Raw genomic sequence first — 68456 nt, forward strand, 5'->3', positions numbered from 1 at the left:
AGCCAGCAACACAGCTATGAAAGGGCTCCCCTAGTAATGGATTGAAACGTTTATGAGCTTGGGAAGGAGTCCTGTACACTTTGTACTTCAGTTTCCCTAGAACTGTGAATGTATCTGCTTTGAGTCTCATAAGTCTCCTCCTACTTCACAAAGAAAGATTTACTGTGGAAGAGATGCTGCTCCACAAACAGGGATGGGCCTGCTTCCTTGGCTTCCTCTGCTTCTCTTGGTTGCTTTTCCTTTACATCACCAATGTGCATGTTGGATTGAATCACACATTACTATCAAGGTGTCGCACAGCTTACAATGACCATAGCAATCCAACAGGAAGAGCAATGTTTCTAAAGCCCTCTAATTCTCCCATAGTCCCCGGTAAATTAATCTCATTCCTACAACAATCAGGAACACAGGCCCACCCATTTATTTTTTTTTAATTTATTTATTTATTAAAGATTTCTGTCTCTTCCCAGCCACCACCTCCCATTTCCCTCCCCCTCCCCTAATTAAGTCCCCCCCCTCAGCCCGAAAAGCAATCAGGGTTCCCTGTCCTGTGGGAAGTCCAAGGAACCCCCCACCTCCATCCAGGTCTAGTAAGTTGAGCGTCCAAACTGCCTAGGCTCCCACAAAGCCAGTACGTGCAGTAGGATCAGAAACCCAGTGCCATTGTTCTTGAGTTCTCAGTAGTCCTCATTGTCCGTTATGTTCAGAGAGTCCGGTTTTATCCCAGGCTTTTCCAGACCCAGGCCAGCTGGTCTTGGTGAGTTCCCAGTAGAACATCCCCATTGTCTCAGTGTGTGGGTGCACCCCTCATGGTCCTGAGTTCCTTGCTCGTGCTCTCTCTCCTTCTGCTCCTGATTTGGACCTTGAGAATTCAGTCCTGTGCTCCAATGTGGGTCTCTGTCTCATTTCATCGCTTGCTGAAGGTTAATATTCAGGAGGATGCCTATATGTTTTTCTTTGGGTTCTCCTTATTTAGCTTCTCTAGGATCACTAATTATAGGCTCAATGTCCTTGGTTTATGGCTAGAAACCAAATATGAGTGAGTACATCCCATGTTCCTCTTTTTGTGTCTGGCTTACCTCACTCAGGATAGTGTTTTCTATTTCCATCCATTTGTATGCAAAATTCAAGAAGTCCTTGTTTCTTACTGCTGAATAATACTCTAATATGTATATATTCCATACTTTCTTCATCCATTCTTCCATTGAAGGGCATCTAGGTTGTTTCCAGGTTCTGGCTATGACAAACAATGCTGCTATGAACATAGTAGAGCATATACTTTTGTTGTATGATAAGGCCTCTCTTGGGTATATTCCCAAGAGTGGTATTGCGGGGTCCAGGGGTAAGTTGATCCCAAATTTCCTGAGAAACCGCCACACTGCTTTCCAAAGTGGTTGCACAAGTTTGCATTCCCACCAGCAATGGATGAGTGTACCCCTTTCTCCACAACCTCTCCAACAAAGGCTATCATTGGTGTTTTTGATTTTCGCCATTCTGACAGGTGTAAGATGGTATCTTAAAGTTGTCTTGATTTGCATTTCCCTGATCGCTAAGGAAGTTGAGCATGACCTTAAGTGTCTTTTGGTCATTTGAAGTTCTTCTGTTGAGAATTCTCTGTTCAGCTCAATGCCCCATTTTATAATTGGGTTGGTTAGCCTTTTACAGTCTAGTTTCTTGAGTTCTTTATATATTTTGGAGATCAGACCTTTGTCAGTTGCGGGGTTGGTGAAGATCTTCTCCCAGTTAGTGGGTTGCCTTTGTGTCTTAGCGACAGTGTCCTTTGCTTTACAGAAGCTTCTCAGTCTCAGGAGGTCCCATTTATTCAATGAGGTCCTTAATGTCTGTGCTGCTGGGGTTGTATGTAAGAAGTGGTCTCCTGTGCCCATGTGTTGTAGAGTACTTCCCACTTTCTCTTCTATCAGGTTTAGTGTGTTCAGACTGATATTGAGGTCTTTAATCCATTTGGACTTGAGTTTAGTGCATGGTGATAGATATGGATCTATTTTCATTCTTCTACAGGTTGACATCCAGTTTTGCCAGCACAATTTGTTGAAGATGCTCTCTTTTTTCCATTGTATACTTTTAGCTCCTTTATCAAAAATCAGGTGTTCATAGTTTTGTGGGTTAATGTCAGGGTCTTCTATTCGATTCCATCGGTCGACTTCTCTGTTTTTATGCCAATACCAAGCTGTTTTCAATACTGTAGCTCTGTAGTAGAGTTTGAAGTCAGGGATGGTAATGCCTCCAGACGCTCCTTTGTTGTATAAGATTGTTTTGGCTATCCTGGGTTTTTTGTTTTTCCATATAAAGTTGATTATTGTCTTCTCCAGATCTGTGAAGAATTTTGATGGGATCTTGATGGGGATTGCATTGAATCTATAAATTGCTTTTGGTAGAATTGCCATTTTTACTATGTTGATCCTCCCAATCCAGGTGCAAGGAAGATCTTTCCATTTTCTGGTGTCCTCTTCAATTTTTCTTCAAAGACTTAAAGTTCTTGTCAAATAGATCTTTCACGTCCTTGGTCAGAGTTACCCCAAGATATTTTATGCTATTTGTGGCTATCGTGAAAGGTGATGCTTCTCTAATTTCCCTCTCTGTTTCCTTATCCTTAGTGTATAGGAAGGCCACTGATTTTTTGGAGTTGATCTTGTATCCTGCCACATTACTAAAGGTGTTTATCAGCTGTAGGAGTTCTTTGGTAGAGTTTTTGGGGTCGCTTATGTATACTATCATATCATCTGCAAATAACGAGAGCTTAACTTCTTCTTTTCCGATACGAATCCCCTTGATCCCTTTATGTTGTCTTATTGCTATTGCTAGAACTTCAAGCACTATATTGAAGAGGTATGGAGAGAGTGGACATCCTTGTCGTGTTCCTGATTTTAGTGGGATGGCTTTGAGTTTTTCTCCATTTAATTTAATGTTAGCTGACGGCTTGCTGTAAATAGCTTTTATTATATTTAGGTATGACCCTTGTATCCCTAATCTCTCCAAGACTTTTATCATAAAGGGGTGTTGAATTTTGTCAAATGCTTTTTCAGCATCTAATGAAATGATCATATGGTTTTTTTCTTTCAGTTGATTTATATGCTGGATTACATTGATAGATTTGCGTATGTTGAACCAGCCCTGCATCTCTGGGATGAAGCCTACTTGATCATAATGGATAATTTTTCTAATGTGTTCTTGGATTCGGTTTGCCAGTATTTTATTGAGAATTTTTGCGTCGATATTCATGAGTGAGATAGGCCTGTAATTTTCTTTCTTGGTTGGGTCTTTGTGTGGTTTTGGTATCAGGGTAACTGTAGCTTCATAAAAGGAATTTGGCAATGACTCTTCTGTTTCTATATTGTGAAATACATTAAGGAGTATAGGTATTAGCTCTTCTTGGAAGTTCTGGTAGAATTCTGCATTGAAACCATCTGGTCCTGGGCTTTTTTTGGAAGGTAGATTTTTGATAACGGTTTCTAGTTCTTCGCGACTAACAGGTCTATTTAGATCGTTCACCTGGTTTTGGTTTAGCTTTGGTATGTGGCACTTATCTAAAAACATGTCCATTTCTTTTGCATTTTCTAGTTTTGTGGCATACAGGCTTTTGTAGTAAGATCTAATGAGTCTCTGAATTTCCTCTGTGTCTGTGGTTATGTCCCCCTTTTCATTTCTGATCTTATTTATTTGCGTGTTCTCTCTCTGTCGTTTAATTAGTTTGGATAGGGGTTTGTCGATCTTGTTGATTTTCTCCAAGAACCAACTTTTTGTTTCATTGATTCTTTGGACTGTTTTCTGCGTTTCTATTTTGTTGATTTCCACCCTCAGTTTGATTATTTCCAGTCTTCTGCTCCTCCTGGGCGTGTCTGCTTCTTTTTTTTTCTAAAGCTTTCAGGTGTGCTGTTAAGTCTCCGATGTATGCTTTCTCTGTTTTCTTTAAGTGGGCACTTAGTGCTATGAACTTTCCTCTTAGCACTGCTTTCATAGTGTCCCATAGGTTTGAGTATGTTGTTTCTCTATTTTCATTGAATTCCAGGAAGACTTTAATTTCCTTCTTGATTTCTTCCTTAACCCAGGTGTGGTTCAGTAGTTGACTGTTCAGTTTCCATGAGTTTGTCGGCTTTCTGGAGGTAGGATTGTTGTTGAATTCTAACTTTAATCCGTGGTGATCTGATAAGACACAGGTGGACACTGATATTTTTTTGTATCTGTGGAGGTTTCCTTTGTTTCCGAGTATGTGGTCAATTTTCGAGAAGGATCCATGGGCTGCAGAGAAGAAGGTATATTCTTTCCTATTTGGGTGGAATGTTCTATAGATGTCTGTTAAGTCCATTTGCTTCATTACCTCCAGTAGTTCTCTTACTTCTCTATTAGGTTTCTGTCTGATTGACCTGTCCATTGCTGAGAGAGGTGTATTGAAGTCTCCTACTACTAGTGTGTGTGGTTTAATATCTGCCTTGAGTTTTAGTAATATTTCTTTTACATACATGGGTGCTTTTATATTAGGGGCATAAATATTCAGGATTGAGACATCATCCTGACAAATTGTTCCTGTTATGAGTATAAAGTGTCCATCTCGATCTCTACTGATTGATTTTAGTTTGAAGTCAGTTTTGTTAGAAATTAATATGGCCACACCTGCTTTTTTCTTAGGACCATTTGCTTGAAAGAACTTTTCCCAACCCTTTACTCTGAGTAGATGCCTGTCTTTGTGGTTGAGATGTGTTTCTTGCAAACAGCAGAATGTTGGATCCTGTTTTCATATCCAATCTCTTAGCCTGTGCCTTTTTATAGGTGAGTTGAGACCATTAATATTAAGTGATATTAATGACCAGTGGTTGTTCATGCCGGATATTCTTGTTGTTTTTGGAAGTAGAATTTGTGTGTCTCCCTTCTTTGAGTTGTGCTAGTGAAGGGTCGCTAGATGCCTGAGTTATTGTAGGCAGTGTTGGCAATGTTGGATTCCTTGGGTTGCGGTTTTCCTTCTATTACTTTCTGTAGGGCTGGATTCGTGGCTACGTATTGCTTAAATTTGTTCTTATCCTGGAATGTCTTGGTTTCTCCATTTATAGTGAACGAAAGCTTGGCTGGGTATAGTAGTCTGGGCTTGCATCCATGGTCTCTTAGCTTCTGCAGTACTTCTATCCAGGACCTTCTGGCTTTCATTGTTTCCATAGAGAAATCAGGTGTAAGTCTGATTGGTTTACCTTTATAAGTTACTTGAAGGCCTGTCCTTTAGACTGGCCTCTCTAGAGCTGTGGAGTGTCAAGCTGTCCAGCATGGGCAGGCTGGTAGGACCGCTATAGGCACCCACAGGGATGATACCAGGTCAAGGGTTATTGTATAGTTGAGGACATGAGCACAATAGTAGTGAGATGCGTTCCTGGGGACTCTTTAAGACTGGGTTCAGGCTGAGCCCCCAGTAGTGCAAGGGAGAGAACATGCAGGAAACTGGGGTCACGCTCTGAAGATAAGAACAGGGACCCCTGCCCTGAAATGCTGTCAGTCAGCCCTGGAGGGACAAGTTGGAGGGATTGACGACATGGAGTAAATGGGCTCAGTCTAGGTGGGCTGAGCGCTTGGACCTCTGGGTTGTAATACAGACACAGGTACTCGGACATACCACATAGGCTTTTATATTAAAGAGTAATATATAATTATTTATCATGCACCCTCCACCTGCAGCCTTCAAGAGGAGGCAGAGCAAGCATTCTGACCAGGAACTTGCACATTAAGGAGCTGAGGTTCCATGAAGTGACTTGACAGAGATCATGTAACAAATGAGGTTTCTGGGTCTCTTTGTTCCTCAGCAGACTGGCCCCTTTGATCAGCTGCATCAATTACTCTCCATTTGCATTTCCCTAGGACCCTGGTAGTGTACACCCGGCTCTACACTTTGTCTCCAGACAACTATCTATGACCTTGGTGTTCTGGAGTGCATCTAACAGGATGCTCAGATTCTGTAATGAAATCAAGGTGTTTGGCTGTTGTTTCCATCAGCTATGACAAGTGGATGACAATCCTACAACTTAAGCTTGGGAACAGGCTTCAATATCCGTAATTTTCTCTTTCGAGAGTCTGACTTTTTGAGACAGGGATGACTGGAGATGGCTTGAGAAGCAGGCGAGAGGCTGCATCCCCACTATAGCTGCTGTCCTGAGAGTCCCTGTTCACTGGTCATAAGGCCAATCAGTACCCAGGATAAGAAGGGAGAAATCCAGATCTCCTATATGTAAGAATCAAATCTACACAGTGGTTTCCCTGAACTCCTTAAAGTGAATATGTATGGCAAAAGCCTAAAGTTCCTCCCTCCAACCATCACTGCCTCCCCTGGAGGAGAGTAACTCCATGCCCAAGAGAACCCAGGTCACCTCCTCTCACTTTCTGAGCATTCACGCTTCAAGTGCCCTTTAATCCACCCTGGAAGCAAGCCCTTGGACCACATATTTGACAGGTTCAGGCTGGAGAGTGGCCAAAAGTTCCCCATGCTATGTATCTTTCTGCCGTTATTCCCCCTGGTCCCAAGAATGAAAGACTGTAAACGCGGCTTTGACAAAATCCTCTAATGACTTTGTCTCTTTGTAGGACACATGATCAAACTGTACCTCAACCTCAAAAGGTCAGAAATGGTTTGGGAGACTCAGGATCCAGCTATAAAGGCCACTAAACACTGTTCTAGCTGTAATTTCTAAATGAAGAAATATCTGTCTGTCTCTTTGATTCTATGAAGCAGAAGCTAGCAGACACTAGTACTTTCATAAGAAAGGAGACAGGTCTCTGTAAGCTATAGCCCGCTGTGATTGGTCCATTTCCTGCTCTGACCTCACAAACTGCCACTGTGATGGGAGAAAGCATGTCCTGTATATAAGGCTGTAGGGCGGACTGCATTTCTGTCTCTAGAGACCGGAGAGGTGATCTCAATGCCTATGGGGCTCCTTACGAGCTACCTACTCAAATAGCTGTTGGTTTGAGGCTTCCCCACAGCCTATGTACAGAAAAGCACAGTGTCCACATAGCCTTATGTCCCGCCTCCCCCAAAAGAGGAACCTTAGGAGTCAATAAAAGATTTTTTTAGCATTTTAAAGTCTAGTTTCTTGAGTTCTCTATATATTTTGGAGATCAGACCTTTGTCTGTTGCGGGGTTGGTGAAGATCTTCTCCCAGTCAGTAGGTTGCCTTTGTGTCTTAGTGACAGTGTCCTTTGCTTTACAGAAGCTTCTCAGTTTAAGTAGGTCCCATTTATTCAATGTTGCCCTTAATGTCTGTGCTTCTGGGGTTATACATAGGAAGCGATCTCCTGTGCCCATCTGTTGTAGGGTATTTCCCACTTTCTCTTCTATCAGGTTCAGTGTGTTCGGACTGATATTGAGGTCTTTAATCCATTTGGACTTGAGTTTTGTGCACGGTGAGAGATATGGGTCTATTTTCATTCTTCTACAGGTTGACATCCAGTTGTGCCAGCACCATTTGTTGAAGATGCTTTCTTTCTTCCATTGCATACTTTTAGCTCCTTTATCGAAAATGAGGTGTTCATAGGTTTGTGGGATAAAATCCGGGTCTTCTATACGATTCCATTGGTCGACTTCTCTGTTTTTATGCCAGTACCACACTGTTTTCATTACTGTAGCTCTGTAATAGAGTTTGAAGTCAGGGATGGTAATGCCTCCAGAAGATCCTTTATTGTATAGGATTGTTTTGGCTATCCTGGGTTTTTTGTTTTTCCATATAAATTTGATTATTGTCTTCTCCAGATCTGTGAAGAATTTTGATGGGATCTTGATGGGGATTGCATTGAATCTATAAATTGCCTTTGGTAGAATTGCCATTTTTACTATGTTGATCCTCCCAATCCAAGAGCAAGGGAGGTCCATCCATTTTTTGGTATCCTCTTCAATTTCTTTCTTCAATGCCTTAAAGTTCTTGTCAAATAGATCTTTCACTTCCTTGGTTAGATTTACCCCCAGATATTTTATGCTGTTTGTGGCTATCGTGAATGGTGAAGCTTCTCTGATTTCCCTCTCTGCTTCCCTATCCTTTGTGTATAAGAGGGCAACTGATTTTTTGGAGTTGATCTTGTATCCTGCCACATTACTAAAGCTGTTTATCAGCTGTATAAGTTCTTTGGTGGAGTTTTGGGGGTCGCTTATGTACACTATCATATCATCTGCAAATAACGAAAGTTTAACTTCTTCCTTTCCAATTCGAATCCCCTTGATCCCATTATGTTGTCTTTATCTCTCCTGGGAAACGGGAGAATTGGGATAAAGGAAAGGTGGATAGGGGAGCACAGAACCACAATTCTTAGTTAAGGGAGCCACTTTAGGGTGGGCAAGCGACTTGACCCTAGAGGGGCTCCCTAGTGCCCAAGATGAGTTTCCCAGTTAGTTCCTTGGGCAGCTGAGGATTGGGAACCTGAAATGACCCTATCCTAGAGCAATACTGACGAATATCTTGCATATCATCATAGAATCTTCATCTGGTGATGGATAGAGATCAAGACAGTGACCCACACAGGAGCACTGGACTGAGCTCCCAAGGTCCCAAGGAGGAGCAGAAGGAGGGAGAACATGAGCAAAGAATTCGGGACCACGAGGCGTGCATCCACCCACTGAGACAGAGGAGCTGATCTACGGGGAGCTCACCAAGGCCAGCTGGACTGTGACCGAAAAAGCATGGGATAAAACTGGACTCTCTGAACATGGCGAACAATGAGGGCTGATGAGACACCAAGGACAATGGCAGGGGGTTTTGATCCTACTTAATGTGCTGGCTTTGTGGGAGCCTAGCCAGTTTGGATGTTCACCTTCCTAGATATGGACGGAGAGGACCTAAAACTTAACACAGGGCAGGGAACCCGGACTGCTCTGTGGACTGGAGAGGGAGGGGGAGAGGAGTGGGGGGGAGGGGGAGAAGGGTGGGAGGAGGGGGAGAAGGGTGGGAGGAGGGGGAGAAGGGTGGGAGGAGGGGAAGGGAAATGGGAGGCTGGGAGGAGGTGGAAACTTGTTTTTTGTTTATGTTTTTTTTTTCTTTTCGCAATAAAAAAAAATAAGTAACAAAAAAAAAGTAACCTTCAATACATGGGCACAGGAGATCACTTCCTAAATTTAACATCAGTAGCACAGACACTGAGAACAACAATAATTTAAATTAGACCCCCTTAAATTGAGAAGCTTCTATAAGACAAAGGACACAGTCAATAAGACAAAAAGACAGCCTACTGAATGGGAAAAGATCTTCACCAACCCCACATCAGACAGAGGACTGATCTCCAAAATATATAAGAAATTCAAGAAAATAGACATCAAAATATCAAATAATCCAAATAAAAAATGGGGTACAGATCTAAACATAGAATTCTCAACAGAATTTCAAGTGGCTGAAAGACACTTAAAGGAATGTTCAACATCCTTAGCCATCAGGAGAACACAAATCAAAATGACTCTGAGATACCATCTTACACCCGTCAGAATAGCTAAAATCAAAAACACCAATAATAGCTTATGCTGGAAAGGATGTGGAGTAAGGGGAACACTCCTCCACTGCTGGTGGGAATGCAAATTTGTACAACCACTGTGGAAATCAGTATGGCAGTTTTTCAGAAAATTGGGAATCAACTTACCGCAAGGCCCAACAATACCACCCAAAGGATGCTAAACCATATTGAAAGACATTTGTTCAACTATGTTTATAGCAACATTATTTGTAACAGTCAGAACCTGGAAACAAATGTAGATGCCCCTCACTTAAAGAATGGAACAAGAAAATGGGGGTACATTTGCACAATGGAATACTACTCAGTGATTAAAAAAAGTGATACCTTAAAGTTTGCATGCAAATGGATGGAACTAGAAGAAACCATCCTGAGTGAGGTAGCCAGACCCAGAAAGATGAGCATGGTAAGAACCCACTCATAGGTGAATACTAGCTCTAAAGCAAATAATAAGGAGCCTATAATCAATGACCCCAGAGAAGTTAAGTAACAAGAAGAACCCTATGAAAAACATGCATAGATCCCTTGGAAGGGGAAATAGATAAGATCTCCTGAGAAAATTGGAAGCATGGGGGTGATAGAAAAGGGAAAGTAGAAGGGGAGGAGGGGAGAATTGGAGGGAGAGGAGAACTTAGAGGGAATAGAAAGCTGAGATGTGGGGAGGACAGAGATGAGAGCAAGGGATGAGATATCTTGATTGAGGGAGCCATTATGGGGTTAGCAAGAAGCCTAGCACTAGAGAAATTCCCAGGAATCCACAAGGATGACCCCAGCTAAAACCCTAAGCAATAGAGGAGAGTGTGCCTAAACTGGCCTTGCCCTGTAGTCAGATTGATTACTATTTTAAATGCCATCATAGAACCTACATCCAGCAACTGATGGAAGCAGATGTAAATAACCACAGTGGAGCATTGGTCTGAGCTCCCAATGTCCAGTCAAAGAGAGGGAGGAGTGAGAATATGAGCAAAGAGGCTAAGACCATGATGGGGATACCAACTAAAATAGCTTACCTGAGCTAATGGAGCCTTCCAACTCTGGCCTGACAGCAAGGGAACCAGCTGAATGTGGGTGACAGTTATATGGCTGAGATGACTGTAGGGCTACTGGCAGTAAAACCAGGATTTATCCCTACTGCTTGTTCTGGCTTTTAGAAATTCATTCTCTCAGAAGGGATACCTTGTTCAACCTAGATACCCTGAGGGCCTCAAAGCAATGTGCTAGACTTTGTTGACTCCCCATTGGAAGATATACCCTCTCTGAGGAGTGGATAGGGGTGTGATGGTGTGTGGGAGCAGGAAAGGTGGAGGGAGCAGGAGGAGGAAAAGGAGAGGAAAATGGATTTGGCATGTATAATTAGAAAAAATACTTTTTTAAAAAAATTAAAAATAATAATAAAAACCTGGAGTCAGATATAAGGATTAATACAAAAAAATCAGGGAAGCAGAACAGTCAAACACTGGAGAGTTCTTATCTCTTTCAATGCTCAGACCAAAGGCATGATCCTGTCTATTCAAATCCTCAGACTGCTGCTGTCTCTATGAAACCTCAGACTACATTTGGCTCAGTGAATCCTCAGACTACATCTGAGTTCCTATCTCCTTCACCTTATATTCAGTCCTCTATTTGCCCATCCATATCTCTGTCTCCACCTTCCTAGTGCAGGGATTAAAGGCATGTGATCCCAAGTGTTGAATTCAATCTCATGTAGCCCAGCGTGTTGAACTCACAGAGATTCAGCTGCCTATGTCTTCTGACTGCTGGAATTAAAAGGTGTGTACACCAAAGCCTGGTTACTATAGATAACTACTGGCTTAACTCTGCACTCTGATCTTCAGACAAGCTTTATTTGTTAGATTACAAACAAAATATCACTACAAAAAAGTCCTTGGAGCGTGGCTAGAAGAGACCTTACAATCATCATGGCAACACCCACAGTGTGAATCCACGGGCTGATTTGGAGGTCTACCACACTCCAGAGAGAGTCAACATTGGACTTTGGGGAGCCATTGCATGCCTACAGGACCCTCTAAAACTGAGAATGCAGAAAGTCACTGATGCAGCTAAGTGATGGACTTGTCCCTGTGCTTCCTTAGTACAAACCTGCTGGGGTTTCCAGTCAGGCCATCAAGGGGGACAACAACCACCACCTACCCTTGTTCTCACATGGAAGATCATAAACACTGACTCAGAAAAGATCCTGGGCCATACTTCCCAAGAAGCCTCTTTAGGGACTGACTCTCCTGATTTGTACTTTATCTTGGGGATGCTTTATGGTTGGACTAAGATATCTGATGCTAAGTTATAAGAAGTCACCCATTTTTATGTTTGCCCTGGACATGATAGAGATAGGCCCAGATAGGGAATAGTGGGGGGTCAGCAACTATTTCTGTGCTTCATGGAGCTGTCTCCATGGGTCACACATGGTGGAAGGCCCCCAAGAGATAGAGACTTTATCAAACTAAAAAAGGTGAATGAAACAATGTGGGAGCTTGATGGTCTTAATTTTCTGGAGAAGGGGCATGCAAATCTAATTCAATTCACTGATGCTGGTAAGAAGACATATGGTTGGAGTCAGGAAAACCTGGGGCCTTAGGTTATATCACCAAATGAAAGGATCAATAGGGAAAGACCTAGAGGCATTATTCACCCTGTAATTAGAATTTTGGCCCCTACAGCCATGAAAACCCTTGAGCCACAATAAGGTAATGGTTACCCAAAAGCCTAGAAAATTAGGTCTAAGAAAGCTAAAACAGTGTCTTTGACAAGGACTGACCTCACAAGCCTGCCCTTCAAACCAGGTCACTTTAACCTATTGAGACACTATGGGAGCTCCTTCTGCTCCTTCAGGTAATAGCTTTAAGATACCAGTCCACTTAGGCATGGTCTCTTATACTATAAATGCAGCTGTAAATCATGCGCTCACTTTCTTGCTTCCAGCTCTCACTTCCAGCTGCTAGACTCTGTTCCTGTTCCCCATTTGTGAAGAAAATTGTGATTTAGGAGAATGATCTATAAGTATTCCCTAAATAAATAACCCTTTATCATACATAATTCTGAACTAGTGTGGGATTATTTTGTATCTTCCTCCATCATCTGGCTCCCAAATCTGGGGACCAGTCCACACTTTTTGGGATCAGTCCACCAACCATGTGGTGCATTACAGACTGACTCTCCTGTCCACGGCTTTAGCCAGCCCTCAGACTCAGCAGGCTGCAGCTCGAGGATCCCAGTTCATGACCCACACACCAGCCCACACACTGCTGCCTGCGATCCTTGAAGTGTACACAGCCCACAACTTGCACTAACGGAAAACTTTGAGTCATCTCTTTATCCTGGGCCCCAACTCTCAGAATCATTTGATTGCATTAATAACTGTTCTTAATTTGTTAAACAAAGCATATTTTCCATACCTAAGTAAGCAACACATGCTGTTCACTGCTGCTAATGTCTCTCGGTCACATGGCTGCGAGTGCGACACCTGCTGGCCGCTAACGATTATTACACCTGCTCCAATTCATTAGAATTACTTTACGACAGGTAAGATCTGAAAAACTACAAAAAATGACTGATAACATCTAGGATTTCAATAATTATTTTGCTTATATTATGGAAGATATTGTACAAGACTTAGGCTATTTTCCTTCCTATTTTTTGATTCTAGGGATTTGCTTTGTTTTCAATATTATCTCATTAAAAATGGTTCAATACTATGGAGAGGGATAATATCAGATTGGCAAAATTTTCTGAAAAAATTTGTGGTGTTGAATCTGTCAGAATCTGTTGAAAAGTTATATGTCCAAGGATGAGACATTATCTTTACTGGACAAGTCGGAATCCTCATTAGAACAGACCACTGGACAGGAGATTCAGACTTTTAAAAAGGCAGTAGTAAAAGATTTGAAAAGATTGAAGAATTTATTGAAATTGATGAGCAGGGACAGAAGGTACAAGGACAGGATTTAGCCTCATCAGTACATGCCAAACCCCTGGATGAGTTATACAGAGTTTCAAGAGCATGTCGAGTAATTTCCTCAGAGAAACCATCTAGTACAAAGAATGCTAAGGTAGTCAAAGAATATGCATGGGAACCAATACATATGAGTGAACTAAAAGAAGTAAAATAAGCACTAGTTTCTTATGGGCTACATTCACCATTTGTCAGGGAAGTGGTGAAAATGTGGTCTTTAAGCACTAAAGCAACCCCACAAGACTGGCTTCAATTAATCTCAGCAGTCCTAGAAAATGGACCTTAGCTGCTTTGGAACTGTTATTGGAGAGAAGAGGCAAAAAAATTTAGAACAACAGGGGAAAGTAAAAGGATTGAGACTTCCCAAGATAAAATTCTTGGCAAGGGTCATTACTCTGATCCTCAGGAACAAGCTCGCTATGATGAACACACCTTGTCCCTATATAGTACAACAGCTTTAAACACATGAGATGGGATTCAGGAACCAGAAAAGAGGACTGAGTCATATATTAGGGTTAAACAGGGCCAGAGAGAATTCTTTACTGACTTCCTGCAAAGATTAACTAAGGCTGTGACAGACCCTGAAGCTAGACATGTAGTAATTGAATTCGTGGCTTTTGAAAATGCCAGCATAGAATGTAAGATTATCCTTGGACCTTTAAAGGTTAGATCAGCACCCTTAGATAAATGGATCTTGCATAAAATTAATGTTTAAACATTTGATTGTAGTACTGAAGCTTGGGTAGGAGAAGTGATTTCCAATGGTATGAGAAGACAGCAAAATGCCAAATGTTTTAATTGTGGAAGAATGGGACATCTAAGAAGGGACTGTAGATAAGAAATTCCTAGGAATAATGTCTCCTCTAGGAATGGCAAAAATAGGAGGATTCACCCTTTTGGTATATGTAGGTGTGGCAAAGACCAACTGAAGCTTGGGTAGGAGAAGTGATTTCCAATGGTATGAGAAGACAGCAAAATGCCAAATGTTTTAATTGTGGAAGAATGGGACATCTAAGAAGGGACTGTAGATAAGAAATTCCTAGGAATAATGTCTCCTCTAGGAATGGCAAAAATAGGAGGATTCACCCTTCTGGTATATGTAGGTGTGGCAAAGACCAACATTGGACTAATGAATGTCAGTCAGCAAGAGACAGACAAGGCAAACTGATACCACTGGGAACTCCTTGGGGCACCTCTCACAGGCCACTATGTCAAAAAGGCCCAGCCATTCCCATGAACTGTGGAGAACATGTCTCACCAGAAATATTAAACAATCCAGTGAATACTGTAAAAAAAAAAACATACCATAGTTCTGGACGATGGAATAGACCTGGAGGACTAGTCAAAAATTCCAGTGGGAAATAGGAAACGTATATTTTGGCAGACTTTTATAAATGATCAGAGACCAAAGGTAAGAGTGCATATAAATGACATTGTAATTGAGGAATTACTAGACACAGGTGCAGATGTGACTATCATTACTCCAGAATCTTGGCATCCAAATTGGCCTATTCAAGAGGCAGATATTCAATTCCAAAGAATTTGAACCCTATCTCAAGTAAAACAAAGCATGAGGTGGGTTGAATGCATAGGGCCAGAAGGACAGAAAGGAAGGCTAAGGCCATATGTAGCTAATATTGCAGTTAATTTATGAGGCTGAGACCATTTGCAGCAATGGAATACACAGGTTGACAATGCTGCAGTCCCAAAAACTCATGTTTCTGGGAAGGATATAAGATATTATAAAGGAAGGTCACCAGCCATTCAGGCTGGACAAGAACACAAAGTAACTATCAAACCTTCAGAGGTACTAACAGCCTTGTACTGAGAAACCCATATAGGTTAAAAAGTAGCATTTAATAGAAGACAAACTGCAGGCTTTAGAAAAGCTGGTACAGGAGCAATTAGATGTTCACCATATTGAAGAATCAAGCAGCCCTTGGAATTCTCCTGTATTTGTTGTTAAAAATATGGAAAATGGAGAATGGTGACAGATCTAAGAGCTCTCAACAAGGTTACCCAACCTATGGGCCCTCTACAATCTGGATTAAAAATTGCTCCTGAAAAAATATAAACAGGAGATTCTGTCAATTACCTAGGTTATAAAATAGGTTTATAGAAAATTAGAACACAAAAGAAACAGATTAGGAGAGAATGGTTGTGGACTCATAATGACTTTTAAAATTTTTTAGATGATATTTCCAGTCTATGGCTGGCTGTTGGGATAATACCTGACTTAATAGTTAATTGAAACAAAACCTTAAATGGTGACAAAGACTTAAGTAGTCCCAGAGAATTAACAGCTTACGCTGAAAAAGAATTGATAGTCATTGAAGAAAAATTACAGGAGGCACATGAAGATAAGAGTAAATCCAAAATCTTAATTTTATTCTAGTCATATTGCCTTCCAGAACATCCCATACAAGAATCTTAATGCAGAGGGAAGATATCTTATAATAGATAATTTTACCACATAAGCCAAGTAAAAAAAATTAAAAACTTATGTGGAAAAAGTATCTGAGTTCATTATAAAAGGTAAATTGCAACTTCATCAATTAGCAGGCATAAACCCAGCAGAGAGTATAGTTCCTTTTACTACTGATGAAATAAAAAAAAATGGGAAGACAAAGAACCTTGGCAAAGAGCTTGTGCTAAATTTTGGGGAGAAATTAATAGCAATTATCCCAAAAGCAATAGACTTAACCTTATAAAGAGAACTACTTAGATTCTTCTCTGAATTGTACATGACGCACCAATAACTAGGGCCTGTACATTTTATACAGATGCAAATAAACCAGGAAAGGCAGGTTACAAATCAGAAGATTAAGGTGGAACAAAGCCCTTATACTTCTGTCCTAAAGGCCGAATTATATGCTATTCTCATGGTACTAAGGGATTTTAAAGAACCTCTCATAGAGTTACTGATCGCAATATTCAGAAAGAGTTGTCTTGCATATTGAAACCACTGAATTTATACCAGATGATGCAGAATTGAGTTTATTATTCATATAGGTTCAAGATATAATCAGGAATAGGCTTTGTTCTATATACATAACCAACATCCGATTCCATACAGGTCTGCCAGGTCCTCTAGCACAAGGTGATGCAGAAATTGATCAATTATTGATTGGAAGTGTATTTCAGGCCTCTGAATTTCATTTTAAAAACATCATGTCAATAGCCAAGGCTTAAGAAAGTTTTCTATTACATGGCAACAAGCTAAGGAGATTATAAAGAGATGTGCTACTTGCTCTTTCTATAGTCAAACACCATTGCTTGCAGGGAATAACCCAAAGGGTACTCAGAGGAATGAGATACGGCAGATAGATTTGTTCCACTCTATGAAATTTGGTAAATTAAAATATGTACACCACACCACAGACACGTACGTATTCAGGTTTTCAATGGGCAACTGCCTTGAACTCAGAAGTTTCCAGGAAGAAGATGGGGCCTGACAGCAAGACCTCTGCCTGACTGAGATGATAGCATGATGCTGATAGCGCTCTATAAGACTGGTATTTATGGGTACCAGCTTCTGAAATGGTGCGCCTTCTCATGATGTTCTGGCCAGAACTCCAAATAAGATCTTCAGGAAAATAAAAAAACAACCCTATCAACTGCTCAGAAATCATTTGCATCTATACATCTAGTTAACCATCACTTTACTTTTGCAGGATCCCATTAGGATAACATTGCCCCCATGATAGTGGAAAGCAATCCTAGGAGACAACTCCCCCATACCCCCCTAAAAAAAGTTTGTCCTTAGGGTTGGGAACACTGTTTAGGGGTTGTTGATTATTACTTGTACTAGATAGAGGGTTGGGGTGAAAACTGTGTTTGTAGAAAATAAAGGGATAATAATAGTTGATAATAGAGTGAATAATTGTGAGCTATTATTTATGGATAATTTACATTGGTATGGTTTTGTATATTGATACAAGTTCAAATTATATTTATTATTTTTGTTTACATTATTTGTATACCTATGCAAAGTTATTCTGTCAGATTGTATATATGCATGTTTCTACCTCTTTTAGAACATTTTGTATATTGATACAACTTTTAGAATATTTTCTCATATTGCATTTAGCATGTGTTCCTTGCTTAATATTGTTTATGCTGGTTGTAATTCTAATTATACTTGATATCTGTTCCTAGTGTATATAGTTTTGTATTGGGTTTGGAACTCTCTTATTAAAACAAAAGGGGAAGGTACTGTGCAAGCACATTCCACTTCTTCAGCCAATAGCCTTTAAGATACCAGCCCAATTGGGTATGGTCTCTGATACTCTAAAAGCAGTTGTAAAGCATGTGCCTGGTCTCTTGCTTATGGCTCCCACTTCTGGCTGCTAGACTCTGTTCCTGTTCACACAGAGGACTGTTATCTAGGACAGTGATCTGTAAGTTTTCTTCTTAAATAAATAACCCTTTGATTATTCATAATTCTGAACTGGTATGGGATTATTTTTGTGACTTCCATCATCAGCTAACCTCACAATGGAAACCAGGATGGCATAGGTGGGTCTTCTATCTATCTGTTGTTTCATTGGTTAATTAATAAAGAAAACTGCTTGGTCTGATAGGTCAGAACATAGGTGGGTGGAGTAGACAGAACAGAATGCTGGGAAGAAGGGAAGAAAGTCAGACGCCATATCTCTCCTCTCCGAGATGGATGCAGGTTAGAATCCTCCCAGTAAGCCACCACCTCGTGGTGCTACATACCTTAATAGAAATGGGTTAATCAAGATGTGAGAGTTAGCCAGTAAGAGGTTAGAGTTAATGGGCCAGGCAGTATTCAAATGAATACAATTTGTGTGTTATTATTTCGAGTGTAAAGCTAACCATGCGGGAGCCGGGCGGGACAAAAAGCAAGCCTGCTCACCTCATCACTTCACCAGGAGATGTGCTACATTGGGGAAGGGGTTTTGAACTTGTTTCCACAGGGGAAAAAGCTATGGATACCATCAAAATTGATAAAGATTCAGTTTGAAAAGGAGAAACCTCTTGAGAAATAGAAATGATGGTTCATACACAAAGATGACAATTATGCAGGTGGTAAGAAAACCTCATAAGGATTGGGGCAGGGTTCTGTTCTTGTCCTTGCAGGAAAATATTCATCTTCAAAGAGTAGAGAGACCTTGAACATCTAGATGCCTAAAGATAAAAAGATAGCTATCCATAAAGAATCAACAAGCAAAAAGAAATCTGCTTTATGATGCTGTATTATCAGCATTGTAAATTTTGATTATTTAGACACATATACATCTCTACTTAAAAATAAGAGCTGGCTTTGGAGCTGGACAATGGCTATCCTTCTCTAAATCCAAGCAAGGAGTTAAAAGAAAAGTTCAGAATTTCTGTCTCATGTCAAGAACCATCTGGTATGGTACAGAAAGAAGATATATTTAAAGGAAATATTTTACTTTCTCCGTGACCATTTTATTTATATCATATCTTTCATTGAACATATGTCTATATGAATAATGCTTTAGTTTTCCCACAATGAACAGTAGATTTTCCTGCCATAACATTTGAAGCTTCCAGGAAGAAGATGGTGCCCCACAACAATGACTCCACCTGATTGATATGACGTCATGATGCTGGTAACGCTATTATGAGACTAGTTTTTGGGTACCACCAGCAGAAATGGTGCACCTTCTTACAACATTCTGGCCAGAACTCCAAATAAGAACTTCAAAACAAACAAACAAAAAGACCCTATGGACTACTCAGAGACCATTTGCACAAAACAGTAATCTTGAAACTTAACCATCATTTTATTTTTTACAAGATCCCATTGCCCCATGACAGCAGGAAGCAATTCCACAAAGCACAAAGTTTGTTCCCTCTCCCCACAAAGTTTGTCCTCACGGTTAGAGACACGATTTAGGGTTTGATTATTACTCACATAGGATTGAGGGTTGGGGTAGAAATTATGTAGGCCTAGAGATAAAAAAAGGAAGATTGAATAGGATAATAGGTAATTTAGTGTGAACTTATTCATACTGATAATAGTAATAATAGTGAGTAATAGAGTGAATACTTGTGAGCTATTATTTATGGAAAATTTACACTGGTATAGTTTCTTTTTTTATTTATTTATTATTTATTTATTATCTTTACAGTGTTCTGCCTGCATGTATCCCTGCAGGCCAGAAGAGGGCACCAGATCTCATTACTGATGGTTGTAAGCCACTACGTGGTTGCTGGGAATTGAACTCAGGACCGCAGGTAGAGCAGCCAGTGCTCTTAACCTCTGAGCCATCTCTCCAGCATGGTATAGTTTCTTGTATATTGATACAAGATCAAATTATATTTGTTATTCCACTTTACAACATCTGTACACCTACGTGAAGTTATTTTGTCATATTGTATGCATTCATGCATGTCTCTACCTCTGTTTAAGACATTTTGTATATTGATACAATTTTAGGATGTATTTATCATATTGCATTATATATTTCTACCTCTGATTAAGATATTTATACATTGTAACTCTAACCAAACAAGTGGAAAACTTCTATGACAAGAACTTTAAATCTTTAAAGAAAGAAATTGAAGAAGACACCAGAAAGTGGAAAGATATCCCATGCTCTTGGGTAGACAGAATTAACATGGTAAAAAATGGCAATCTTACCAAAAACAATCTACAGATTCCATGCAATGCCCATCAAAATCCCAGCAAAATTCTTCACAGACCTTGAAAGAACGGTATTCAATTTCATATGGAAAAGCAAAATAACCAGAATAGCCAAAACAATCCTATGTAATAAAAGAACATCTGGAAGCATTACAATCCCTGACTTGAAACACTACTACAGAGCTACAGTACTGAAAACAGCCTGGTATTGACATAAGAAAAGACAAGAGGACCAATGGAAACAAGTAGAAGACCCAGATATCAATCCACACATCTTCAAACACCTGATCTTTGAAAAAGAAGCAAAAAATATCAAACAGAAAAAAGAAACCATATTTAACAAGTGGTGCTGGCATAACTGGATATCAACATGTAGAAGAATGAAAGTAGACCCATATCTATCACCATAAACAAAACTCAAGTCCAAATGGATCAAAGACCTCAACATAAAGCCAGCCACAGTGAACCTCATAGAAGAGAAAGTGGGAAGTACACTTGAACACATTGGCACAGGAACCACTTCTTAATAGAACCCCAGCAGCACAGACACTGAGAGAAACAATTAATAAATGGGACCTCCTGAAGCTGAAAAGTTTCTGTAGAGCAAAGGACACGGTCAACAAGACAAAACGACAGCCTACAGAATGGGAAAAGATCTTCACTAACCCCACATCAGACAGAGGTCTGATCTCCAAGATATGCAAAGAACTCAAGAAATTGGACACCAAAAGAACATATGATCCAATAAAAAAAAAAGGAGTACACACCTAAACAGAAAACTCTCAACAAAGGAATCTAAAATGGCTGAAAGACACTTAAGGAAATGTTCAACATCCTTAGTCATCAGAGAAATGCAAATCAAAACAACTCTGAGATTCCATCTTATACCTGTAAGAATGGCCAACATCAAAAACACTGATGACAACTTATGCTGGAGAGGTTGTGGGGAAAAGGGAACACTTCTGCACTGCTGGTGGGAGTGCAAGCTGGTACGTCCCCTTTGGATGTCAGTGTGGCGATTTCTCAGAAAATTAGGAAACAACCTTCCTCAAGACCCAGCAATACCACTTTTGGGTATATATCCAAAGGATGCTCAATTGTGCCACAAGGACATGTGCTCAACTATGTTCATAGCAGCTTTGTTTGTCATAGCCAGAACCTGGAAACAACCTAAATGCCCCTTGACCGAAGAATGGATAAGGAAAATGTGGTACGTTTACACAATGGAGTACTACACAGCAGAAAAAAATGACGACAGCTTGAATTTTGCAGGAAAATGGATGGAGCTAGAAAACATTATTTTTTGGGTGTGGTAACCCACACCCAGAAAGACAATTATCATATGTACTCACTCATAGGTGGTTTTTAAACATAATGCAAAGAAAGCCAGCCTACAAACCACATACCCAGAGAACTTAGACAACAATGTCAACATGAAGGGAGACTTACATAGATATAATCTACATGGGAATCAGAAAGTAAAAAAAGAAAAGATCTCCTGAGTAAATTGGAAGCATGGCCGGGTGGTGGTGGCGCGTGCCTTTAATCCCAGCACTCAGGAGGCAGAGTCAGGCGGATCTCTGTGAGTTCGAGGCCAGCCTGGTCTACAAGAGCTAGTTCCAGGACAGGAACCAAAAAGCTATGGAGAAACCCTGTCTCGAAAATCAAAAAAAAAAAGAAAAGAAAAGAAAAGAAAAGAAAAAAGAAAAAAAGAAAAAAAACATAAATTGGAAGCATGGGGGCCTTGGGGGAGGATTGAAGTGGGAAGAGGAGAGGAGGGAGGGGAGCAGAGAAAAATGTAGAGCTCAATAAATATCAATAAAAATGTATAAAAGAATAAAAAGCTATGATATGAATCTCTATTCACTTGGTCACCCTGGTTAATTACTCTCCTGTCATCATTGGCTGTGCCTTTGATCCACTTAATGTTGGCCTTAACCTATGGACCTTGCATCATTAACGCGCTAGTCAAATTTATAAAGAAGCAGATCTCTATGGTCCAACTAGTGGTTCTAAAAAACAATACAAGCCTATAAATTTAGAAGAAAAACATCTCAAGGATTTTAAATTCTACTCAAGGGGGGATGAGAGGGCCAGGGAGCCAGACCACAGGCATGACAGGTTTCTAACAACCCCTGTCAGTGACCAGGCCTTAGTTTTGGTTTACTGGAACTGGCTGGAGTTGAGCAAGCAGTTCTTGGAAAAATCACAACTCAGGAGCAACCAGTCACCAGGGACCCCACAGCCTTCTACTAGCTCAGCAGATGCCCCACAGCCTCCTACTAGCTAAAGATAGCTTTCCCTACCCTGCTGTTGCAAAGTTCCTAGAGCCACCTGCCAATCCCATGAAAGTTTGATTTATACCCACCAACCATCCCTCAGAATAACCTCTCCTCTCTAGAATTCCCTCACCCTGTATAAAACATAAGTGTGAGCTTCTCTGGGGATTGCCATTTGCCACCCCAACATGTTGGCAGTTTTTTTAATAAATGTTCTTGCTGACTGCATACATGACAGGTGGTCCTTTATGGGACTTCTCTCGGACCCTAATAGACAGCTCATAAAGCAGATCAGCTGAAATGGTTTCCCACCTGAGTTCCCTCAACCTAGGTGTTCCTCTCCTTCCTGCCCAAGGCTACCGACTGTATGGACAGGGTAGGCTGATGGGGCATCATGCACAGCTTCATCAGTGAACCTTAGAAGAAGCACTGCCATGATAGCCTAGGCTAAACACCATGGGAAGCAGGATTTCTGTACCATAATTTCCTCCTTTCATTAGCCCAATTTCAGCCTTCATGACTGCTGTTGGTCTTCTGGCATCTGCTCTATCCAATCCCATCTTTTAGCTAGGAATCAGACATCCCCATTGGCTGCTGCCTATTTATGACATCATTCTCCCTCCTACCCTACCAGCACCTGGTAGAATCTTGGTGTTTCCATGGTGATGCCTGTAAACAAATTTGGATCATCACAGATCACTTGTGACCAGTGACCAGTAAGTGCTGTCTGATACTGGACACACTTGCCACTGAGGTCAGCTGATCAGACAAGGATGACCTTCCTCCATTGTACTGTGGATTGCTGATCCTCTCCCCCGACCATGTCAGGTAAGGAAAGAAACTTTAACATGTTTCTTTTGATCACTTCTCTTACTTTCACTATGCTTTTAAATCTTTGTTTAATGGGCACACTATTCATGTTGATATAGATATCTCCGGTTGAATGTTACAGTTAGCTTTGGTTCTTACCAGGGGTTAGAAAACAGAAATAAAAGAAGATAAACTGCACAGATGGCTGTAGAGGTACATGTAGGTAGTTGGGAATTGAATGTTACAGACAGCCAGAGATTTTAAATCTAAAGGCACAAGATAGCATTATATTCCAAGCCATTTTTAGGCAACCACACTGCTGAGATTCCCTATCAAATATAGAAAACAACATCCCACTCTGGTCTCTGGCTCTTAACATCTACCCAGCCCAACTTCCAGAGCATTCCCAACACCTTATGTGCACTGTTGTGCTGGATGATTTCAACAGGGGCTGGGTACTCCATGGTCAGTTGTTCTCTGGACAAGAACTGACACATGGGGTGGGGGGAATTCTCACAAGGATGCCCACTAGAAAGAGTTACAAGAAATTAACAGTTACTGAGGAACTGATCATTTAAGATTCAGTTACCAACTATTAGATTAAGAAACTATCTTGTTCAGAGAGGAACCCATACTACATTAGCATTCCCAAGATGTCACATGAAACACAGGCAAGCAATGTGAAATGTTATCACCAGGCTATTCGTGCAGTCATATATGCATACGCACTCAATGGCTATACAAAATAAGACATCATGACTTATACAAGAAGTAGAGGGAAACAGGAGGCGTTAGGGGAGGAACATATAATTACCTAAATATAGTACTTATATATGAAATTCCTGATACATCATTTACTTAAAAAGCTCAGAGTAGAGACAAGCCCGGTGGACATGGCAAATGTCTATGGAGCCAGAACTCTGGATAGAGAAGCAGGCCTATCTGTGTGATTTCAAGACCAGAATGAGACCCTGTGTCTACACAGAGTAAAAATCTGCACAGAATAGGGTAAAGATACAGCCATGAGAAGCTGTTAAGGTTCTCCTACCTCTAAACACTTTTGTTCTAGGACACAGTTGTAAGGCGGTGTCAAAGCAGGTATTAGAGCAAGACAAAGCAGGGGAAAGAACAGTGGTGTCTAGAGCACAGTGAGAGTTAAAGCAGATCAACTGGGAATTACAGTTCCACACAGGAAGAACCGGCAGCTTATTAAATGAGTGCCATCCTATATAGTAACAAGAATCATTCTGAACCCATTTGTCTGGGATATGTGAGGGGACATAGGTGTTAGACTCCTCCGGATAGTACAACCTGGAGACAGCACTGCTCCTCACAGGAAGCGAGAAAGCTTCCATCTCACCATTTTCCCACTGTCCTCTTGTTTCCTACAGAAAATTGTCAAAGTGCACCATTCTTTGGGGCAGAAAGTGCTCTGCAGCCCTCTGTGCCTGTGCTGAGGAATGCCACACCCTCAGCAGGAAGTGTGTGCAACTTCTATGGGGTATCCACCCCAGCCGCGAGCTCAGCATGGCTCCTGCCATCAGACTCCAGCACTTGTTGCCAGCAGCTCGTAGACAGTGCCTCCCTTTACCAACGAGCTGGCACTACCACGTTGACTGCACTGACCAACCAGAACCAGATCTCCACCCTGGCACTCCCCTATGCAGGTGTTCTCCAGTGTGATCTCACAGGAAGCTCTGACAGGAGAGAAACTGCATTCCAGGACTTCACTGTAACTATCATTGACCAGAATACCACACTCTCCTCCCTGGCTATGACAGCCCAGTGTGATAACATTCTAGATCCCAATGCCTTAGTCCCTCTTTATCCGACACTCTCTGCCAGCCTCGTCCAGGCCACACCATCAGAGGTGCCAAATCAAGGATACAACCTGGCACCTTCCTACCAGGATGGCAGCCAGCTCTATTACTACAGCCTCAACAGCCTGGGCCCTCTGATGGCTGGAGAACTCGAGCAGTGCCTGCAGGCCTATCGCCTTGTGTCCTACTCTGGAACTCAGGCCTCCTCCCTGCAACCAGAGATGGTGATGATGCTAAGGGAGTTTCATTCAATGAACGTTCAAACACCTTTCTCCACCTCTGCCTTCTACTATCCCTCATCTGCTCAAGCCATGCCGGACAGCAGCCTTCAAGGTGAGAACAGAGCCAGGAGGGGAAGGAGTGAGATCAACCCTCAAACAAAGAGGGCACAACTTACCTCTCAGTAGTGGACAGTCCATACAAAGGGAGAATGTAAGTTCTGATAGGTTAGGTTTGCCTCGGGCTAATCATCGCAGTCTTCAGTCTCTATAATGAGAGAATGTAGGGCAATGAGTGGCATCCATCACTCATTAAGACATGTCCAAGGACTACCCCCACAGACACGTATGTCACCCTGCAAGCTAATTCATCCCATCCATCAACACACAGCAGTCACCTCTTTCCTAATTTATTGCTCAGGGCTCTAGAGGACACAAAGGCCTTTCTGTTTCCATAACACTTGATTTTCCCTGTGTTGAGATCTGACTCTGGAACAATGCAACTCCAAACCAGTCCTGGAGGAACTACTCCCAGATTCCAAGTGCTGGCCCTGCAATTCTCTTACAAATATAAGTGCATCCAGAGTCCAGTATAACCCATGTACAATTGCTAAGTTGGGTAAAGCTTCTCTCTCTCTCTCTCTCTCTCTCTCTCTCTCTCTCTCTCTCTTTCTCTCTCCCTCTCTCTCTAAGACCATGATCATTAGGACATGTTTTCTACAACACAGTCACACTCAAGCCCAAAGATTTTACAATTTTGTTTGTTTGTTTGTAGTGATGAGATGAGCAGGCCTGCTTTTCATCCCGCACAGCTCCTGCACGGCTAGCTTAGCTCCAGAATAATTACACAGAAACTGTATTCATTTAAACACTGCCTGGCCCATTAGTTCCAGCCTCTTATTGGCTAATTCTCACATCTTCCTTCAACCCATATTTAATAATCTGTGTAGCACCACGAGGTGGTGGCTTACCTACGTCTATCTTGGGCCAGAGCTTCATGGAGACTGCCCCATTGCCTTCTTCCCAGCATTCTGTTCTGTCTACTCCACCCACCTATGTTCTAACCTATCAGGCCAAGCAGTTTCTTTATTAATTAACCAATAAAAGCAACACATAGAAAGAAGACCCACCTACATCATTTATTCTCTTTGCTTTGCTTTTCGAGACAGGGTTTCTCTGTTCCACCCTGACTGTCCTGGAGCTTGCTTTGTAGACCAACCTGGCCTCGATCGTAGAGATCTGACTGCCTCTGCCTCCTAAGTGCTGAGATAAAAGGTGTGTGCCACCATTCCCTGGCTGATTTTACTTCTTAAACCAATTTTTTGTCACTACTAACAAGACTTTGAAATGTTGGGTTGGAGGAAATCCTGGGTTGTTGAACTGCCTGACTTGTAGGAGTGGAGAAACTTGGTTTGGATACCTAAAGCCACATAAAAAGCCAAGATTCTGGGGGTATTTAAGTAATGACAAAAACTTAAAGAAGTTGGAAGATATGGATTAAGTTCTTAAAAATGATGGACCAGACAACCTGCCTAATAACAAACTTGCAAGGAAATGAGGGGTACACTTTCAAAGACAAAGGGTAAAGCAAGAGAGGGGCACACACAGGGAATTCTGTAACCTCCCCATGGTGAAGACGCGTGCACACACCACACAAACACAAAGGAACACACAATTATCTGTGAAAACATGACTTTGCATTATCACCAGAAAGAACAGAGCACTCACTACGAGTCTCCCAAAAGAGGTGCTGCCCCTTGCTATTCAAGCAGAGCTCATAGGAATGCCTGCCCCACTGCTGTAGGGTCTCAGTACTGAGGAGCACTAAAAGGAGGGGAAGAGGAGGGGAGCATCTCACTTACCAGGCACTGACTTCTTACTTGACTCTTTTTCAGTGGTGGAAATGGAGACACCCCTGGAATTGACACCTTCAGCTCAGACATTCTGTTTGCTGCAGAGTCCAGACCTTGGCAATGCCTGCACCCATGACACCTGGATGAGGACACCACCTGTCAGTGAGGACAGGTCATTAACTGCCCCCATCCACAGTCCTTCAGAATTCCTGCCCTTGCCTCCAGCTCCAAGCCTGGAACAAACAGAAAATAACAACTTGGATTTCAAGATAGCCAATCTATCAACACCTCTGGTTACCTATGAGGGCACAAAAGAAAACCAAGAACTAGCACTTCTACCTTTAGTGCACCCCAACATGCAGCAGACCCTGAAATACACTGATGCTGAAAGCCTACAGCAGAACCTTGTTCTTGACAATGACACCTTGGGAAACAGCAGCCTAGGTCAGGAAGAGCCTGGGGTGCTTCAGAGTGTGGTGGGCTCCAACAAGGACTTTGCAGACATGACTGCACTCGTGGCAGATATTCACCTTCCCCAACTCTTCAACTCCCTCACAGAGCTAAACCAATTCCAAGATCCCAGAGCAGCTCAATCCAAAGACTCCACAGTCATCGGGAGGGATCAGGCCCAGGAAAGCTCCAGCGTCATCAGTGCACTCTCAGACCAAGTAAGAAAGAATGACCAGAAAGTCTCTGAGCTGCCTGATGGAGCTCCTCAAGCCAGAATCCAGCTCCAGAAACTGGTGGAGGGAGAAGAGGCTGTGGGCAGTGCTGGGTTCAGTGAAGGGGCTTTCGACAACGTGGCCAAGCACTTGGAGGGCAAAGCTCAGAAAGTCACACCCAGAAAGCGCAGCAGAGCTAGGGCACATGGGCAAGACAAGGCCAAGAAGACTAGAGAAAACAACTCCAAGAAAACAGAGGAGCTGAAGCCATCAAGTCACAGAGTCAAGGCAGAAGAGAAGCCCGCCATCCCAAAGACCAAGAGGAAGAGGAATCCACCTGAGCTCAGCCATGACAGCTTTAAGAAGCCTCGAACTCACCTCGGCATGCACATGCTGGCGTCTGTGCAGGTCTTTCACCCACTGGGGAAGAAGAGTGAGAGGAAAACTGGCGTCTCCTCCTCCCGGGCTCTGCTGAACTTGAGCAGCAACAAAGATCCCAGGACAGGCCCTGATACCACATCACTGCTGGATATGCCACGTGAGGGCCAAAGCCTTGACAAAAGCCTGGGCAAGATTCAGAGACCAGCGAGCAGTGCTCCCAAGCGGTGTCCATCTCCATCCCAGTATGAGCTGCCCCCACCTGGGAAGGTCAAATTAGTACCTCTGCCTTTCCCAGTCCCGGACAAGCCTCAAACTAAACCTGTTTCTAGAAAGCTTCTCTGCCTGGCTTCACGCAGGTCCACTATGGCTTACCCAGTGAGGCCTCACTCCCACTCAGCTCAGCCTCCCACGCTCAAGCCATCCCAACCAGCTCCTGCCAGCACATCTTTGATGGCCTCTGACAAGCCAGCTCCGCCAAATGGCACCAGTGCCACACGAGCCAACATAACCAAGCCTTGCACTGGGCCTCAGCTGGCTGCCTCTTTGCCTGCACCCTACAGAGCATCATCTCACACTTTACTCCACAGGGAGCCTCTTTCTGCTGCCAGGAACAAGGCCCTTTCATCTCCCAAAGCTAAAACCCAATACCTGCTGCTAGACTTCAGTTGCCAACCCATCCCATGGAGGAAAGTGGACATTCCAGGGCCAGTCATCTCACAGCCTATCACTGAAGAGCAGAGGCCAGAGAGGGAAGCCATGAAGAGGCGGGCTCAACAGGAGCGAGAGAATGCTGCCAAGTGTACCTCTCTGGGAAAACTGCAGTTTTTCCTTCAGAGGGAGAAGGATATGGAAATTTCAAAATATTATGGGTATGCAATGTAAGAGCTAGCCAGGTTTTCAGAGTAAAGTGCTGTTCAATGTGACTAAGAAGAGATATAAGTACCAAAACACAGGCATACATAGGTTTTAAAGACTTGTGTGAATATATTGATACATTGGCACAAGTATAGGCGTACAGATGACATGTAGATATAGATGGATATGTAAAATATTTCTATTCACACATAATTGAGTACTTAGTAAAACTCTCTAAAAATCTTAAGTCTGTTATTTTATTTGTGAGTAATGAGTGGTTGAATATTTCTCTCTGATAATTTAACATTTATGTTTTCTAATTGCAGTATCATATTCTATATGAAATAAAGCTCACAAAATATGTATTTAATCTTGGATCAATTAATAAAAAGCTATAGTGGTATTAAAACCGTTCTCCTTGTGACTTCATTCACTGGACATGGGATGTCTTGAAGCACATACTGAGTATGAGCACACTCCTTGTTACCACAGTCCGCCCAGCTCTCATCTCTCCCCGCAGTGCTTTGTCATCATTTTCCGCTACAGAGCTTTGCCTCTAGTCTCCTGAAACATATGCACACAGGAGCTCATTATGTAAATATAATCTGGGAACCACATCTGCTAGAAAACATGGATAGCTTATGGAACCTGGCTAACTTATATGACTATCTCCACTCAATTTTTTTCCTGCAAAAAAAGCATAATTTCCATTCTTTTATGAATAAATAATTTTCCATTATGCTGATACGTCACATTTTCTTTATACCTTTCTCTGATTCTGACACCCAGACTATTTTCCTAATGTAACTACTGCGTACTGTCGCAATGACTACTGTTGGTGTCAACCTGAACACATGTGGAATTAACTAAAACCCAACTGATTGGGTACACCTGTAAGGGATCTTTCTTAATTAAAAAATTAAATCATTTGAAGTAGGAATACCCAACTTAATCCAGCTCTTTTGAAATGGGAAGCTTTGTTTTTAACTTTGGCCACATCTTCAGGTGGCAGCCTACATAAAGGATAAAGAATAAGAAAGCCCTTTGCTCTTTGCTGGCTGGCCCTTTCTCTTGCTAGCATGTCCATTCCTTCACTGGGATTAGAGCCTACTTCTTCAGAATTCCAGAATATACCGAAGACCAGCTGAGATATCTACCCTCATGGTGTGAACAACTACTCTACTCTTGCCATCTCTGATGGTAGACAGCCATTATTGAAATAGGTAGACTATGACCTATAAGCCACGTTAGTAAATCACCTTTCTATAAATACACAGATGGATAGATTCTATCAGTTCTGTTCCTCTAAGGAAGCCTGACTAGTTTAAGTATGCTGCAATCAATATTGATGTGCAGATATGCCTCTAATATAAAGAACTGAAATGCTGTGTGTATATACCCGTGAGTGGTATAACTGATTCACTTTTAATTTTTTGAAGAGCCTCCACTGTGATTATGTTGTGTGGTAATTCTAACAAAGAACACACATGGACACTCTTAAAGTTGAGTACAAAGTCTTTATTTCTGGCCAGCAGCTGCCTGGGAAACTTGCATAAATGATGCAGCCCCAAGACTCACTGCCTCTGATCTTCTAAGCACAAAAACTACCTCCTGGGTTGACATAATTTAGTTAGCAAGAAGCAGAACTATAGAAGCCAAAAGGTAAGGCTAGTACATTTAGACTTTCCTGTATCCTGGAACTATTGACTATGTCTTTGAGGATTAGGTCTTTGTTCCCATTTTAGCAGGTGTTGGGACCCACTTGCTGGGTTCTAGGGTCAGAATGGTCCCTACAACATGGTGTCGGTTGTGCTAAGGTCAGGGGACTGATATCCAAGATATATAAAGAACTCAAGAAAGTAGACATCAGGGGCTGGAGAGATGGCTCAGCGGTTAAGAGCACTGATTGCTCTTCCACAGGTCCTGAGTTTAATTCCCAGCAACCACATGGTGGCTCACAACCATCTGTAATAAAATCTGGTGCCAACTTCTGGCCTGCAGGGACACATGCAGGCAGAACATTGTATACATAATAAATAAATCTTTAAAAAAAACATTTAAAAAAAAAGAAAGTAGACATCAAAATACCTAATAATTCCATTTTTTAAAGGGAACAGATCTAAACAGAGAATTCTAAACAGAAGAATCTCAATTGGCCGAAAGACATTTAAAGAATTACTCAACATCCTTAGTAATCAGGGAAATGCAAATCAAAATGACTCTGAGAAGCCATCTTACTCCTGTCAAAATGGCTAAGATCAAAAGCACTGATGACTGCTTTGTTGCAGATGTGTTGGAGTAAAGGGAACACTCCTCCACTGCTGGTGGGAGTGCAAACTTGTACAGGCACTTTGGAAATCAGTAGGGCTGTTTCTCAGAAAATTAGGAGTCTCTACCTCAAGAACCAGTGATACCACTCTTAGGTGCTCAATCATAGCACAGGGACACTTGCTCAATGATGTTCATAGCAGCATTGTTCAGAATAGCCAGAACCTGGAAACAAGCAAGATGCCCTCAACTGAAGAATAGTTAAGGAAAATGTGGTACATTTACACAATCGAGTATTACTCAGCAAAAAAGAAAAAAGGAAAAAAAAAAGACATTTTGAAATTTGCTGACAAAAGGATGGAACTAGAAAAAAATCATCCTAAGTGAGGTAACCCAGACCCAGAAAGACAAAAACAGTACGTACTAACTCCTAAGTGGATATTAGATGTAAATCAAAGAATAACCAGGATGCAATCCACAGTCCCAGAGAAGCTAGGTAACAAGGAGGACCCTAAGAGGGATATGTGGATTTCCCTGGGAAGGGGAAACCGATGAGATCTCCTGGATAAACTGGGGCTGAGGGAGACAGAGGGCAGGGAATGGGAATGGGAGCGATCCGGATTGTCCATAGGGGGAGTGACAGAGAGGAAGAGCAATGAAAGAGATATCTTGATAGAGGGGTCATTTGGGGGTTAGAGAAAAACCTGTGCCAGGAAAACTTCCAGGAATCCACAAGGATGACTCCAGCTAAGATTCCTAACAATAGTGGAGAGGGTACCTGAACTGGTCTTCTCCTGTAATCAGATTGGTGACTGCCCTAATTGTCATCACAGACCCTTCATCCAGTAACTGATGGATGCAGATGCAGAGATGCACAGCCAAGTACTAGGCCAAGCTCTGGGAGTCCAATCGAAGAGACGGAGGAGGGATTAGATGATGGGGGGGGGGTCAATATCATGATGGGGAAACCCACAGAGACAGATGACACAAGCCTGTGGGAGTTCACAGACTCAAGACCACCAGCTAGGCTCTCTGTATGTGAGTGACAGTTGTGAAGCTTGGTCTATTTATGGGACCCCTACCAGTGGGACTAAGATCTGTCCCTGGTGCATGGAACCCACTCCCTAAGGTGGGATTCCTTGCTCAGACTTGATGCAGGGGGAGGAGCTTGGTCCTGCCTCAACTTGATAGTCTATGCTTTGTTGATTCCCCTTACTTTCTGAAGAGTGCATGGAGGGCAGAAAGGTGGTGGGGGAGGAATGGCAGGAGAGGAGGGTGGGGAAAGTGTGGTTAGTATGTAAAATAAATTAAAAAATTAAAATAAAAAAAGTCAAAAAGGAGCCAGGATCTTACACTCCTCTTTATGACCTAACTTCTCCCATGTCCCCAAATCCTAAAAGTTTCATTGCCTCCCAGTAGTGACTCCCATCTGGATCAGAAGGGACAGAGGCTCCTGCCAGCTCTGCACTGTCATTTTCTTGTCACTGGAACCCAGAGAGCATAAATGGTCATTCATGTGACATAGGGAACAACTTTTAAACATCTGTCTTCAGGACCAGCTACAAGGAATGTTTCCCCATTTCATTACCTGTTAGCTAGGTGGGTAAAAGCAAACCTCCTGGACACCCTTTAAGTGTGTGTCTTTCCTAGATCTCACACCGTGATCCACCACACAGCTTTATCCCTTCCAATCAGTGCCTACTGCAGAAATCGTGTGCTGAAAATTAGCATCACTGATTACCATCCATCCAGGAACATGGTCAACAGGCAGAGTTTTTTCATCCATGTTACTGATCAATCTCCTAATTAAAGAGAAGGAAGAGCCTCTCTGCCCACCAGAGTGCATTTATGGGCAGTTCTCATATCCATTGGGGCTGCCTCTCTACTGGGGTTCAGCATTAACAGGGATCACTTTGCAAGAACAGTGAGAAAGATGTGTGCTCTGTGGCTCCAAAAGAGAGTGCATCTCCAGGAAGTGGGGGGGACACTTTGAAAAGTACAGTGTGTGGGACAAACAGAACTCAGCTTGAGTAGACAGAACTCAGTAGGCAAAGTAAAGTGGTCAGTTCAGGGAGGTGACAAACAGGGGTGAGCTCTTCAAACTGTGTCTCCTCACATCCCGCCTTCCTGCAACCTTTTGTGGGGATCCTTGGTGGGTGGGGCCCAGTGGATAAGAAGACAAGCTACTTTTCCCTAGTTACACACACCAGAGATGAGCCAAGCTCCCAGAGGCTCTGTCCTAGTCAGGTGGAATCTTATTGTCCTTAGGGGGAAAACTGGAATCTGTGTGTGTAGCTTGTCTGATCCTCAGTCCTCCCCACCCCCAATCGTGATCTTTACCTACTCACTTGCTCCCTCCACATCCTGACTCTATCAGCGATACAGGCTACAGATGTACCTTGGGTACGGCTCACATCCTGACTCCATCAGTGATGCAGGCTACAGATGCACCTTAGAACACAGCTCACATCCTGACTCTATCAGTGATACACGCTACAGATGTACCTTGGGCACGGCTCACATCCTGACTTCATCAGTGATGCAGGCTACAGATGCACCTTAGAACACAGCTCACATCCTGACTCTATCAGTGATACAGGCTACAGATGTACCTTGGGTACGGCTCACATCTTGACTCTATCAGTGATGCAGGCTACAGATGTACCTTGGGTACGGCTCACATCTTGACTCTATCAGTGATGCAGGCTACAGATGTACCTTGGGACACGGCTCACATCCTGACTCTATCAGTGATGCAGGCTACAGATGTACCTTGGGACACAGCTAACATTCTGACTCTATCAGTGATACAGGCTACAGATGTACCTTGGGCACGGCTCACATCCTGACTCCATCAGTGATGCAGGCTACAGATGCACCTTAGAACACAGCTCACATCCTGACTCTATCAGTGATACAGGCTACAGATGTACCTTGGGACACGTCTCACATCCTGACTCCATCAGTGATACAGGCTACAGATGCACCTTGGGACACGTCTCACATCCTGACTCTATCAGTGATGCAGGCTACAGATGCACCTTGGGACACTGCTCACATCCTGACTCCATCAGTGATGCAGGCTACAGATGTACCTTGGGATACAGCAGGGTTCTTTTTGTACCCGCTCAAGAGCATGTGCATTCCAGAATATGACCCTGAAGAAAGCTGGCCACCTCTGCTGATGGAAGGACTCTCCTCTCTGCTGTTGGGAACTTGGGCCCTGCAGTTCCTTGGAACAAGAGCTTGCTTGTTACTATGCTGATAGAAACAGGGAATCTGACATGCTATGGTGCTCCCTGGAATCACACCACTTAGGAAGCTACCTGAGCATGGGCCAGTCACTCAGTCATTGCTACACTCCTTCACAAATGCTGTCTGCACCCCGCACACACCTCAGCATTTTGGGATCCTGCCATCACACATGTCTGAAGCCCCTCTCACAAAAACTTGTCTCTCATGTTGATGAAGAAGGAAAATTGAAATCCCAATGACATGACACCAATAAATGTCATCATATACACACTAAGTGTGAAAATAGATAATCTCATTTGGCAACAATTTCCCTGTGACTGCTTGAGTTTTACTTGTCACAGGAAAATAACACCAGCACCTTAAATTCATGAGCTTGTGGACATACATAATACACAATGGTGGACACATATATACTGTTCAATGCAGAGAACTTTGCAGATATGAATGTCCTTCCATGGCCATAACAAAGTCACCAGGCAGAGAAGCCTTTCATGGGAAAAGAGAAAAGGATACCATCAAAAATAAATAAGAAATAAACACGAGATGAAGCCAGAGTGACAAGTCAAGCCCCTTGGGTTTATAGGAGCAGCCCTGTGTTGGGCTCACTAAGATCTACCTGTGCATCCTCTCCTCTGGGATGGCTGGCCGCCTGCTCTTCCAACACCTTGAGCAGCCACCAGTTCATGAATGTCATCTGCAAACATGCCTCTTCTCCTTTTTAACATCTGTTAAACTGAAGCCACCTAGCTGTTGAAGTATTAAATCAAAATCCAATCAGGATGTGGACAGAGAAATAATTCTGATCCTGAATGTCCACAGCTCCTTCTCACAAGAACCAGCTGCATTCCTCAGAAATGGTGGGTGATCCTGACTTTAAACAGGCACAGGTGAAAATCACTCTCTTCCCCAGGAAGGGACTGGTCTTATTTCAATTCCTGATGCTACACTGACATCTAGTGGGCAACTCGAGTATTATTCTGAAGACCCTCCTGCGATTTTGCAGGCTTGTATTTATTTCTCCAAGCTGAGCACTTCGATGTCCCAGAGGTTCAGGGAAAGATCTCAGAGCTGGCAGAAGATAATTGTTGCTAGGCCCGGTGATGCGAACTGTTTTCCAGCCTACTTGAGAGGCTGAGGCCGGGAAATCACAACTTCAAGAGTAGCCTGGGCACCTACCCTGGGCTCCAAATAAAACGCATAAAGAGGGTAGAGATCAAGCTGGGTGGCAGAACATTTGCCTAGTACACGTCAGCTGCTAGGGTCAATCGCACATATAACTGTTTATCAAACGACTGAGCATGAAGTGTGTCTGTGACTTTAGGGTGGGTTTATGCTCAGTAATAATCCATGAGCTTACTTTATGCGTGCAGCCACCAATGAGAACAAGGAGCAAGGTCTTTAGCATTTCTGAGGATCATTTGCTCACCTATTCAGCCATCTTTTCCTCTAAGCTGTTGATGTGTCTGTCGTAGTATTTCATGGATCCTTCCGGTTCAGGCATCTCAGATGTCCACAGCACTGTTCAATCCTGGTCTAGCCTGCAGATTCCTTTATCTGATAGCACTGTCCTCTCCTGGTTTAGACTGCAGCTTCCTGCATCTGATAGCACTGTCCTCTTCTGGTCTAACCTGCAGCTTCCTGCATCTGATAGCACTGTCCTCTCCTGGTCTAACCTGCAGCTTCCTGCATCTGATAGCACTGTCCTCTTCTGGTCTAACCTACAGTTCCCTGCATCTGATATCACTGTCCTCTCCTGGTCTAACCTGCAGATTCCTGCATCTGATAGCAATGCCCTCTCCTGGTCCAGCCTACAGTTCCCTGAATCTGATAGCACTGTCCTCTCCAGGTCTAATCTACAGTTCCCTGCATCTGATAACACTGTCCTCTCCTGGTCTAACCTGCGGTTTCCTGCATCTGATAGCACTGTCCTCTCCTAGTCTAACCTACAACTTCCTGCATATGATAGCTCTGCCCTCTCCCTGTCTAGCCTACAGTTCCCTGCATCTAATATTACTGTCCTCTCCTGGTCTAGCCTACAGTTCCCTGCATCTAATATTACTGTCCTCTCCTGGTCTAACCTGCAGTTTCCTGCATCTGATATCACTGTCCTCTCCTGGTCTACCCTACAGTTCCCTGCATCTAATATTACTGTTCTCTCCAGGTCTAACCTGCGGTTTCCTGCATCTGATAGCAATGCCCTCTCCTGGTCCAGCCTACAGTTCCCTGAATCTGATAGCAATGCCCTCTCCCTGTCTAGCCTACAGTTCCCTGCATCTAATATCACTGTCCTCTCCTGGTCTAACCTGCAGTTTCCTGCATCTGATATCACTGTCCTCTTCTGGTCTAGCCTGTGGTTCCCTGCATCTGATAGCACTGTCCTTTCTGGTCTAACCTGTGGCTTCCTGCATCTGCATCATTTTCTCCTTTGTTCTTTTTTATATATTCTCCTATACTGCTTTTTATATTTTAAGCTGCATGTTGCACATTACAGGACAGAAGAAGCAGGAGAAGCTAAAGGTATTTCCTCATCTCAGAAGACACAGGGCTTTTAAACTGTTGCAAGCAGCTATGCTGAGGGGCTCTCTTCTTCACAGAACCAGGCTAAGGTAGCTCCAAGTCTACTGTGGCCTGAAGGGGAGGTAGGGCTCTTCCTCCCAGCTAGGTGTTAGGACACATCACCACAGCCGAACTTCAGTCTCTGCTTCCACCACTTTCCCCCTCTCTCACTTGCCAGTATTAGGAACCACCATGGCAACATGCACAGGGAACTCTTGAGGCCTGCAGCCAGTGCCAACTTCTCTGAGACTGAACTTGTGAGAAAGGGAAGTACAGTGTGAACTGAGTGCATACCCTTGCAGCCTACAGTGCGACCCTTGCAAACTCCTCCAGTGTCTCAGGAATAGCCCCCAAATCCAAAGAGCCTCAAATTTATGTGAGCCCTGCACAGAAAACCAAACCAAGTTTTACTCAATGGGATCAACACACAGCAAGACCCTTCAGCTCACCTAAACAATCTACTGAAAATGTAAAGTAGTGGTTCATACTATAATCCCAGCACTCAGGAGGTAGAGGCCAGTGGATCCCTTTGAGTTCAAGGCCACTCTGATCAACACACAGTGAGGACCAGGACAGCCAGGACAACATAATGAGACACTGCCGTGGAACAGAAATCTACCAGAGCCCTATTGTATACAACATGGGGTCAAGATAGCCTGAAAAGTCACTTTCACAAGTTGAAAGACCAGGGAATTGAATCTGACAAACTGATGTTGGGCTATACATGTTATGTGCCAAAGCTTCTAATGTTGATAATTCCAAATATTAAAATACAGTGCCACCTCTTGACCAGGGGGGTGCATATAATCAGGCCTGGAATTTCTATATCCAGTGTGTCTACTTATTCAATGCAGGAAACGGTCTGCCCAGGAGAAATGCTCAATGTGGAGCTGGGCTAGAGTTCAATAGTAGATCTGTTGCATGGAAAGTGGGAAAACTGGGTCCATCCACAACATTGTGGGGACTAACAAGATAAATGGATGAACGTAAAGTCTAACTAAGGTCAGTCTCTTGATTCTTCAGTGGCATCTGGAGACATTATTAAACTAGAAGACCATGGCCAGAAAAGTGGGTCAGTGGGTAAGAGAGCAGCCTGCCACGCCTGATAACCAGAGTTCAATATCCTAAACTAGATAGAAGGAAAAGAGCAACTCTTCTGAGCTGTCTTCTGACGTCCACATACATGGCATGGTGAACATACACACGTATACTCCCAAACACAATAGGTAATCACCAACCTGAAGCGTGCTGGTGCCACTGTACCCATGTTCTCCTCTATCCACAACCTCCAAGCCCTGCATGGCAATCCTCTGTACTGAGGCCAGTATTTGGATCAAGTGCAAAGCAGGGCCAGGAAGTTCATAATCTGTGTCTTAATTGTTGAGGGCATAGATAAAGCTGGGTATCCTGTCAGGCAGTGTTGTATCGCAGAGTACTCCAAGTCAGCTATGAAGCAAGCACAGGAGAATTCACAATTAAAATCGGAAGTAACCCAGAATCCAAAGTATCTTGAAAAACCATCAGATTTTCAGGACAATTTCCAGCTTCGCGTTTTCAGATTAAGATACTTCAATCAGCAGATTCATGCCAATATTCCCCCAGTTCAGAAAACTCCAAAGAAAGAGGCACTTCTGGTCCCAGACATTTTGGATAAGATGGGAAATATTCACCCTCTGTTGTTCTCATGCTGTTACACAAGGGGATTTCTTCTGTGAAAGCACAAAAAGGCCTCTCTCTCTCTCTCTATCTCTCTCTCTCTCTCTCTCTCTCTCTCTCTCTCTCTCTCTCTCTCTCTCCCTCTCATGCATATTCAAAAGAGCCAGAATTGGACACAGTAGTGATCTACAATCCCATCACTGGGCAGGCTGAGACACATGTATGCATGGGTGTACACACATTTCATACAGCAAATGAAATAAAAGACTAAGGAAACTTGGTAGATTACACCTCTGATGATTAACCAGGCCTTCTGGCTCTAATGGCACGCTTGGAGGTAATTCATCTAATCCCTAAGTTTTAAGTGGTGTTTGGAAACTCCTGTAGAAATGTGATTCCCTAATTTGAAAGTGAAGGAGGCTACAGAAAGTAATTCCCACCGTCACCAGAAGTCATTAGATAAACGGATCTCCGTCACCTACGGAACACATGGCTTGAATCTGCAATGTCCCCCAGAGGCTCATGTTTTGAGTACTTGTTCCCTAGCTGGTGGTAATATTTGGGAAGGCTATGGAACCCTCAGGAAGCCCAGCCTTCCTGGAGGAAGTGGATAAGTAGGAGTGGCCTTTGAGTTTAGAGCCCAGACAGTCCTAGCCGCTCTGCTTTTCTTGGTCAGCCATGACATAAGCAGCCACTGCCACACACTTCCGCTGCCATGAACTGGGCCACTCCAGCACGCCCACTCTGCTGTGACAGACTGCAGATCACAGACCCTGAGCCAAAGTTAACCTTCCCACCCTATTTTCTGTGTGTATGGTGTCACGGCAGCAAGAAATAAACTAAGGGGCTAGCAAGTTGGTTCTGTGAGTATGCTGGCTAGTTTTGTGCCAACTTGATACGAGTTCACCCGACTGCAGGGTGAAACTGAGGTTTCAGTTGAGAAAATGCCTCCAGAAAGCATTTTCTAAATTAGTGATTGATGTAAGAGGCCCACCTCACTGTGGCTGCTACCACTCCTGGGCAGGTGGTCCTAGGTTCTGTAGGAAAACAGACTGAACAAACACTGAGGGGTTAGCCAATAAGCATCGCTCCTCCATGGCCTCCGCATCACCTCTACCTCCAGACTCATTCGCCTTTGAGTTCCTGCCTTGGCTTCCCTCAACGGCCTGTGACTCAGGATGTGAATAAATTTATATAAACCCTGTCCTCTCCAAGTTGCTTTTGGTCGTAGTCTTCATCACAGCAACAGAAATCCTAACTAACACAGTGGGTGAATATGCTGCTGCCAAACCTGATGGCAGGGCTTCGATTTCAGGGGCACAGAGTGAACGGAGAGAACTGACCCCTACACCGGTCCTTAGACTTCACACATGCGCTGTGGTGCGCACATACAAACACACACAGACACACATAATAACTGTAAAAGAAAAAAAGGGGGCTGGAGAGATGGCTCAGTGGTCAAGCGCTCTGGTTGTTCTGGTGGACGTGGGTTCAATTCCAAGCACCCACACGGCAGCTCACAATTCTAACTCCAGTTTCAGGGTACCTGATGCCCTCATATAGATACACATGCAGGAAAAAAACCAATGCACATAAGTAAAAATAAAAAACAATAATAAAATAAAAAGGGAAAAAAAGAAAGTAATTCAAGTCAATCACTTGATTTTCAAATACTCATGTGTTTAATGACTGAAACTTACTCTTGATTTTCTATATGAAAAATTCTTCAGTCTTCAGTATGGCAAGCTGAAGGTCTTAGGGCAGCAAGCAAAATAATCTAGCTATAGAAACATTTACAGCCTGGAGAGGGTGAGTGTAAACGCTGGTACACGCGTGTCATGGCATGTGTGGAGGTCAGAGGTCACTCTCTGGAGTCAGTTCTTTTCTGTCCTAGTGGAATTTGTCGATGGAATTCAATGGTCAGATTTAGATGGTAAACACTTTACCTGCTGAGCCAACTCACCAATCCTACTTCAACTTTTCCATACTAAGTTGTTGGAGGTGGGTGGAGTCACCGTCATGTCACTGAACCGCAACTTCTCGCAGAATTTTCACAGATTCGCTTGTGGAAAAATATGTGCACATCCATGATGCAAAGGTTATCGCTCATTGCTATAAAGGGGAAAGTTAAGGTGTCACTTCTATAAGATGAATTTTTTAAATAAGCAAAAACATTTCGTGACCCATTATGATATCTTTCAATGTAATTGTATAATTTTTCAGTGTAGATTTGGTGTCATTTACCATTTTTCCATAACCATCCTAAACATTGTGATTATCTAACCTGTAAGGTGACCCTACTTCAGCTGTTCTTTAAGAACACCTCACCTGAGAACATCCTCTAAAAATACAGATTCTGGGCTGCAAGATGGCTCAGGGGTTAAGATATCTTGCTGTTCATCCAGAGGTCCCAGCACCCACAGCAGGTGGCTCCACAAACTCCAGATTCAGTGGAACTCTTCTCTAGCCTCTATGACTACTGGCACAGGTACAGTGAGCACACACGTGCACATGTGTGTGTACACACACACACATGCACACCACACACACACAAACATGCAAATTTGTTTTGTTTTGTTTCGAGACAGGGTTTCTCTGGCAAATTTTTAAAATCCTTTTTAAAAACAGATTCTAGGTACTCATCTGCTAGGCAACTCTCATAAGAGACGCCTAGGAATCAGAATTTTTGAAGCCTTTCATTTGTTTGCTTTTTCAAACAGGGTCCTACTGTGTATGCTAAGAGGGTCTCAAACTCTCTACCCTCCATATAGGCATCCTCCTGAATACTAACCTTCATCAGGCGATGAAAGGAGACAGAGACAGAGACCCACATTGGAGCACAGGACTGAAATCTCAAGATCCAAATCAGGAGCAGAAGGGGAGAGAGCACGAGCAAGGAACTTAGGACCGCGAGGGGTGCACCCACACACTGAGACATTGGGGATGTTCTACCGGGAACTCACCAAGGCCAGCTGGCCTGGGTCTGAAAAAGCATGGGATAAAACCGGACTCGCTGAACATAGTGGACAATGAGAACTACTGAGAACTCAAGGACGATGGCATTGGGTTTTTGATCCTACTGCACGTACTGGCTTTGTGGGAGCCTAGGCAGTTTGGATGCTCACCTTACTAGACCTGGATGGAGGTGGGTGGTCCTTGGACTTCCCACAGGGCAGGGAACCCTGATTGCCGGTTGAGCTGATGAGGGAGGGGGACTTGATCGGGGGAGGGGGCGGGAAATTGGAGGCAGTGGCGGGGAGGAGGCAGAAATCTTTAATAAATAAATAAATTTAAAAAAAAACTCTCTACCCTCCTGGCCTAGCCTTCTGTGTGCTAGGATTATAGACATGCCCTCTATCACCTACGTGATAAATTTACCAAATAAATTAGCACATATTTTATTTGCTCAGCCCATGACTGTCAAATATTGTTCTGAGACTTTGCTATCATAAAGAATAATCACAAGAATTCTAATAGATATTTCTTGTATTGCACTGTTTTCTGAAGATGATAAAGTGGGGGCATCTCCTTCTTAAAGAGCAAATATTTAGTAAGCAGACAACTGTGCTCTAGGGAACTCATTACCCTACTGTAATCTGAGTATCACAGGGAACATTGGCAGATACCCAAAGCTATGCTGGCTATCTGAAACGAGTTCATTAAGTGGTTTCTAATAACTAGGCTAGAGAGAGGGCTCAGCAGCTAAGAGCACCTGCTATTCTTCCCAAGGATCAGGATCAATGCACATGGAACCCACAAAGGGTTACAACTGTCTGTGTTAAGTCCAGTTCCAGAGAATCTGGCTCCCTCTTCTGGCCTCTAAAGGCACTGCATACACAGTGCGCATAGCTACGTAAAGACAAAAGACTATAAAATAGAGCCAGGCATGGTAGTACACACCTTTAATCCCAGCACTTGAGAGGCAGGCAGGATGATCTCTATGAGTTGCAGACCAGCCTGGTCTACAAAGTGGATTACAGGACAGCTAGGGCTGTTACACAGAGAAACCCTGTCTTGGAAAACCAAAGCAAAACCACTCACAAAATAAAAATAGTTCTTTTAAAAATAGAAACTCCTAAGATCCTGAAAGAGACTGGCCTTTGCCTCTGTCACTGTGTCCACGGAAGTCATATACGACCCACAAAATGACTGCTGCTTTTGTTGTCTAACCCAACCTCATCCCTGCAGCTCTGGGAATCAAACTCAGAGCCTCATTGTACAAAGCAAGTGTTCTACCACTGAGCTACACACCTAGTCCGCTGTTGTCTTGTGCTTCTCTAAGTTCATAACTGTGAGGAGGAATAGTTTAGTGGTATACAGCATAAGTTAGTCCTGGGTTGATCCTAAGCATCAATAATTAATTAATTAACTTTTTAAAGAAAACCAAAAGTTCACATATAATATTCTAATTATGTCATAGTAACTATAGCAACATCATTTGCTTGAAAAACATCACTACAATTTTAAATGTCTCACCACAAAAACAATTATATGAGGGTATTGGGTTAATTGGTCTGATTTAGCTATTCTTCACAATATATAAATTTGAAAGTGTCATTTTAAATGTCATACATATATACAATTTTTGTCAAATAATCTTTTAAAATGTTTTAATCCCAGCACTCTTGGGATTGAAGCAGGTAGAGTTTGTGGCCAGTTTGATCTACATATCCAGTTCCAGGACAGTCAGGCCTACAAAGACCCAGTCACAAAAAGAAATCAAGTGGTACAATACTGAGTTCACATGTTGAGTCCCCAAGGGCACTTTCTCTCCACAGTCTTATAGATGCTAAACTAGTCACAGGCCTTTGCGAATGCCACACAGAATGTCCATCCTGTTGCTGTCAGGCTGGCCTCAAGCTCTAAACCATATGTGTGTTAGCATGTCCTATACTGCCTAAGATCAAAATGGCACACAACTATCACCCAAAGAGATACAAAGCCTATGTTTCTTAAACAAGGATGTGGTGGTGTTTGCCCAAGTTTCTCTGAGAATTCTTTGTCCTTCTTTAAAAGGAGGTTGTATGCATAGTACTCAGTATTAAAAAATCACTGACTTAAGAGAGTACAGGGACAATAACTTTGCTTTCTCTCACCCACCATCCAAGTTAGAGGCAGCACTCATGAGAAGTTAAGGGCAGTGTCTGGACAGAACCCAAGCAACCTGAGAAGGCTGGGCTGGGCCTCTGTGTCCCAGATCTCTAGCCATGAGAATTACTTGTTGTCTTTTATCTTACCGACAGAAATTAATGTTCCCAGTCTCAAGAACGCTGTCTGGGTTAGAGGCAGTCAGAGAGGCAGGGAAATTCTAGTGCTCCAGGAGCTGTGACAGGACTGACACTTCCATCCTCAGTCTGGGCTACATAGCAAGTGTCTGGGCTCCACAGGGAGACTTTTGTCTTCACAGGGGAAAATTAATTTAAAAAAGCACGCGTTCTGAGAGCAAAAGCAGATAAAGCTACTCTCCTTCTTTACTCATAGAAAAGAGACCCTTAAACGGGATCATAAAACTTAGTAGCTGTCCTTAGTAGACAGAAGGAAATTCCCGGACACCGTTACGAGATGGGAATAGTATCTGTGAGGGAATTCTAGACCAGTCAGCGTCACAAGAGCCCCTTGCTAAACAAACAAACAAATAAACAGTTGGCGGTGGTTCACGCCATAATAGAGAGAAGAGAGAGAGCGAGAGCGAGAGAGAGAGAAGGGGGGAGGGGAGGGGGAGGGGGAGGGGGAGGGAGGGAGGGAGGCAGGCAGGCAGACAGACAGACAGACAGACAGACAATCGGGGCAGTAGTGGTCAGGCCTTTAATCCCAGCACTCAGGGGGCAGAGGCAGGCAGATGTCTAAGTCTTAGGGCACCAGGTCTACAGTGAGTTCCAGGGCGGCCCGGACTGTTACACAGAGAAACCCTGTCTCAAACACGCTGAAGGAATCCTAAGACCTCACTACAGCCATTACCTCCACTATTTCAGACCCATTTCTGCCCTCCCTGTCCCCAATCTCCCTTGCGTCTCCTCCATGACAGCTTGCCTCGCTGTACTTCATTAATTCTGACCCGTGACCCGACTCTTTCAACCGGTGAGAGACTCAAACGAAAGATGACACAACGAACGGACTCCTCCCGGCACAGAAGGGGCGGTTAGCTCGCCCCTCCCTTGGCCGCGGAGCTAAACCTAAGGCGCATGTACCGCCAGACGACAACGCGCGTTGATGACGTCACGCAAGGCGCCATCTCCGAAATCTGGTCGCAGTCCACTGTTGCCCGCTGGAGCAAGTCTGTTTGTGTACTGTGCCTACGTTGTTTCTTGGTTTTCTAGCGGAAATTTAGACAAGAAAGAGTCCTGGTGACCGAAAGCTGCAGAACAAAACGAAGAAAAAGAAAGAATCGTGAGGCCCGAAGGAGACGTCATCAGAGCGCTCCGGAAGTGTTCCGACGATGAAGGGTAAGCGGGATGAGAGACACGAAATTGGGCACGGATCACAGTATAGAAAGGGTCGGGACTGGAAGATGAATCAGGGATACCTGTCCCAAAGAGTCCCAGGACAATATCCATGGAGTTGACTCAGCACACAAAAGAAATCGAGACCCAGAGTGTGAATCGGCCCGACTCTCTCTAAGCTAGGAATAGATGTCACGATCGATCGAGTGTGTTCTCACCCGGGAAACTAGAAGAGGTGGATCCAAGGCCTTGGCCAGAACTAGGCATTGCCTGCCCTGATAACTGTGGCCAAGTGCCTGCTCCCCTCTACAGCCTGGCTTTTCACGCTTCATCCTGTAAAAAAATCTTCCCAGGCGCAGTATCTCAAACCTAAGGCGGTGGTATTTGATCAGAACACAGATGTGTCAGGAAGGGGAAGCAAGCACTGGAGCACTATTAGAGGGGAGAGTGGATACGATCAAGATGATTCGCACTCCTGCCCTGTCCTGTTCTCAGAGATCGCGTGCCTTGGCATATCTCGACTTCAGTATTATGTGCATAGAGAAATTCCCAGGAATCCACAAGGATGACCCCAGCTAAGACCCTAAGCAATAGTGGAGAGGATGCCTGAACTGGCCTTACCTGTAGTCAGATTGATGACTATCTTAAATGTCATCATAGAACCTTCATCCAGAAGCTGATGGAAGCAGATGCAGAGATCCACAGTGAAGCACTGGTCTGAGCTCCCAATGTCCAGTCGAAGAGAGGGAAAGCGATAATATGAGCAACGGGGTCAAGACCATGGTGGAGATACCCACTGAAACAGCTTACATGAACTGGGAGCTCACCGACTCCAGCCTGACAGAGAGGCAACCAGCATAGGACCAAACTAGGCCCTCTAGTTTATAGTGACAGCTGTATGACTGGGGCAGACTGGGACCACTGACAGTGAGACCAGAGTTTACCCCTACTGCTTGTACTGGCTTTTGGGAACCCATTCTCTTTGGAGGGATACCCTGCTCGGCCTTATACTGGGGAGGGCCTTGGTCTTGCTAGACTTTGGTGACTTCCCATGGGAAGTCTTTCCCTCTCTGAAGAGTGGATGGTGGTAGGGTGGGGGAGAAGGTGAAGCGAACGGGAGGAGGGGGATGGGGTAGAAGCTGGGATTGGTATGTAAAATGTAAAGAGATGGTTTTTTAAGAAAATAAATTTGGGCTGGAGAGATGGCTCGGCGGTCAAGAGCATTGCCAGCTCTTCCAAAGGTCCTGAGTTCATTCCCAGCAACCACGTGGTGGCTCACAACCATCTGTAATGAGGTCTGGTGCCCTCTTCTGGCCTTCAGGCATACACGCAGAAAGAATATTGTATGCATAATAAATAAATAAATACTTTTTTTTTAGAAGATTAGGGGCTGGAGAGATGGCTCAGTGGTTAAGAGCACAGGCTGCTCTTCCAGAGGTCCTGAGTTCAATTCCCAGCAACCACATGGTGGCTCACAACCATCTGTAATGAGATTTGGCGCCCTCTTCTGGAGCACGGGCATACATGGAGGCAGAATGTTGTATACATAATAAAAGTAAATAAATCTTTTAAAAAGAAAAAAAATAAAAAATAAATAAAATTTTGAAATATTATGGGCATAGTTAGGAATAACTAATTTAAAATTGCTTAGAAGAATTAATGAGACTAAAGTAAATGTGCACACACACTTCTGAGTGTATTTGTGTCCTTTTAAATCAACTGCTTGACAAGCAATGAGTATACCAGAGCTGTTACATGTGTACTGATGCATAAAGACTTCTAATCCTGATGATAGGCATCTGGCGTAGGTAAAACAAAGTTATTCCTAGGGTCCCAGGCCCTGCACAATTTTCTCAGTAAACAAACTCAATCTACAGTTCAAGGGAGAACCAGATTCTCCATGTAAAACTGCTAACTACCTTGGTTTGTTTACTTGGGCAAACATGTACTCAGGGAAGCCCAAGAGAACAGAGATGGGTTTTTGTTTCTTTGTTTGTGTTGTTGCTGTTGGGATAAGGCGAGCTATGTGGTGGAACTCACAGTGTAAACTAGGCTGGCCTCTCCCTCTGAAGTGACAGGATTAACCATGTGTGTCACTACACTCACCTTAGAAATAAATGTATAGGGGGTCGTGTGAGCTACATTTTCTGGTCATTTGCTCTTTCTTATCCCATTTACTCCTGTACTCTGTCCCCCAGTGCCACCATGATGGTTTCCTCCAAACAAATAAGAAACAGGAGCATGGATGGTTAAAGGGACTTCAGCATCATGCTGGACATATTTAGAACTTGAAAAAAAGACTGTTGTATTTTATCTTGTCAGGATTCTGAACTGTGAAAAATCTGTTTCGAATTTCTTGTAGTCAGCAAATTGTAGTATTTCAACCAACCACATGCCCTAGCCATTAATGTCACCTCACCTTTAGAGTCTTCACTACTTAGTGAGCGCTGCCCACGTGTAACTATAACCAGTATTTTAAATGAGATCAACTCTAGAGTGCTCCAGTGAGGACTTCTTTTAGACAGGCAGAATCTGGAGTAGGAACTAAACCCATGCTTTAATAAGATACCAGTGATTCTTAAACATGTTAAGCTTTGAGAAGTGTTCTTTTTAAACCTCATCCTGGGAATTTCTAGGACAAATCCAGCCAGAGGAAAGAGGAAGAAGTATGTAAGACAGTTGAGGTGGTACATGTCTATTATCCCAGCAACTAGCACTGGGAGCCTGAGACCAGAGTGTTGGGGGATTAAGGCCACTGTGGGCTCCATAGCAATTTCTAAGCGAGCCTAGGATACAAAGTGAGGCCTTGTTTAAGTAATATGTAACTAAGCAGTGTTCAGTAGGGTCAGGACATGGATCCAAGGTGAAGCACTTGCCTGGCGTGTATAAAACACCACTGAGTTTAACCCCCCAACACTGCAGAGTAAAACAGGAGGATCATCCAAGAAAGCTTTGCCGTTTCCTACTAACTCAGTATTCCTTCTCTAAATAAGTGTAGCTATTGTCATAGTTAGAAAAGCCTTGGGTATTATACTCATTCCTAACAGAAGTAATCGTCTATTTTTGTGTTTGTCCCCAGCTGTGATTTACCGTGCATTTCCTCACAAAGAAGCCAGAGAGCACGAGGTGCAGGTACAGTCGTTCAGAGGAGGCTGGGAGCAGTAGACTTGACAGCAGAGCAGGCTCAATGTCTTCTTAGACTCATCTAGCTGTTCTTTTCCATGGATTACTCATCTGCACAGGTCGTACTTTAGGCCAAATCAAGGTCTTTTTGGTTGGTGTCTTCATGTTCTAGGCTCCTTTCTTAGGGTACCGGAGTCAGCTCTTAATTTCATGTCATCTCCCACTCTGTATGGAACGACAGACAGCCTGTGCTTACCAGAAACATGTCTTGATCTTGCTTCTGTGCCCCATTCAGTGCTCAGCCCATTCCATAAGTGGATGTTACAGATTCTCTCTGGATGCTTCACAGGCTTTGTCAATTGGGCAGAAGCTTTACCTGTGGCTCCTATCCTGCCAGGTTGTGTGGGGCACGCCTTTAATCCCAGCACCTGGAGGCAGAGGCAGGCAGCTCTCTAAGTTCAAGGACAGTCAGAGCTACAGAGAAATCCTGTCTCAGAGAGAGAGAGAGAGAGAGAGAGAGAGAGAGAGAGAGAGAGATAAGAGAGAGAGAGAGAGAGAGAGAGAGAGAGAGAGAATGAATATCCTTTAAATCAAGATGTTAAAAGGCCAGTTAACCACCTTTAATTGTATTTCCCCTTGAAAGAGAGACCACATATGTATTTAAAAGAACCAAATTGTCCTTCTATTGATGATGAATGTTTAGCCATCCCTGACTTGAACTACCTCAAAGATTATGTATTCTTTTTATCTCCTGTATTAGCACAAAGAGGGTATCATTTACTATTGATATGCTAACCTAAAGCTGGCAGTTAGCCTCAGACTTGTTTTTACTGTCTGGGTGATGCAAAAAGAACCCAGCAAATGGCCCAGCCAAGAGGTAGGTGCTCAGGAAAGAACACTGCCCAGAGCTGCAGCAGATGAAGGCCAAGCGAGGTACCTGCCGGCCAGTGTAGAGTAGACTGTTGCTACCCCAGCCTGAGAGGTGGGAAACGAAGCATGTTTCAGGACTGATGCGGCTGTGAAACAGTCTCCCAACCTTCCCCAGGAGTCCATATAACTCTGTATATGTCCTGTGGTTGAGAGTGAGTGTGCCCGAGATGCACTTCACACTTTCTGCCTCAAAGTGGGCCTGGAGCAGACCTCTCCAAGGGCAGCCGCGTGGAGTCCACAAGGCTGAAAGCAAGGGAAGAGGACTGTGCTGCTCACTGTCAGAATTTCTCCTCCTTGACCTACCTGGAACCCCCAGACAGTTTCCCCTAATACTGAAATGGCTCATTTCCCTAACAACCCCAGTTCTCTTTCACTTCAAGATAGTCTTGTGGTCATGACTTATTAAATAACCTGTGTAGTTCATTTCTCAAGCTTCCTTCCCCACAAGGATTAGAGAAGATTTGCATTACAAAGGATTTTGAATGCTCAGTAGAGTAACCTCAAGGAAGCAGGACTGGTCAGCGTTTGACCTGGCTGCAGTGTGGGGCGGTGTCACAGTTAGCACATGAGTGTGACTTTTACATTTTGGTAGTTGTGTGTAGGAAACACTAGGCAGACAGGAGATGTGTGAGCCTAGCTCAGCAGAGATGGTGGCTCTCAGGAACGGGATGAGTGCCCTGGTGTCTGAGAGCGGAACAGTGAACCACACCACCCTGTCTCTGAGCAGGAGCTGGGAACCCAGCGGGCTGAGGCCTTTGTGAGGGCCTTCCTGAAGCGGACCATCCCTCATTTGAGCCAGCAAGACTGTGAGAGCCATCTGCAGCGCAAGGCTGTGGTCTTGGAATACTTCACTCGCCAGAAACCAAAGCAGAAGAAGAAATCCAAAGGCCTCTCTTCCAAACAGAGGAGAGACAGAGGCTCTTTGACTTTAGCCCAGAGCAACAGAGGTACTCCAGTCTTCCCATGGCCTTGCCACTCACCATTGCCTAGCCTTCCTGGTAGGGCTCTGGACTGGGGATCCCAAGGATTCCCTGGACAGCTCTGCCCCATTAGTCTCAGGGGCTTCTTCGCCATCTGCCACAAGGGGGCGGCTTCCCGATACCAATTTTCTTATGTCATAGTTTGGCCTCTAAAAGACAGGCATTGGTCAGACTGAGGACTTTTCATCATTTAACTTCTCTCCTAGCCTCACTAGTAAGTGTCTCTGTTTCCCATAGCAACAGGCTGATATTCTTTAATATGTGCTTTCCTATACCCTTTAACATCACCAGACAGAATCATCCACTAAGAGGTTGCTGCCAGAGAGAGGTCCTGCCTTGGCATTTCAGAAGTTTCTGAAAGGAATGTGTCACTGTTTTGTGGAAGGATGTCTCCCTCGAGATGGTTCTGAGTTTGTGTTTACAGCCACTATGTTTAGGCTTTGTATAACACTCCATAGCCACGCAGCCTTTCTTGTCCCAGAAGGCAAGAGAGTGTCACTTTGCACTGGGGCTGCCTTCCTGGAGTCCTTGCAGGAAGTGCCTGTTTCAGATTCGAGCCTGGTGTTCCTGACTCTGATCCTGGATTGGTATGAATGGGCACCAAGACAAAGGATAACCCCAGAGAAAAGCTCTTGGTCCTTTACCCTCCCTTCCAGACGATCCTGCCACCTTATACAAGGGCCTGCCTGGAAACCTGCACCTGGGTTGTTATGGCTGAGGCTACATCACCACCTTCAGATGCTCTCCTGCTCAGAGCCAGGGGCTCCTCCATCATGTCTACAACTGGCCAGGAGGAAGGGCATCAAGGCAAAGGGCCCCCTCTTCCCTTCTCGAGAGCAGTAATTTAGCCCTGAAAAGGTTCTGCCAGGGAAGAAATTGAGGTTCAAGGAGGGGAATGTACTTGGCCTTCGTCACATTGTCGTCAGGGCACCTACGGCTTCCACGCAGTCTCGGGTATTCCCTCGTGCTTACTCTCGGCCTTGAGCCCAGCTCTGGTTTGCCGAACACTGGAAATCCCAAGCTCGTGTTTCTGACTCTGACAGATACAGTCTCTTCCTCCCTCTGCATGAACTCTGGAAGCAGTACATCCGTGACCTGTGCAACGGGCTCAAGCCAGACACGTGAGTTTTATTTCTGATGCCTGCCATGGGATTAGATCCCAAGTCTTGCGTGCACTGGAGACGCAGCCTGGGAAACCAGCTGGCTGTGGGCGTTTGTGATCCTGTTTGCTTTGTTACCAGCTCTTCTTTGTGGGCTCTCTTGACCTCCTAGGCAGCCACAGATGATTCAAGCAAAGCTCCTGAAGGCGGATCTTCACGGTGCTATTATTTCAGGTAATTTCTGTGAGAGCATATGGTCATCTGGAGACTGCTACTCAGTGGCAGTACTCAGCCTGGAATCTGTCACTTGCCATCCTGAGGTTTCTCTAAGTTACAAGCAGTGAGGATCTAAGGTGGTTGTGTCCTGACCCGTGCTGGGACTTGTTAAACACGCACTAAGTGGTGTCTGCATGCCGTCAGCTCATACTGTTGTCACCTCGCCTCTAGTGCAGACTCTGGGGGACAGATCCCCCTCTTCATGTTTCCAGGGTGCCATCACCAGTGCAGACTTTTTCCATGATTGCCAGACTCATTCACCCCATGGCACCCAACAGCTACTTGGACAGCCAGGAGGGGCCTCAAAGTACCTCACACAGAGCCCTTGGTCTCCCCTGAGGTCAGCTCTCTGATTATGACACATCTCCATATCAGTTTGTTCAGGCTAGAGACCTAGAAGTACATACACATTACCTCTTTCCTAATCCTGCACCTCAAGTCGGTTAACACACCTAGTTCCTGAATCTGACCTGCCTCTAACTCCCTCAAGCTGCTGTGGAAGCTTCTCTCACCCTCCCCCGGCTCACATACTGTTTTATTCCCACATACACACCAGAAGAAATACACAGAATGAAGGCTGTCATCAGACATCAGACTCCCGACTGCCATTTGCCTGTCCTAAGCCTCCAGCAGCTTCCCATCCAGTCAGAGTAAAAATCTATGGTGTCCTTTGGCTGCCCTCTGTGTGACTTGCACACCTGGTACCTTGGCTTGGCTCCTTCTCTCCACGAAGGGGCTCTGAAGGTTCGTGCATTGACTCCTGCTGTAACTCAGGTCCCTTTCCTAATGTCACTTCCTGAGAGTCTACCGCCACTAAGGTTTCCCCTCCACTCTCATTGTGCTGTTCTTATTTTCCTCATAGCCATTATCAGTATCAAGAAATAGAATAGCCCGTGCTGTCTATCACTGTCCTCCATGAGAGCTTCAGCTCACAGGAGCAGGATACAGGCCATCACGTTCAGTGTCCTGTCCCAGCACTGACCTAGCACACTAAGCACATAGTTAGCTCCAAGTGCTGATTACATGGAGGAGGCAGGGCCCTGCCAGTGAGGTGAATCGCCTGTCACTTCTGGGCAGCTCTACAGGAGGACTGCATTCAAGGAAATGTTCAGGAGAGTCAAAAGTGAATGATGGATGTCCTGCCCATGGCACTTACTCCATCAAAGCAACACGACTGGACTTAGTTCTTTATGTGTATGGCCTTGTGGCTCCAGAACCCTGCATAAAACCCAAAGGATACCTGAGAACAGCCCAGAGATTGCAAAGCTCAGGACTAAGAGTTGGGAATCCTGGGCTCTTGCTGGCTTGGTCATTGCCCAGCTACAGAGCCACTATCCTCTGGGCCTTCTCTTCCTCAGCTTAGAAGGGCCAGGCTCCTAGTCCCTGAGGCCAAGCTGTGACTGCTGGCACTACCCAGGCCTTACCCTCATCTGCTTTTCTCCTTTGCAGTGACAAAATCCAAGTGCCCCTCCTATCTGGGGGTCACAGGAATGCTCCTGCAGGAGACCAAGCGTGTCTTCAAGATCATCACCAAAGAAGACAGACTGAAAGGTGTGTGCTGTGTCCCTAGGGAGAGAGAGAGAGAGAGAGAGAGAGAGAGAGAGAGAGAGAGAGAGAGCATTATCCTTTCCTTGAGGTTTTCAGGTTCTACTTGACAATGGAGTCAGAGTCTGCAGGTTCTTGCTATGTTATGAACTGCAGAGAGAGGCCCCTGCCCCTATGGCTACCAAGAGACATCATGAACACAGCAGCCTGTCCATAAATAGGACAGAAGAACTGCTTATCTGGGTCTTCGGCACTCATTGCTAAGGTCACCACCTCTCAAATGAATAACTAAAAGACAGGCAGAAGAAACCAAAACAGCCTGCCACTGGAGTTCTGAAAACTGCACCCTTGCTGGAGATACTCTTGAGTTTTAGTGTTGTTGGGAGGAGAGAGCCATTTGTTCATCCCTAGCCACTTATCCCTGAAATAATCACACATATTTAAATCACTGCTTGGCCCATTAGCTCTAGCTTATTGGCTAATTCTTACATGTTAATTTAGCCCATTTCTCTTAATCTGTGCATTGCCACAAGGCTGTGGCTTACCAGGTAAAGTTCCCAGAGTTTGTCTCTGGCAGAGGCTCCATGGCTTCTCTCTGACTCAGCCCTTCTTTCTCCCAGCATTCAGTTTAGTTTTCCCCACCTAGCTAAGTTCTGCCCTGCTATAGATCCAAAGCAGTTTTTCTATTCATTAATGGAAATCATAGCATACAGGGGGAAATCCCACACCATAGCATGGTTATTGCCACTCCAGCAGGTACTTTTGAATCTTCCAATACCCCAGTACCTGACCTTGCCCACAAATCCAAAGTTCAAACAACAGTTGAGGGGTTTGTACTCATTTCTGTTGATGCTAGAAATCAAGACCAAGCTAATCCTGGGCTCTACGCCTGAGCTACCCCCACAGCCTTGCTTCATTGTTTTTCCATTTCCCTGTATGTTCTTCTGCTCACTTTATAAGTCTAAGGAAGTAATGTAGAAGTTTCCCCACTCTGCACAAATCTAAGAACCAATTCAAGACTGTATGGGAAATTGGCTTTGGTGGTGTGAGAGCCCTCAGTTCTGGGAATTAAGTTAATCACCCCTAAATCTGGAAATTAGGCAGTGAGTTATATTTAGACTGTGAATCAAATAGCCCAGGTCTTTTTTGCGTACTTCTGGCATGGGTCTTCTCATTCCTGTACACTTTTTTAAAGACAGTCTTAGATGCAGTCCTGGCTAGCTTGGAGCTTGCTATGTAGACCAGGCTGGCCTTGAACTCTCAGATCTGCCTGTTTTGTCTCCTAAGTGCTGGCCATAAAGGTCTAGCATCACCTTAATAATGTTGTGGGAAGTCCTTTTGTATTGTTGCTTTTATTGGTTAATGAATAAAGAAGCTATTTGGGCCTATGACAGAGCAAAACAGAACAAGGCAGGAATTCCAAGCAGAGATAGAGGAGAAAAAGCAGAGTCAGAGAGATGTCGTGTAGCTGCCGAAGGAGACAGATGCCAGAACCTTACCGGTAAATCACAAGCCTCATGGCAATAATAGAATTAATAGATTAATAGAAATGGGTTAATTTAAGATGTAAGAGTTACTTAGTAAGAAGCCTAAGCTATTGGCCAAGCAGTGTTGCAATTAATATAGTTTCTGTGTGATTATTTTGGGTCTTGGCAGCTGGGAAGTGAACAAGCAGCCTCCGACTACTTTAATACAATTTAAATTGTAAACGTGCATGAATCATGCTTACATGAACATGAACGCACTGTCTGTATTGTTCCTCATTCTTTTTCCTTTCTTCTTTTCCATTCAGTTATCCCCAAGCTAAATTGTGTGTTCACCATAGAAATTGATGGCTTCATTTCCTACATTTATGGAAGCAACTTCCAGCTTCGGTCAAGTGAGAGATCTGCCAAGAAGTTCAAAGTAAAGGGAACAATTGACCTGTGAACTCTTTGCCACTGGCTACAGATGTACCTGGCAGCTGAGAACTGGAAACACCTTAAATACACACTTTTCCATGAAGCACTTTCTGGCTGTGGCTCGTCTTGACTCCAGGGAAAAAAGAGTGGCTAAAGAACATTGAACAACAAAGGAAGAAGTCGGGGATAGAGATTTGTCTCTCCAGGGAGGAAAGACTAACAGAAAATATACCAGGACTAACCTTGGGTGATTTGAAGAAGGTGGCCATTAGGTTCTGTCTTTCATACTTTCCTGTGTTTCTGGAACATTCTGTGCTAATAATGATAAATTTGGACATCTTAGTTCCATTTTGGCTGCTATATTTTTAACATTTCTACTGTGTAAGACCAGATGAGGTCTTTCTGCACGTGGCCATTGGAACTACAGGTCAGGACCAGCATTAAAAATGGCTGGGGTCCAGCTACTCTGTGCCAGTAGCCTTGAGGAGGCCTTGTCATTGACACCTAGTTCGGAGGGGCCAGTTGCCCCTTGTTTGTAAGAGGTGTGTGACTGCTGGCCGGCTCAGAAACTGCCCTGGCAATAGTAGGTGACGGCACATCCAGCACTCACCCCAGGTCAGCAGTGGTGCTGGGGGTCTTTGCTCGGTGCCTCCCACTCAGACTGCACTGGATGGAAGAGGAATGAGTGAGCCTGATGATCTTTATATGACAGAAAAACAGAAAGCCTACTCCCTCTCAGAAACCAAAGTGCTCCCCCAAGTCCCCGAGATTATCTAGGCCCTGGTTCTGTCAACATCATCTAGACATTCCTCATGGCACTGCCCCGTCCCACCTGGCCCCCGTGTTATCACAGTCCTTGCCACCCAGGTTCAGGGCACACATGACCTCTCAGCCTGAAAATGATCATTGTCTTACGGACTGGTAAAGAAAGGCTAAGATCTGGACCAGAAGAGCTGGCTCCAGAGTCAAGTTCTTCCCAGGAGGACAGCCACAGGGGGGTGAGAGAGACAGCTAAGTGTGTGTGTATGTTCCTTATTTACCCAGCGCTCTACCAAGGAACTCTTCTGTGTAGAGTGACTGCTGTTCTAGCTGGCTCAAAGTGCACAGGTGCTGCACCTTCAGAGCAGACCTGTCCAGCCCCACCCTCTGTGATGTAAGGGGCGCGCTATGTTGCATAAACACAGTTGCTTCCCAGAAAAGCTGCTGGTGCCACTTGCCAAGTGAAGCATGTTACTGCTGGCCCCAACTCAAGTGTCCATTAACTCGCTAAGGACATTCTCCCTCAAGGGAGACAATGTACTGCTCACCTGAAATAGAGTCTCTGCTCTTTGCCTTGTCTGGGATGTGCTGCTGTTGTCTCCCTGACCTCCCCAGCATCCTCCAGACTCTGGTCCTGAGGAAACTGCACTTGGTATTACATACAGCATGACTATCCAAGTCCCCACAACTTCATGGAGGGGGTATGGTACTGGTACTTGTGACTGTCTCCAAGGAATAGGACTGGTAGAAATGAGATTTGGGGTGTAGAGAGTCACATGACAACCAACTCTGTTGAATGTAAACCATGCACTACAGAAACATGAGCCCCATGCAGAGTGCCATAGAAGCCAATGGGAAGAACAGTTGGCACCTCAAGAAAGGGCTCAGACTGCTGTCTAAATTGGTTTCTGCTAAGGCTTCCTCCTGACTGGTCAACAGCTACCTCTCTGTGCGCATGGTCTGTCCTCAAGAAGGGAGCTCTAGTGTGCCTCTTCCGACGGTGTGATGAGATGAGATAACACCTCATCTATGACCCGTTTATCCTTTGTTACCTCATAAAGATCCTATCTCCAAACAGTCGTGTTGGAGGTTAGACCTTCAACACGGGAATTTGAGGGTAGTTAGTAACGACTGTAAAATGTTCCTAATTAGAAAAGTTGGCTTTACCTCCAAGGAAGGTGGCAATGTCCAGTCTGGACCCCATCCACAGACAGTGGCCTGGGTTTCTCTGCTGGTTTTTTTGCTGTATGCTATGCTTGGGACACCAGGCAGCTCAGCCTAACTGCTAGGCTACGAGCTCACATTTTCCTGAATTTCATGGGCTTTGACTTAAGGTGCACGCACAGTATCCAGAGTCCCGAAGTTGTGAGCAGCCAAACTCCTCCCTCCTTGTTCCACTGGAGCCAGCAGAGTCCGGGGGGAAATGTGTAGAGGGAGGGGATGGTTAATGTCTACATGGCTGGATTGGGAAATGCTTTGAAAAGGGCACTTCTTGGTGTGTTTCTGAGGCTTCCAGAGAGGATTAACTGAGGTGGAAGATCCACCCTATACATGGGAAGTTTCATTCCCTAGGGTCAGGAGCTGGAAACAATAGAAGGAAGCTTGCTCTCCACTTCTCTGTCACGTGTCCTGTCCCACTGTGCCTTCCCTGCCATAATGGCTGACGGCTGTAGCAAAATAATGCCTTCCTCATGTCACTTGTGTCAGGGATTTTATCACAGGGACAAAAAGTCCAACATGGGAGATGGGCAGAGTTGGCCCCTGAGGGGAGCTGTGGAATATGAAGAATTAAATCACACCCAGGTCAGAAACCTGAAGAACCCAGGAAATCAGAGCAAGGCTTGGGAAGGTCTATCTAGGGGAGGAGAAATGGGAAGGGGACATGTGACCACTGGCCTCAATGGCGATGCCTCAGGTTGCACCCAGCTCTCTAATGGTGGGGAAGACACAGCAGGAACTAGCTTTGTAAACCAAGGGGCAGGTTACAAAATTCTGATCAGTTCATCAACACCTGAAATCTTTCAGGGTCTCCAAGCTACCTACCATCTGTCAAGTGAGACAACTTACTGCATGAAGGCCTCCTAGATCAGGGTGCTGGGATTCCTGCAGCAGCATAAGCAGGCACATGTCTGCAGCAGCTGTCCTATGCTGCACTTCAGCCATACAGAGTCAGGTCCCAGGAGTGGAACTCGCATGTCTATGTGTTTGTGTAACACCACCTGCTTCCTCCAGTCACCAGTATTTGAAGATGGTACATTCCAGATGGCATCTAAGTCTCTCAGTCCTGACATCTGATTTGACCATAGATTCTTGGGCCAGTCTTTTCTGGATGCGGGAAAGGATCATCCAGTGACCAGGCTCTCAGATTCTGAATAATAAACATGAAGATTCTTCCCAAATACATAATTATGGTAAAAAGGCTCACTTTCTGGACAATGGGTTTTGTATTAATTTAGTTTGCATTTCTTATCTATAATGACTCATTAAGACATCTGTTAAATGTCTATAATATTAATTTAATTCTAATAGAACTGTATTGGAATTGTCCGTTTAATTAACCTCATAGGCCTTTAATGGGTATCTTAAATAGACATCATTAACAAGACTGCTAGACAAATTAGAATTAGAGTCAATAACATTCTTGGTAATTTCTCATGAGCCGTGAAGGACAAGCATTGCTAAGTAGGCAGAGACGACTGCAAAAGAAAAAGTGTTAGAGCGGCAGGAAATCCAGAATGGACAGGACCCCGAGGGTTCACCATTCTGTGTCCCAGGAGATTTCGGCAAAGATGTTTCCCGGCCACCAAGATCGTACTCAGGAACAAAGGCTTCAGCTTTCATATGCATTTACAGAAAATATTCTGTGTTCCCTTGGACTGAGCTCCAGGTAGGGAAGAGAGGAAGGAGATGGGGAGCATGAAACGAATGGAGAAAGAGAAGTGTTAGAGAGGGGAGGGTCATGACATTGTATGATAGAGCAGGGGAACTGGGACTCACTAGGATAAGGCAGGTTGGTTGGGACAGAGTGTGGAATGGGATGAGATGTAGAACACTACTCCATTCCTCACCCGGGCACTCCTCTTTATCCCCACCCTCCTAACTTTCACCACTTTCTTGGCCACTCCCTCTTAGAGTCCTTCAATGGACCTTATATTCCAGATGCATAAATGTTGAGCTGCCCTCATTCCAATTGTTAGACTTCTCTCCAACTTCCCTCCCTATCTGGTCACATGGCCACAAACCCAGGTACACCTAAAGTTCTCACAATCATATTTTCAAGCAGAGAGGAAGTATGTTCATTGTGTTCCTCCCCCAAGTTAAATTAAAAGCTCAGTAACAATAAAGCCTGTGTTTTGATCATTCTGGATCCCAAGTTATCTAGAAAGAACCTGACCCATGATAGAGTCTCATTGAGTGCTGGTGTGAAAACACTGCCCTTTGACCTCTCCATGTAAGTACATCAACCCCCACCTCATGGAATTGTCTCATTGCCTCTGAAACTCAGGTACAAGATCCAGTTATGCCTTGCTTCTTCTCCTTTGCCACAACCACATCTGACCTTTCTTGAAGTCCTATTGGACATCAATAAGAACTGAAGTCTCCTCCCACCTCTGCTCACGTCCTATCTCTTGACCTCATCCTCCCACAGCAACTGCCCAGCCAGCCCCAGCCCCAGCTCTCCCATGGCTTCCCTGCCTCTATACTCAGCCACGTACAAACAAGATGGCCATTGGAACAGGACTCAGACTGTGCCATCCTTCAACTTAAAACCCACAAGTAACTTTCCCCTAAGTTGATGTTAAGTCATGCTCCTGACCAGAATTCCCAAATCCCTCCCTGATGGCGCTATGCTCCCCCTCCCCAGCACCTGTCTTGTCCACTCTGGAACCCTCAAGTGTGCACTGCTCCACTCTCAGTGTTTGCTCTTGAGTTCTTTGTGGGATTTTCTTTCTGTTGTCCCTCAACCCACGTCAGCCTTATCTTCTGCATTTGTCTCTGTTCTACTGGAAGGTTCTCTCATGACCTTCCTAGATCACTCCCACCTTCCTAGCTTTGCAGCCCCTCCTCCACCAACCTATCACTTCTTATGTGCACTACAACCCTTGTCAGCTGGGACTTTGCCTACCTATTTGTCATTAGAGCCATCAAACATCCCCATATTGTGTCAACACTGCTTTGCATAGTCACTGGGCATGGTGGCACACACCTGTAATCTCAGGCAGAAGGATCATGAGTTCCAGGGCAGCCTGAGCTACATAGAAAATCCTGTCTCAAAAACCACAAAGAAGACCTCAAAGTGTAGTCCAGTGGTAGAGAGCCTTGTCTAACATGGTCAAAGCCCTAACACCCACTCTCAGCACAGGAAGAAAAACATGTTCATAAGTATTTGTTGTTTATCTAGTTGTAGTGGCTCATACTAGTAGTCAAATCACTTGGGAGACTGAGACAGAAGGAGAACCATGAGTTCAAAGTCAATAGTGAGTTCTAGGCCAGCCTGGGCTACACAGGCTGTCTCAAACACACACACACACACACACACACACACACACACACACACACACACACACACACGACTTATATGTGCATTGTCTTGTTAGAGAGAGGGAGCCAAGGGTGGACTATGATGAATGAGTGGGCATTGGTTCTCACAGCTGCCACGATGACAGCAGTGACTCCATCCTTGTGACTTGTCCAGAGCATGTCCATATGCTACCCTCCCATACAAGCAGGCACTGCATCCACCAAGAGTCCCCAGATGCCACAACTTCCCTGTGTCATCAGACCCTGCCCCCAACACACAAAGATAATCACAAGTCTACACTCCACAAACAGCAGGACCATGTAGCAGTCCAGCATTATATGCCTTAGCTCCACCCATTGAAGCAGAGTGTGAGCCTCTGTGCTGTCATCTTTGATAGTCAGGAAATCAGAGGTCAAGGCCAACTCACTATCCACCCTCATTTTCAACAACAGAAGATGAGGAATAAGGAGTAGTGTCTACTACAGAAGCATTTAGTATGCACACATTAACTTGTACCTTCAGCCAGAAGTGAGGGAGAGAGAAATGTCTTATTGAATGCTTCCATGGGCCCTCCACAGAAAGCTTGCCTTGCAAGGATCATGAGGTGGAGAGCCCTTGGCTGCCTCAGTTTCCTCCTCCAGTGTATTATACTGTGTTCCATGACCACACAGCGCACACAAACATATTCTACAGGTGTGTGCCTCTCTTCCTGACACATGTTTGTGGTGACAGCATGGAACTGACATGGCAGGACTCTCAACATTACAAATTATACAAGAACAAATGGGGTTCCTTCCAGATGTTGCTGTTTGGAAATTGGGTTGTATCCCTGCCCTCAGCAGAGGTTGTGACAAGGTCAAGCCAAGAGCAGGAGCCCTGAAGCCCCAGGATCAGCTGTTGCCATGCCCTTCCTGTTTGGACCTGAAAGGTTGCCTTCAGACTTAGCCCCACAGACAGCCCAATGCTACAGTTCAGGGGCTGAAAACACGGGTTATATGCTGGTGGGAAATGGAGAGAATTATAAACTTAGTATTTGTGCTTTCTCTGACTCCCACCCTTCTCCACTGGAACAAACAGCAAGCCTTCCTTGCCATGATGGACAGAGTCCTCTGAAACTGAGACAAAACAAATCCTTTCTAGTTATATTGCTTCTGTCAAGTATTTTGTGACCACAGGGGAAAATGTATATATACGTGAATGAAAAAGTGTTAGCCAGGTAAGGTAGTTCATGACTGGAGGAGGCTCGGGCAGAAGGATCACAAGTGAAAGGCCTGCCTATGATACCGCTAAGACTCAAAGTCAACCTGGAAGACTTAAACACTGTTTTGTTAAAGGAAAAAGGATGCTGGGGTTTGTTGCTGCAATTCCTTTTCTTCAGGAGATGTAAAGAATGTCTACCTCCTCCTCCTAAGGTGCCAACAACAACCCAATAGGTGATTCAATCAGAGCTTGCACTGGGGAACCAGTGAGTTGTTAGACTTACTTACAGAGCCATGGGAGAGTGGAAAACAGCCACATTGAAAGTTCTGCATCCAGTATGGAGATCCCTCCCCCATAGCTGTGTGCATGGTGTCCCATTTCTTAAGTAGATTTCTATTGCTGTGATAAAGCACTGTGGCCAAAAGCGACATGAGAAAGAAAGAGTTTAATTTCACTCTCGTGCTGGCTAGTCTTCTGTCAACTTGACACAAGCTAGAGTCATTTGAAAGAAGGAAACATCAATTGAGAAAATGCCTCCATAAGATTCAGCTATAAGCCTGTCAAATTATTTTTTAAATCTTTTATTTATTTATTTTGGTTTTTTCAAGACAGGGTTTCTCTGTAGCTTTGGAGTCTGTCCTGGAACTAGCTCTTGTAGACCAAGCTGGCCTCGAACTCATAGAGATCTGCCTGCCTCTACCTCCCGAGTACTGGGGTAAAAGGCACGTGCCACCACCGCCCAGCTTAATTCTTTTTATTTTTAAAACAATCTTATTTTACATACCAATCCCAGTTTCCTCTTCCTCCCACCCTCCAGCTTCCCTACCTTCTCCCCTCTCCACCCCCCATACACTCATCAGAGAGGGTGAGGCTTCCCATGGGGAGTCAACAAAGTCTGTTGCATCACTTGAGGCAGGACCAAGATCCTCATCCCTGTATCTAGGCTGAGCAAGGTATCCCTCCATAGGGAATGGGCTCTAAAGAGACAGTTCACGCACTAGGGATAAATACTGGTTCCTTTGCTAGTGGCCCCACAGACTGCTCAAGCCACACAATTGTCACCCACATTCGGAGGGCCTAGTTTGGCATTATGCGTGTTCCCCAATTGTCAGTCTGGAGTCAGTGAGTTCATACTTGCTTGCGTCAGCTATTTCTGTGGGTTTCCCCCATAATGGTCTTGGCCCCTTTGCTTATAATTATTGCCCCTCACTCTCTACAATTGTAATCAAGGAGGTCGGCCCAGTGCTTAGCTGTGGATCTCTGCATCTCCTATCATCAGTTAGTGGATGAAGGTTCTACGATGACAATTATGGTAATCATCAATCTGATTACATTTTAGGTACTCTTCCCACTATTGCTTAGATTCTTACCTGAGGTCATCCTTGTGGATTCCTGGGAATTTCTCTAGTGTATTATGCATTTTAATTAGTAAATGATGGGAGAGAGCCCAACCCATTGTGGGTGGTGCCATCCCTGGGCTGATGGTCCTGAATTCTATAAGAAACCAGGCTGAGCAAAGCATGGGAAGGAAGCCAGTAAGCAACACTCCTCCATGACCTCTGTATCAGCTCCTGCCTCTAGGTGCCCGAGTTCTTGTCCTGAATTCCTTCAGTGATGAACAGAATTATGGAAGTATAAGCCAATTAAACCCTTTCCTCCCCAACTTGCTTTGGGTATGGTGTTTTGTTGCAGAAATAGAAAACTAAGACAGCCCACATTGAGCTGTGGTCCATCGTGATGGGAAGTCAGGGCAGGAACTCAAGGCAGGAACAGAAGCCAGGAAGCAGAGAGAATGTTCCTTAGTGGCTTATTCCTCATGAGTTGCTTACTCTGCTTTCTTATACCATCCTGGGCCTCCTGCATCAATCTTTAAGCAAAAGAATGCCCTACAGACAACCCAATGGGGGCATGTTTTTTAACTGAAGTTGCTCCTCCCAGATAATTATACATTGTGTTGAGTTGACAAAAACCAACCAGGAAAGTCTTTTTCCTGACTAGCCCTTTCTAGAGACCCAGAGGCCACATGAAATAGGGCAGAATTAGACAACTAACGATGTGAATAGTCAGATGAGGGCTCCACGAGCACCCTTAGCCCCTCCTTCTAAGAGGAAACATCAACAGCCAACAGGCCAGCTGTGATGATCTTTGAAGAGAAAACCCAGACAGGCTAAGTGAGAGGGGATGGAAGGGGCTCTCTAAAAGGTGACACCCAGCTTCCATCCCTTTGAGGCACCGACAGGAGCTAGACAGACTGCTGAACCCTGAATACTTGTGTTCCCTCAAAAGTCACATGCCGAAGCCAATCCCCAAATGTGATAATCGACTGGTTACATGATTGTAACAAGGATACCTGACAGAAACACTTAAAGGAAGGGATGCATTGCTTTAGCTCACGAGTTGAAGTATTTCAGACAATGTAGTGGGTATGATGGGGCAGCATGGTCTGTGTGGTGGGAGATTGTGGCTGTTTCTTCACATGGTGCAGATCTGGGTGCAGACAGCACAAGATGGAACCAAAGTCAGGCTATAAAGTTCAGATCTCAGATCTCGCAAAATGGCACCTCTGCCTGGGAACTGGGTAATAATCAAACCCATGAGTCCATGGGGGGCTTTTAAGACCCAGTCTAACAGATGGTGTTAAGAGACTTTGTTGTTTGTGGTAATTTACTGCCTGGAATCCCAGCTGATGCAAGAGGTTTAACAGGAGTTTGGGGTCATCTTGGCTTGCTTAGTAATTCAATCAGAGGTCCATTGCAAAATCCTGTCTCAAAAACAAACAACAACAACAAATGATGGAAGGGGTAGGGCCTTTAGGGGAGATTGGGTCAGGATTGGTGAGCACTGTGTCTTATTGAAAGATTGGTGAGCACATGATTAGAGAATGTTGTGTCTTTTTGAAAGAGGCCCAAGAGACCACACTGACCATTGACCAAGTGAGGTCTCAGCCAGACAGCTATCTTAAAGAATGGGGCCTTACTTAACATCAAATCTTTTGAAACTTTGACCAGCATCCAGAGTCATGCTGTGGTATGTTATGGACTTTGAACTCAAAGAAATCTACCAGTTACCCTGATACCAAAACCACACAAAGACTCAACCAAGAAAGAGAATTACAAACCGGTCTCATTCATGAACATCGACACAAAAATTCTCAATAAAATACTGGCAAACCGAATCCAAGAACACATCAAAAAAATTATTCATTATGATCAAGTAGGCTTCATTTCAGAGATGCAGGGCTGGTTCAACATACGAAAATCTATCAATATAAATAAAATCATCATATATAAATAGACTGAAAGACAAAAACCATATGATCATTTCATTAGATGCCAAAAAAGCATTTGACAAAATTCAACACCGCTTTATGATAAAGGTCTTGGAGAGATAAGGGATACAAGGGCCATACCTAAATATAATGATGTTAGCCGACAGCTAACATCAAATTAAACTGAGAGAAATTCAAAGCCATCCCACTAAAATCAGGAACACGACAAGGCTGTCCACTCTCTCCATACCTCTTCAATATAGTGCTTAAAGTTCTTACAATAGCAGTAAGACAACATAAGGGGATCAAGGGGATTCGTATTGGAAAGGAAGAAGTTAAACTTTCGTTATTTGCAGATGATATGATTAGTATACATAAGCGACCCCAAAAACTCCACCAAAGAACTCCTACAGCTGATAAACACCTTTAGTAATGTGGCAGGATACAAGATCAACTCCAAAAAATCAGTTGCCCTCCTATACACTAGGGATAAGGAAACAGAGAGGGAAATCAGAGAAGCATCACCTTTCACCATAGCCACAAATAGCATAAAATATCTTGGGGTAACTCTGACCAAGGAAGTGAAAGATCTATTTGACAAGAACTTTAAGTCTTTGAAGAAAGAAATTAAAGAGGATACCAGAAAATGGAAGGCTCTCCCTTGCTCTTGGATTGGGAGGATCAACATAGTAAAAATGGCAATTTATAGATTCAATGCAATCCCCATCAAGGTCCCATCAAAATTCTTCACAGATCTTGAGAGGACAATAATCAACTTTATATGGAAAAACAAAAAGCCCAGGATAGCCAAAACAATCTTATACAATAAAGGAACTTTTGGAGGCATTACCATCCCTGACTTCAAACTCTATTACAGAGTTACAATATTGAAAACAGCTTGATACTGGCATAAAAACAGAGAAGTCGACCAATGGAATCGAATAGAAGACCCAGATTTTAACCCACAATCCTATGAACACCTGATTTTTGATAAAAGAGCTAAAAGTATACAATGAAAAAAAGAAAGCATCTTCAATAAAGGGTGCTGGCATAACTGGATGTCAACCCTTAGAAGAATGGAAATAGATCCATATCTATCACCATGCACAAAACTCAAGTCCAACTGAATCAAAGACCTCAATATCAATATGAATACACTGAACCTGATAGAAGAGAAAGTGGAAAGTACTCTACAACATATGGGCACAGGAGATCGCTTCCTATGTATAACCCCTGCAGCACAGACATTAAGGGCAATATTGAATAAATGGGACCTCATGAAACTGAGAAGCTTCTGTAAAGCAAAGGACACTGTCACTAAAACAAAAAGGCAACCTACTGACTGGGAGAAGATCTTCACCAACCCCGCAACAGACAAAGGTCTGATCTCCAAAATATATAAAGAACTCAAAAAACTAGAATTTAAAATGTGAATTAACCCAATCAAAAAATAGAGCACTGAACTGAATAGAGAATTCACAACAGAAGAAGTTCAAATGGCCAAAAGACACTTAAGGTCATGCTCAACCTCCTTAGTGATCAGGGAAATGCAAATCAAAACAACTTTGAGATACCATCTTACACCTGTCAGAATGACTAAAATCAAAAACACCAATGATAGCCTCTGCTGGGGAGGTTTTGGAGTAAGGAGTACACTCATCCATTGCTGGTGTGAATGCAAACTTGTGTGACCACTTTGGAAATCAGTGTGACGGTTTCTCAGGAAATTCGGGATCAACCTACCCCTGAACCCAGCAATACCACTCTTGGGAATATACCCAAGAGATACCCTATCATATTACAAAGGCATTTGTTCAACTATGTTCATAGCGGCATTATTTGTAATAGCCAGAACTTGGAAACAACCTAGATGCCCTTCAATGGAAGAATAGATGAAGAAAATGTGGAATATATACATATTAGAGTACCACTCAGCAGTAAAAAACAAGGACTTCTTGAATTTTGCATGCAAATGGATGGAAATAGAAAACACTATCCTGAGTGAGGTAAGCCAGACCCAAAAAGATGAACATGGGATGTACTCACTCATAATTGGTTTCTAGCCATAAATAAAGGACATTGAGCCTATAATTTGTGATCTTAGAGAAGCTAAATAAGAAGGTGAACCCAAAAAAACGCATATGGGCATCCTCCTGAATATTAACCTTCATCAGGCGATGAAAGGAGACAGAGACAGAGACCCACATTGGAGCACCAGACTGAAATCTCAAGGTAAAAATCAGGAGCAGATGGAGAGAGAGCACAAGCAAGGAACTCAGGACCGCGAGGGGTGCACCCACACCCTGAGACAATGGGGATATTCTATCGGAAACTCACCAAAGCCAACTGGCCTGGGTCTGAAAAAGCATGGGATAAAATCGGACTCGCTAGCCAGGCGATGGTGGCACACTCCTTTAATCCCATCACTCGGGAGGCAGAGGCAGGCAGATCTCTGTGAGTTTGAGACCAGCCTGTTCTACAGAGCTAGTTCCAGGACAGGCTCCAAAGCCACAGAGAAACCCTGCCTCGAAAAAACCAGAAAAAAAAGGACTCACTGAACATAGCAGACAATGAGGACTACTGAGAACTCTAGAACAATGGCAATGGGTTTTTGATCCTACTGCACATACTAACTTTGTGGGAGCCTAGGCAGTTTGGATGCTCACCATACTAGACCTGGAAGGAGGTGCGTGGTCCTTGGACTTCCCACAGGGCAGGGAACCCTGATTGCTCTTTGGGCTGACAAGGGAGGGGGACCTGATCGGGGGAGGGGGAGGGAAATGGTAGGCAGTGGCAGGGAGGAGGCAGAAATCTTTAATAAATAAATAAATAAATAAATAAATAAATAAATGAATAAATAAATAAATAAGAAAGAGATATCATGATTGAAAGACACATTGGGGTTAGCAGAAACGTAGCTCTAGATAAATTCCCAATAATCCACCTGGATGACTCCGGCTAAGACCCAAAGCAATACAGAGGTGGCCCGATCTTCACTTGTCCTGTAGTAAGAATGATGAATATCTTAAATATCACCATAGAAACTTCATCTACCAACTGATGAAAATAGAGGAAGACACCATCGGAAAACTGAGCTGAGCTCCCAAAGACCAGTTGAAGAGTAGAAAGAATAAGAATATGAGAAAAGTGGTGAGGACCGTGATGCGTTCACCCACTGAAACAGTTTACATGAACTAATGGAAGATCACCAACACTAACCGAACTGGGAAGGAACAAGCATGGGACCAAAATAGTCCCTCTGAATGTAGCTGAGAGTTGACTTGCTGGGGCAGACCTGGGGGTCACTGGCAGTGGCACCAGGATTTATCCCAAATTCATGTCCTAGATGTGTGGGATCCTATTCTCTTTGGATGTATACCTTGCTCAACCTAGATATAGTAGGGAGGGCCTTGGACTTTCCACAAACCAGTGTGCATTACCCTCTCTGAGGATTGGATAAGGGTTGTGTGGGAGGATGTGAGGAGGGACTGGGAGAAGGGAAGAAGTGGTAACTTGGATTGGTAATTTTTTAAAACATAATCAATTAAAAACCATTCAGAGTAGCTGAGTCTAGGCAGCACAACAGCAACAAGAGACTGAAAAGGGGAACAGTTGTATCCATGCCCACCTTCAGCCATTATGTTGCCTGTTCCTACCAGCAGCATCCAAATAAAAGCATCTTCATGATACTCAGTGGACCACTGATCTGGAA

At 44.0% G+C, this 68456-nt stretch overlaps 1 protein-coding gene and 1 pseudogene across 1 annotated transcript; both read left to right on the top strand.

Moving 5' to 3' along the window:
* The first annotated feature begins 23187 nt into the window (after window positions 1-23187).
* On the top strand, window positions 23188-28992 carry LOC121443178 (uncharacterized protein C2orf78 homolog). The gene is made up of 3 exons (XM_041644853.1): window positions 23188-23194; window positions 24568-25329; window positions 27110-28992. Exons 1-3 carry the CDS (start codon window positions 23188-23190, stop codon window positions 28990-28992), a joined length of 2652 nt encoding a protein of 883 aa, XP_041500787.1.
* Window positions 28993-44923: 15931 nt separating this feature from the next.
* On the top strand, window positions 44924-56428 carry LOC121443225 (annotated as a pseudogene).
* Window positions 56429-68456: the final 12028 nt, after the last annotated feature.

The sequence above is a fragment of the Microtus oregoni genome, unplaced genomic scaffold, assembly GCF_018167655.1.
Source record: "Microtus oregoni isolate MIOR12 unplaced genomic scaffold, Mior012 000102F_ref0000329, whole genome shotgun sequence".
Lineage (NCBI taxonomy): Eukaryota > Metazoa > Chordata > Mammalia > Rodentia > Cricetidae > Microtus > Microtus oregoni.

What these genes read in the sequence shown, in the direction of transcription:
- LOC121443178 (XM_041644853.1), top strand. An exon ending in GCCGGACAGCAGCCTTCAAG is followed by an intron (nt 25,330 to 27,109) that starts GTGAGAACAGAG and finishes ACTCTTTTTCAG; the next exon opens with TGGTGGAAATGGAGACACCC.